Consider the following 72,089-nt stretch of genomic DNA (forward strand, 5'->3'; position numbering starts at 1 on the left):
AGGCCAATTTGTTTCATTTTTAATAGTACCAAAACACTTTCAAAACAAATTTATTATTTGGCCTAAAAATTGGAACAACAATTTGATGTTTTATATTGTTGTAGCCCATTTTTTAACTGTACCGGGATAAAAATAATTTTTTTTTTTTTTAGGGCAAATCATTTAGCCTCCCAATCGGCTCCATCTCTATTCTCGGTCTCTCTCCCCGGCCCCCCTCTCTCTCTCTCTCTGCAACTGCAAACTACAAAATCTACAAGAATCAGAAATTCAAAACTCTCTCTCTCTCTGCAACTGCAAACTACAAAATCTACAAGAATCAGAAGTTCAAAACCCATATATTTCAGTTTATCTATTTGTCTGCAAGAATCAAAACCCATATCGGCATATCATTTCAGATTGTTCAAAACCCATTTCGGCATATCATTTCAGAAGTTCAAAACCCATATCGGCATATCATTTCAGATTGTTCAAAAAATCAAAACCCATTTACATGTAATGTGTGAAACAAAGAGAGGCTATTTTACAAAATCTTTTGCCTACGTTCTCGAAGTGCACAGAAAATTTCTAATACAGAAAACTCTCTTTACTCTCTTTCATTCTCACATTCGGCACTAATACTAGGGTTTACATAAGCTTTAGTATTTATATTGAATCACTTTTAGGTTAAGAAATATGCAATTAAGGAAACAAATTTCGCGTCTCTTATTTACGATGATCGAAGTCTTTGTGACCTGCGCTTGATTGAAGACCTCCTAAGTTTCCATTAACTGAAACTGACACCAATCTTGCGAAGGATGGGCCTGAGGATGGGCCTGTTTGGGAGAGAGAGATTGGGTTCATGGATGTTTTGATACTTGCCAACATATTTTGTTCTCATGTTATAAAACACTTAGTTTTATTCTAGCCTAAAACAAAACACTACAAAATACAACACTTACCGAATGGCCTTGACCCTTGAGACTTGTAATAAGAAACATGAGTATATATATTTATTGTTAAAACAAAAGAGAAAGAAAAAAGAAAGGGTGAACTGGGTATTCTGGTAGGTAAAGACCCTACCTGGATATAGTTTGGGAGCCCAAATTCAAATGGGAGCACATTCTCTCCGAGGAAATTTTTCTCTTAGCATTTTCAAGGGAATTCTTCTCTCAACAAGATTTTAAAATACTTTTTCAAACTAGAAAAAATTATGAAATCTTCCAAACCTTAAATTGTAACGAATAAAAATTGATGATAGTCGAGAGAAATTGAAAGAGGGAAGCATAATGGTAATTATTGTCTTAGAAATTTTAACGCCAAAAAGTAAAATGAAGCTTGATGGTAATTGTTATATGAAAATTTTAGCGCTAAAAAGTAAAATGAGATGGATGAAAAATAAGTCGTAATTGTTATCTCGAAATTCAAAAGATATCATATTTAATTAAGTTTTGATAAATTAATGGGAGAATGGTAAAATAGTAATGTGGCGCAATAATAGCCATATGATTAAATCCTTAAGGAGAGGAATTCACAGGGAGAAGATCAGTTCCCCAAATCAAATTCGTGTCAGGGTCTCACCCCTTCCCTTCCTTCTGCACAAAAGGGAAAAAAAAAAAACTATAAATATATAGTGACCCAAGCCACTATTTTTATGAGAGACCTTAAAACCCTGGCACTCAGAATCTCAACTAAACCCTTGGAAGCTTGATAAAGGAAGCATCAAGCTGTTTCGTTTCTCAGACATGCGTTTTCCTCATCGCAGCCATCCCCATAAACTCTTTCGTTCCGAACAATATATCAAATCCACACCTTTCGCAGCACTACCAAAAATCCCATCTTCACCCACCCATAGACTCCTCTTCTCTGCCCTCCCTTCAAAACCCATCTCCGAAATTCACCCATTAGCTCTCAGAACTTCATGGATTTCATATGCCTCTCATGCCCGTGTTCCTCCATCAGGTATTTCCCTTTACACCAACGTTTTCATGTATTGTGTGCATATCTGTGTTAGGCTTATACATGGCACTGTTTTTATTTTTCATTATTTTGTGAAGTGTACTTCGATAACCCAAACGATTCGGTTCAAATGGGGGTTATGATGCGGAAACTGGATGAGTTTGGAATTGGTAATAATTTTTACAAACCCGGGCAGCATACTGTACTTTGTCCTCAGGTATGTAATTTGCATACTTTGAGTAAATTGTGTTAGTTTGGTTATATCTATGTGAAATGTGTAACCCATGCCATAGTAAATTCAGAGCTTTAAGGGGTGAGTATGGTTAGTTTTGCGCTGGATGTGTAGAAAAAGAAAATGATTTATAATAATGTGAAGAAGTTGGGTAACCCACAATCCACTTCCATCTGAACTCTTTCTATGTGTCAATTAATTTTGTTCCACTTGTGCAGAGTATCTCATGACTTTCACCCAGTACTTGGTGGTGTTTCAGCCGCTTAAATTTTAGACTTTTTTGCTTAAGTGGCTCATTTTCCAAGTTTGACATGGCTCATGCTTTGCTATTGTCTTATTGCATGCTGCTTCTGCAGCCCAGGTTGTAAGAACTGTTGTTACAAAAATAATGGAAATTTATAATCATCTAAAAATTGATTTTCTAAAAGTGAAATTCAATCTAAATGAATCACGATTTATGTAATGCAAAACTAACTTACCAAGAAAAGAATTGGCTATAATTTGAGTCAGTTTCATTCATAGTTTTCCAAGTGGCCTTTTACTTTATGAGTAATAGGTTGTTTCTAGGCACTGAGGTGTAAAATTTACGGAATTTGAATTTGCAAATGTGAGAAATATAAATAATTATTTAGCAGAAGCCAAGGTTATTCCTTTTGTACTTCCCTTTTGGGTGTGGTAGGAGATACTTAAGCAAACAACTGGTGGTGAGAGCCAACTTTAAAGGTTCAGGTGTAAAGCATACTTGGCGAGCCTTTTGATTAATTTATTTTTATATTTGAAATGATTATATAATAATAGCTAATCTATAATTTTGTATAGACATCATAGAAGCATATTAGCATAATTAAGCAAAGAAAATACCTAATATAACCACTATTTTAATTATAGAATGATTACACACACACAGAACAACAGTGGATCAATTAGGAAATTTTATTGAATATAAGAAGTATGCATGTAAAAAGGGTATTACCCAGTTTTAGTCCTGCTATAGCGTGTCCTGGGGAGAGATGAGTCTCAAGATAGACTTAACATTTATTATTTCAAAAGTGGCTGCTCTGAGGCTCTAACTCGTGTCAATGACACCAATACTCAAGGCATCTGTGGAACCAGACAACAATTTTCTATAAAAATTGTAAATGTCTGTGCATAGATATATTTGGTTATGTAATTAGTATATATAACCAAATAATGGAATGGATGTGATTGGTTACTAAAGATAAGAAATAATTAAAAGTGATAACTGATAAAACATTAGTGATGCATGTCTTTTAAGACATTTATGAAGTGTATAAAATACACCTTTGACATTGACTTGCATCTTCAAGTGTATGCCTAATAAAATGTTCAAGGAATTTTAGGAACTTAAATTATGATTCGATTCTGCTGTTTAAAAATATGTTCAATTGTACAAAGTAATAAAAGTCTTCTTGTGATGTATTGGATTTTATATTAAAACCCTAATGATGGTCTATCAGACTCAATGTAAATGGGAACTCAAGCAACTGAAATTTATTTGTAAGAAAAATTATTTAATCAGGACCTAATTTCGCTTCTTGAAACAGCTATAGCTATGCTGCCTTGTAAGGTTATTATATCTAGCAACTATTATATGATGATTCGATCGCAATTCCAGTGTAAACGCAAGCCGCAAAGCTACAGAGCTGGCCAGAGTCATTAGCAATTCCCTCTTCAAATAATGACAAAGGTGAAGAAGCAGAAGCTATTCGAGGGCCGACTGGAAAAAAGTTTAAAAGAACAAAAAATGAAGCCATTGGTCGTCCCACTCAATACAAAGTGTTGGGTGGGGTAGAATTGGGTACGGGTTGAACTTTCGGTATTGTTTTCACAGAGTGGCTGCTTAACCTGAACTGTGTTCTCCAGCTGGACAAAAGCAGCATAAAAAAAAAAAAAAAAAACACTGAATATATCGACAGAACCAAATAAAAAAGAAATATGCTACCATGGAAGAAAATTGTTGATCCCGATTTTAAGCTTATGTACCATGAGGTTTAACATTTGGAATTTTTCTGAGATTAAGAAGGATCCATATTGATTAGGCTATATTTTGAACTTCATTTGTGCATAACTGGATTTGAAAATTCTATGGCATTGTTTTATTGGATTTTGCACTGTTATTTAATATTTATGCTGCTTGAAATGGGAATGCCTCATCTTCAACAATATTAAGATTCTCGTGCGTTGTGTATTGTCTAAAATTTACGCATTGGAGTGTTTGGACTTGCATATTGTGTTTTGAAATGCTTCTGACTGCCTGGAATCAGACTTATCGAAAAAAGCAAAAAAAATGCCTGGAATCAGATTGGACCATGTTGTGGCATTTAAGTGTGGCCAATCACATCCAGGGCATAAAAAAATTGATAAATACATATTATTCGATATTAAAGATGTTATATTTAATTCTCATTTATAAATACGACTCTGTATTAGCATATTTACGTGTTTCAAAAAAAAAAAAAAAAACCTTATCAAAAGAAATATTTTCATTTAAAAAAAAGAAAAGAAGATGAACTCATTTAAGCATTTTGGTTTTTGGGATAAAATTAAAACCTTGGTTTATTTGGAGTTTTTTTTTTTTTTTTTTGCCCCCGTAGTGCAAAGGTGGGGATTCTAGCGAGAACAGCTTATCCCTTTTGATCTCTCCAAATTGGTAAGCCACTCTTTTTTTTTTTTTTTTTTTTTCTCTTATTACTTGTCCTTATGCCAGCAATATCTATTCTGGTCATTTCAATATGTGTAGGAGTTCAGCAGTTTGGAATTGTTTTCGGGGAAATTGTGGATGGAAGGGCAGTACACGGGTAACTTTTTGTTGTTTCTAGTTTTCATTATATACATTAAATTCAGACTCTTTATTTTATTTGAGATTCCCCTTTTCAAGTGCGGCCCTTTGGTTTCAGGCCTTTGCAGATGGTAAGTCAACATATGGAAGCATGAATCTGATCCCAAAAGTTAATCACAAGAGAGAAATTACAGAAAAGATTTTGGAGTTGGAACCGATGTGTGATGAGGTAGTTATTTATTTTTCTTGGTATAGCCTCTTCCTCGTAGTTAAATTTGCTTTCTTAAATGCTCTAAGCACAGTTTGTCCTCTTAACTCGTATTTATGATACATAAGATTTTTTTGGAAGAGCATATTACTGCGTTGGCGCGTTGTATTTGATACATCAATTCAATGTTTAACAAGATTTGGATCTCCATATTAGTCTTCCTAGATTACTTGAAAAAAGAGTTGCTGATAGGACTGCAAATGGACCAAACTATTGATGAAGAAATCAGATTTGACTCATTAAAGGCTTAGATCATGTTCAATCATTATGTAAATTATTAGAGCTTGACGTCACTTTTTAGGCTCGTTTAATTAATGAGTCAAGCCTACTGAAAATGTTTTTATTTATTAGAAAATGCTGCATTGATACTTAAAAGCTACAGTATTAGTTTTTTTTCAGACATTTGGTGCTAGCTATCTGAGTCTTCTAAAAGGCTCCAACTTGTTTTGCAGTATAAATATATAAATTTTTATATTTATGTCAGGTGTTGACCTTTGTAATTTCAAATAGGTCAAATTTGACCACCCTTAAAACTACAAGCACACTACAACTTTTCATCACACAATCAGAACGAAATATACATGGTACAGTTTGAATGTCCTGGATTACAAGCATAGCGAGGAAGAAAAGACACACCAAGATATGAAGGAAGAAAAGACTATCTAACAAAAAATGTCTTAGCGGCATGTTTGTTTGACATGAAATTTACATATGTTTTGCCTCGGTGGGTAGGATATGCATCTGATTCAAGGATAAAAAAAAAAATGCTGTTTTAGAACGAGAAGATAAACTAATAATCTGTGAAGGTGACTTAATAGTCATTTGTATCAAAAGTTTATGATTTTATAAGTTAAAAGGAGTAACTTATAATATTCTTATTTCTTCTAGGTAAATATTATTTAGTGGATGGAGGTTATTTGTTAAAGAGTGTACTAATAACTCCATAGAGAGGTATTTGCCACCATTTGAAAAAATACTCATCACATGAACTAGAAAATGCTAAAGAACTATTAATCTCTGACATTCTTATTTGCGAATTGTATTTGAAAGAGTATTTGGTGTGGTTATACTTTTTTTTTAATTAATTCAACTGGTGCAGAGGCTCATTACCCAGTTGATACAGTTACAAAGATTGTAGCATGTTGTATCTTGTGTAATTATCTAATGGGTGTAAAACCTATCGAAAGTTTGATTGAAGAAGTTGATCGAAACCTCATGAACATTGGTATAAATATTGACATAGAGAGAGACACACTTACTAATGATGACGAGGCTAAGCGAGGATCAATTATAAGGAGTGCCATGGCAGCTAACATGTGGGAGGATTAGGAACCATGATGTTTCTTTTTCGTTTTTCTATTTGTAACATTATTTTCATGTCTTTAATTTACTGAATAATTATGACATTCTATTTGTAATTACTATGTTTTATTATGTTAGATGCATAATTCACATTAAAATTCTGTCATTTGTGGGCTTATATTTCTACTTTTTATTTTTGAAAGGTGTGTGATGATATAGAAAATTTATTGTTATATGATATTAAAAAATTATAGGTTGTGGAAATGAAAGAATCAAATAAAGATGTGAATGTGAATGAAATTAAGAAAGATGCAATAAACATTCAAGTGCAGTACACGGGTAGTACACACGTAACTTTCTGTTGTTTTTAGTTTTCATTATATGCATTAACTTTCAGACTCTTTATTTTATTTGAGATTCCCCTTTTCAATTGTGGCCCTTTGGCTTCAGGCCTTTGCAGATGGTAAATCAACCTATGGAATCATGAATCATATCCCAAAAATTAAGCACGAGATGGAAATTACAGAAAAGAGTTTGGAGTTGGAACCACGCTGTGATGAGGTAGATATTTTTTTATTTTTGGTATACCCTCTTCCTTGTAGTTAAATTTGCTTTCTTAAATGCTCTTCTAAGCTGTTTGTCCTCTGAACTCTTTTTTATCAATTATCATACATAACATTGTTTGGAAGAGTATATTACCGCTTTGGCGCATTGTTTATGATACATCATTGCAATGTTTAACAAAATTTGAATGTCAAGATTCTCATTTTTCTCAATTACTTGAAAAAGATGTTACTAATAGGACTGCAAATGAACCGAACTATTGATGAAGAATTCAGTTTTGACTCGTTAAAGGCTTAGATCATGTTCAATCATTAGATAAATTATTAGAGCTTGACCTCACTTTTTAGATTTGTTCAATTAATGAGTCAAGCCTACTTAAAATGTTTTTATTTCTTAGAAAACGCTGCAGTGCGATTTAAAAGCTACAGTAGAAGTCTTGTTTTCAGACATTTGGTGTTAGACTGTCCCGAGTCTTCTAAAAAGTTCCAATTTGTTTTGCACTATAAAGATATTTATTTTTTTATGTCAGGTCAGGTGTTGACCTTGTAATTCTAAATATGTCAAATTTGAGCACCCTTAAAACTACAGGCACACTACAACTTTTCATCACACAATTAGAACGAATATACATGATAAAGTCTGAATGTCTAGGATTACATAGCATTACAAACATGAAATTCTTCAAAAAAAGGAAAAAAATTCTCACATAATATTCCAAAAAACCAAATCATCATATTTTGAGTGACAATATCAAAATATACTCAGATTGTGTATGTACATATACATACATATATATATATATATTGTTGTTGTGGGGGGGGGGGGGGGGGGGGGTTTGTGGTGGTAGGGAGGGGAATAACATGTTGATACCCGATGCTTCAAACCAAATTGAGAATCTTGCTCTCTTTGGTTCCTTTAACTCAAATCTAAAAACATATTTAAGAATGAGCAAGATGAGCAAGACTGCTCAAGTCTTTCATCAATCCAAATCAAGGTATCATTTGTTTATCAAGCAAAGAAAAAATTTAAGATTGTGCATCGTAATACCATACAATGTATTATTTGAGATCATGCATCTATAATTCTATATTTAGGTTTTTATGTTGCTATTGTCATCAAGGTTTATTTCTAAATCTTGTTAAAATACAACCTTCATTACCACATTTTCTCTCTTCTTCCTCGACGTGAAAAAATTGTGATTATTGAAAGCTCGAGCATGTTGAGCTGACATTGTGATATCTGACCAATTTATACGATGAATTACTAATGTGCCAGGTCCATATTATTGTACCACCAGCAGTCTGACACCATATCCTCCCGTCTATAATTCATTGTGGGGTCCCTTAGAGCACATAAACATGTACCTTCTCCAGATTGAAGCTTGCTTGTAACAACGAATTTGTCTGATTCTCAAAGTCACATGTTCGTTTGTTTCAGTATCAGATCCAAAATCTGCCTACCTCCAAAGGAATCATTTGAGGCATCTGATACCACTCTATCTACCACCTTCAAAATGCTATGAGCTTATATATGCAACCTGCTAAACCGCTAAACAAATAAAGTTCTAGAGTTCTTAAAGTACACAACTTGACCCTTCTTCAAAATCACAAAAATGAAGGTAGCAATGCTTAAATTCCTCTCAAGTTTAGTACCTTGGAGAGTATTAAATGGTAAAAAAAGCTCTCATGCTACACTTTTACCATTATGTCAAATATGGTTTAGTGAGTTAATATATATATATATATATAGAATGATAATTAGCTAAAAATTTAGGAGTCCCGTTAGTTACTACGTAATAACTTTGGTTTCCCATCATTTGTGTTACAAATTATTTATTGATTACATACATTTGCTAGATGGAAATAGTAGGAACTTTAAATGAGAGTTGGGACTTGGGATAAGAATGATGCAGATGAACCGGAAGACTATGAAAAAGAAACTTTGTCGAAAAATGTTGTAGAATATTTAAATAGTTGGGAATGGAGATGAAAAATGGAGGTGGTTGAACTTATTTATTATTTTCACGTACTTTAGGTGATCGGAATGACATTCCATTCACACTTTGTGAAGAGGGCAATAAATGACATCGTTGGGGAAAAACTTAGCGTAAGTGAACAACTAATGAAAAAACTTGCTTCTAGTGATAATTGTCGTGACATATAACGTATGGGACCCTATGCATTTGCTAAATTGTGTAACATACTTCGTTGTACATAGAAATGCTTTGGTCGAGGAAAAAGTAAGTTTCTTTATGTCCGAGCGCATAACATGAAAAATCGTGCCATTCAGTTCTTCTTTGTTCGATCTGGCGAGACTGTTTGTCGCCATTTTCATGATGTGCTAAAAGAAAAAATCAGTTTAGAAGATTTATACCTAAAACAACCAAGTGGTTCTGAAGACCCTCCACAAATACGCATTAGTAACAGATTCTATCTATATTTCAAGGTAAAAGTATATCTTATACCATTAATATTGTAAATTAAATATTTTCTACATATAAAACAATAATAATACACTTTTTTATAAATTTCAGGATTGTGTAGGAGTAATTTGATCATATTCGTGTGAAAGTGTCTAAAATAGATACACCAAGTGACCAAGATATCTATGAACAAAAAAGATTATCCAACAAAAAAATGTCTTAGCGGCATTCTCATTTCACATGAAATTTACATATGTTTTGCCTGGGTTGGATTGGAAGGATCTGCATCTGATTCAAGGGTCATAAAAAAAGGTTCTTTTAGGTCAAGAAAATAAAGTAATAATCCCTATAGGTAACTTATAGTCATTTGTATCAAGTTTATGATTTTATTAGTTAAAAAGAGTAACGAATAATTTTCTTATTTCTTTTAGGTAAATATAATGCAGTGGATGGAGGTTATATGTTAAAGAGTGGACTAATAACTCCATATAGAGGTGTTCACTGATCGCTACCATTTGAAATAATACACATCACATGCACTAGAAAATGCTGAAGTAGTATTTAATCTCTGACATTCTTCCTTGCACAATGTAATTGAAAGAGTATTTGATGTGGTTAAAAACCGATTTCTAATTATTTCAATTGGTGTAGAGGCTCATTACCCATTTGATACAGTTGCAAAGATTATAGCATGTTGTATCTTGCATAATTATCTAATGGGTGTAGATCGTGATGAAATATTGATTGAACAAGTTGATCGAGACCTCGTGAACATTGATATACATATTGACGAGGAGGGAGACACACTTACTAATGATGACGAGGCTAAGCAAGGATCAATTATAAGCTAAGAAGCATGGAAACGGATACGGAACATGGATATGACACGACATGGCAAATCCAGAAAAATTAGGACCCGGACACGGCGGGGACACGACAAATAATAAATATATTTTTTATATATATGATGTTGTACTTTAAGAAATTGAGAGTAATGTTAGTTTTTACAACCTCATAATGAGAAAATTTTGTTGTGTTGCTGGGAAAAAGAAAGAATGATAGAAAGAGAGAAAAAAACAAAGAAACAAGGAGGATTAGGGTTTTGTTAGAATAAGAATTAGGCCTTAGTTAAAAATAAAGGTAAGAATCCATAGAAGAGAAAAAAGTTCATGGCGAATAGAGGAAAAAGGAAAAAGAAACGCAAAAAGAAATTTATTGTGAAAGGAAAAAAAAAGAAGTATCTAGGATTTGTGAAGAATAAGAAGAAGAAAGAAAAGAGGACGAATAAGAAGAGAGAAAAGAGAAGAAAGAGATAGAGAGACCATCTACCGGTAGCAAAGCTTGGTTGGTGGAAGAACAATAGAGTCAAAGATGATTGTGCAAGAGTTTAAACCTTGAACTAAAATATAAGGATAATATCTAGTTGTTTAAACAACTACTTTTATGTATTGCTGAAAGTTATTAAACAACTCCTAATATTTATACTTCAACTCGACCTGTGTCTAAAACTTTCTTAATAATCTCCAGGAATGGGACATGTGTGTTGGACACGTGTTCGACGTATCCATGGCGTGTTGAACACGTGTCCAACGTGTGTCCGGATATTCAAGAAACACGTGTTGGACACGGCTTGATATGTGTCGTACACGCCGAAAAAACTTGTCCGGAGAAGATTAGGAAACACATGGCTTACTTGGTTTGTAACTCTAAAAACAGTTCTCAAGAATGCAGAGAACAAAAAACAGTTTTCAAATAACAATAAAAGACAGTTCTTTAAAAACAGTTCTAGTGGTAAAATCACTTGGGCTTGGGTGTTTACTAGCTCTAAGGTTTGGGGTTCAATTCCCACTAGGAGCTTACGACAACTTGTGGTCAGGCTTCCGTTGCCATACTCAGCGACTTACTTGGCCGGGGTGGGGAGGCCGCCCTTCCTGGGTCCTTGGGGATTAGTCGGGGCGAAGCCTCGGATACCCCGGGTCATCCAAAAAATAAAAGACAGTTATTTGAAAACAAACTTTTTTATAACTGAGTTTTCAGAAAACTGAACGAAGCATAGTTTTTTGTACAGTTTTCTGTTTTTTGTTCAGAAAATTGTTCTTAGAGTTACAAACCAAGCAAGGCCATAATGTTTCTTTTTTCCTTTTACTATTTGTAACAGTACTTTCATGTCTTTAACTTATTGAATAATTATGACATTTTATTTGTAATTACTTTGTTTTATTATGTTAGATGCATATTTCATAATAAAATTTCTGTCATTTGTGGGCTTATATTTCTACTTTTAAAAAAAAAAATTACAGGTTGTGGAAATGAAGAAATCAAATAAAGATGCGAATGTGAATGAAATTAAGAAAGATGCAATAAAATGGACTGAAGAAATGGATGACATATTACTTGATTCACTACTGGAGCAACAGGAAAATGGGAATACAGTTGATGGAACTTTCACGTCTCCTACTGTATATTCAAATGTTGCGAAGATATGCTCTCAAAAACTTGGCTATCCGATTGAAAAATATAACGTCCAACATCGTATGTTTACACTGAGAGAGAATTTTAACACGTGTTTCGAATTATTCACAAATTTAAGTGGGATATCATGGAATCCAGAAACGAAAATGTTTGAGGGTAAACCAGAAGTATGGAAGGCCCTCATAGAGGTAGGCATTTTATTAGAGTTTTATTTCAATTATTTTATTTTTAGTTCATTTAATCGTTATATATATATATATATATATATATATATATATATATATATATATATATTCGAATGATGCGTAATATACAATTCTTGCTTTTCTAGGCCAAACCATCAGTTTCAAAATGGAGGCACACCAAAATAAACCATTATGGTAAGTTGTATGAACTTTTTGCAAAAGATAGAGCTAATGGTCAAGGTTTTGTAAATGTAGAGGAAAAAGTTCACAAATGGGCATCGGATAATGGTACCTCAATTGATAGTAATTTAGACAACTATGAGTCAAATTCAGAGTGTGAGGGATCTTCAAATGGTACAAAAAGAAAGGATCTAATGGTTGATTTATTTGAGAAAGATATTGAAGCTATTGGATATGGAATTAACAAAGTAGCTGAGTTAATTGAAAAGGGAAATCTTGTTGCTGAGAGGGGACTCGAAATTGCGGCAAAGATAGTTGCAATAGCTGAGAAAGCACGATCTGATTGTCATTCAGACAAAGAAGTGTATGCGGAACTGATAAACATTGGAGTTCCTGATTATATTCAGTTGGATGCATATCTATTCCTTCTCAAATCTTCTCAGCACAAAAGTGCATTTTTTGGTGTTCCGTCTGAGCGGCGTCTGGAATTGCTATATAAGATGATGTACGAAGGAAATGACTCTTGAATAGTCGCTTATTGTTTGTTTCCTATTCATTATTCTCATGAAGTCTTTTTTATTTTTCTCTTGCGCTATATTTTAATTATTCTCATATACTTTATATTGTTTGTTTTGGATGCAGATTTGGTTTCTTCATTCATATAAATAAGATAAATTGATCGCTTTTATAGGACTCAATTAATTTGATTCTAGATGTGGTTACATTGTTTTCCTTTGTTTTTGTGGGATAGAGTTAATTTAATACACCTTTTACCTGTGGTGCTTGTGGCATGTGTTAATTTAATTGTTTTCTTTTGTAGGATGAGAAAAAATTAACACTCTTAGAAGCTCTCTTGGGGCTGACCAACAAATTTCTGGGCCTCAGAGGTGACATTGTAGCTTCATTTCATTACACTTGCGATTTAGCCGAGCCTGCTTCTAGAGTAACCAAGCAGGATAATTGCTGGCAATGCAGTTCTTGATCTTTGAATTGTTGCTGCTAATCAATTATCTATCAAATTCCCTTATTATCTAGTTTGATTGGGGATTGAGCCAACTCAGACTTTTTTTTATTAGGGATTGAGCCCACGACTTTTTTAACCACATGTTCGGTAGACATCCATTCATTTGTAACACAACACCTATTAGTAGTGAAAAGCTACAGGATATATATATATATTTTTTTCATTTTCAAAATGTAGGAAGGACTAGATTTAAAAACATCTGTACAGCTTGCTGGTTTGGCAATCAATGAAGTTGGATTCTGCTATGGCTCGTCAAAATGCAGCAGAGTGGGGGTTGCCGACATCAGTTCTTAGGCAGAGAAATCGTAGCATGCTGTACATAATGCTCTGAGTTTCGATGTTCCTAGCTAGCTAGCAGTGTTTGGATGTTCCTAATATTCTTAATGCTGTACATAATGCTCTGAGTTTGAAATCGTAGCATGAGTGTACATAATGCTCTAAGTTGGGGTGTTTCTGTTTGTTCCTTCTCCTTGTGAGTTTTGTTGTTATTCCCAGCTGTGTTTGTTTGGGTTTTGCATGCAACGGCCTAAGCTCAGGCCGTGCTAGAAATGCGTGTGAGACGTGTACAAATGATGCACTTACACACTACACACAAAGAATGTGTTCACATAATTATTAACATTTAAATTTTCTCAAACTAATATAAAATTATGCCATCATCTTGCTAAATATGATGTGATAGATGAATAAATATATTCAAATTCGTCGTTTGGAAAATGAATGAAAAAAAAAGGCGGCGGCATTTTTGAGAACATTCTAAAATACTAACATGCATTTTATCCATTCTTTCTAAAGTTATGATTAATCTGCTTTATTAGTTAGGTTTTCTTCATTAGTCATAAAGTGTTTTACAATTTTTTTTTTTTTTTGCCCCCCATGTAGGTGCAATCTAGTTTCGCACATTCATTTTCAATATTCTTCATTTCAAGTGATGGGAACTTACAAAATGAATACTGTGTATTGAATGCAATTTAATCTGCTCCAATGAGTCCGTCAAATTTTCTTTTTCTTTTTCCTGGATGGTAAGTGTGTTGTATGGATATAATCTACTATACAAAACAGGCAAGCCCACAAAGTAACAGAGGTAAGCCCAAACCAAACCAAAACAAAACAAAATGATCCCAAACTAACCAGCCCAAGCCTACATGGCCCAAAGCAGAAGCAAAACGACATTTGTAGTATGCTTTAGAGAGTCGTCGGATACATAGGTAATTACCACATGGCTGAACTACTGCTAGAATCCTATATTTTGATTGGTACAAGTAACCAATTTTTCACGCAAAAACAAAGAGTTCTAGCGGCCGTGGGACCTATTTAGTTACAATTGTTTCTTTTTCACAAATCAATTTTTTTCTATTATTAAGATTGAAATTATTTGGCCATGTTAGCATTTACTCAATTCAACAAATTATTTATTTCAATTACTAAGATTGAAAATGACCAAATTATCGAAAAAAAAAAAAAATTCACATTATCATATCATGATAGCAAACTCAACCCTAACAAAGTATTTCTTTTTTCATTTATTAAAATTAGAGTATAACCTAAAAACTTTTTCCTAGGTTTTTAAATCTCAAAATCATAATGTATAGGTTAAGGTTTCGAGACTTACACATTTATTTTGTCTTTGCAAAAGTCTAATATACTTATTTTGTTTTCGTAAAAATCTCACACAAAGAAGATCCACCGAGTTTTATAGACATTGGTAGCCAACAAATAATTTTTTAATTATTAAGATTGTGCTGTGACCTAATTTGTAACATTATTAGAGCAAATGACAAATTTTATTTTATTTTAAAAAAAATTATTTTCAAACGTTTAAGCAAATGCACAAACCCTCCACATAAGTTGGTATTTGTAAATGATTATTAAATCAATTACGTCTATCATACGAGTAATTTTTAACCCAAAAAAACAAAGAAAAAAAAAAACAGAAAGAAAAATTAATAAAAGAGGACCATATATCGGATTGCCCTATTTGGCGCCCAGATTATATTAGGGAGGAGAGAGAACGAGAGAGGACCATAAACCTTAAACCCTTGAACCGGCACTCTCTCTATCTCTCTAAAGCCTTGGAAGCTTGATAGAGGAATCACCCAAACTCTTTCAGTTGATCAGAAATGCGTATCCCTTATCGCAGCCCTCTCCACAAACTCTTCAACTCAAACGTTCCCATGGGCTCCAAACAATTTCTCAAATCCACACCTTTCACAGCAGTACCAAGAACCCCTTCTTCACCCACACATAGACTCATCTTCTCTACTCTCCCTTCAAAACGCATCTCCAAGATTCACCCTGTGTCTCTCAGAACTTCTTGGCTTTCATCTGCCTCTGCCGCGAGCATTCCTTCAACAGGTATTTCCCTTTACACCCACGGTTTAATGTATTGTATGCATATTTTTGTTGAGGCTTATACATGGTACTGTTTTTGATTTTTATTTTTCTGAAGTGTGCTTTGGGGACCCAAACGAGAAAGGGTTTAATTCGGTTCAAACGGAGGTTCTGAGGCGGAGACTGGGGGAGTTTGGTATTGAAAATGATTTTTGTAGAGCTGGGCAGCATCGCACACTTTGTCCTGAGGTATGTAATATGCATACTTTGAGCAAATTGTGTTAGTTTGGTCTTATCTATGTGAAATCTTGAATAGAATATAAAATTTGAAAACAAAATTTTAATTTTTAAATGTCAATATTTGTCTTATTGAATGGGAATGGTTAGTTTGTACCGGATGTCTTGAAAAAGAAAATGATTTATGATAATGTGGAGAAGTTGGGTGACCCACAATCCACTACCATCTGAACTCTTTCTAAGTAATGATTTAAAATAATTTTGTTCCACTTGTGCAGAGTATCTCATGACTATCACCCATTACTTGGTGATGTTTCAGCGGCTAAATTTTTTTTTTTTTTTTTGGGCTTAGGTGGCTCATTTTTCGAGTTTCCAAAATTTTAGACATTTTTCCAAAATTTTCGAGTTTGACATGGCTCAGGTGGTAAGAACTGTTGTTACAAAATAATGGAAATTTATAATCATCTAAAAATTGATTTTTCTAAAAGTGATATCCAATCTAAAAAAACTCTTCAATTCAGAGGAAAAATATGGGAATTAAGAATTGTATATCGATATATTCAGTGATGGGGATAGATACAATTTATAGAATAAAATCTAGCCAAATTTAGGTAACTAATTATACAAGAATCGGGAAATTAATTACTTACAAATTAGTTAGTCCTACAGCTATACAATCTGTACAATCCCAGATTACAAGGGAAACAAATCTTAACACTCCCCCTCAAGTTGGTGTATAGATGTCACACATGTCCAACTTGTTTAAATTTTTTGAAAACACTCAATTTGAGACTGTTTTGGTGAGAATGTCGACTAGTTGATCCTCAGATCGAATCCTAGGCAACTCCACAATTTTTCCATCAAACTTCTCCTTAATGAAGAATCTGTCTATTTCGACATGCTTTGTACGATCATGTTGAACTGGATTATGGTCAATATCACATGCTGCTTTATTGTCACAATATAGTCGAATTAGTTGCCTAGGTAGATAACCCAAATCCTGTAAGAGAAGTCTTAACCACAATGCTTCACAATGTCCAAGCGCCATACCTCTGAATTCAGCTTCTGCACTTGAGCGAGTAACAACATTTTGTTTTTTGCTTCTTCATATAACAAGATTACCTCCTACGAAAGTAAAGTAACCAAACGTAGATCGCCTATCATCTATGGCTCCAGCCCAATCAGCATCAGTATATGCATCTATGCTTTGATAATCAGCCCTTTTTGTGAAGAAAAATTCCTTTTCCAAGAGCACATTTCAGATACCTCAAAATGCGCATAACTGCATTCATATGTTGCTCTCCAGGATCATGCATAAACTGGCTAACAATACTTAATGCATAAGCCAGATCCGGTCTCGTGTGTTCTAAGTACATCAATCTCCCTACAAGTCTTTGGTATCTTCCTTTATCAGCAGGTACTTGGTTGGACTCAACACATAACTTCAGTCCTTCTTCCACTGGTGTATCAGCTAGTTGACTTGCTGTTATACCAGTCTCTTGTAATAGATCTAAGGCATATTTTCTTTGAGATAGATTGATTCATTTATTAAATTAAGATACTTCGATCCCAAGAAAATATTTCAAAGGACCTAGATCTTTCATTTCGAATACTCTGAGCAAGTAATTCTTGAGAGCCTTCATTTCTTCAAGATCATTCCCTGTAACCACTATGTCATCCACATATACAATGAGTGCAGTTATCTTACCTTGTTGTTTCTTCAGGAATAAAGTGTGGTCCGAATTGCTCTGACGGTAGCCAAAGACTATCATAGACTTTGTGAACCTTCCAAACCATGCTCTCGGAGATTGTTTCAACCCATACAACGATTTCTTTAACCTGCACACCTTCTGATTGAACAACAATAGGACCTGATTTTGTCCCAGATGATTCAATATTTTTTTCACTCATATATATATTTTTTCCAACTTCTGATTCAATACAATATGATAGTGTATTATGACACCAAAAAGAAAAAAAAAAAAAATAAAAATAAATAATAGCTTCAAATAAACAAATCGCCAAGACAACAGTACAGCGACACGGACAACACCACGGCTTGGATTTATGGGTTTCAAGGTTTCAAAGAGATTTTTTTTTTTCAAAGGATTCAAGAGGTTTGGTTGTTTGTTGTGGAACAGTGGGTTGGATTTCTGGGTTTCAAGGTTTCAAAGAGATTCAAAGCCTGTTTTGTAGGCTCTGATACCAACTTCAATTCAGAGGAAAAATATGGGAATTAAGAATTGTATATCGATATATTCACTGATGGGGATAGATATAATTTATAGAATAAAACCTAGCCAAATTTAGGTAACTAATTATACAAGAATCGGGAAATTAATTACCTACAAATTAGTCAATCCTACAACTATACAATCTGTACAATCCCGGATTACAAAGGAGAAAAATCTCAGCAAAAAAGTCCTTCCAAAACAGTACTCATCCTGAAAACAAGAACTTTGGCAATAAGCTTATACGTGCATCCCACTAAGCTAATTGGCCGAAAGTCCTTAATATCAGAGGCGCTGCCCTCCTTAGGAGTAAGGGTAATAAAAGATGCATTCAATGGCTTTTCAAATGTGCCATGAGAATAATAATCTTGAAAGGTGCCCATCACCTCAGTTCTCACCACCTCCTAACTCTCCTTAAGAAACAGCATAGTGAACCCATTTGGTCCTGGAGCTTTATCGCCATTACAGCTAGATAGTGCCTTAAGCTATTCCTCTTCAGTGAAAGGAACCTCAATCCTATCACTATCCCCAAAAATAGAATTAAATGGAAGACCATCAAGTGTAGGTCTCCATCCCAAAGTCTCAGTATAGAGCTGCTGATAAAAAGAAACAATTCCCCCGCGCACCTTATCCTCTCTCCACAAATCAGAACCATTCACACGGATACGCCCGATGTGATTACATCTTTTGCGAGCGTTGGCAAGTCTATGAAATTTTTTTGTATTACGATCTCCTTCTTTTAACCACAATGCCCGAGACTCTGACGCCACGAAATCTCCTCCATAACAGCAATCTCAGCAAAAATTGTCTCACAAGAGGCTCTTCTAGTGCGTAAAGACGCCACATCCTGCCCCACCTTAGCAAGATGATCAGGCTTAGCAATATCAGCAAGAACTCTATTCTTCTTCCATTCAAGATTCCCAAACACCTCTTTGTTCCACTTCTTCAACTCAGTTTTGAGAATCTGAAACTTTCTAGCTAATATATAGCCAGCAAAGCCTGTAAAATTCGCTTCCTCCCACCAAGACTGGACTTTCCCTTGAAATCCTCAGATCTCAGCAACATATTTTCAAAGCGGAAAGGTGTGCGTCTAGATCTCATTCCTCCGCAATCGAGAACTAAGGGCACATGATCGGATGTCACTCTAACCCGAACAGCCTGAGAAACATCCGGGAAATGCTCTTCTCACTCTCCAAAAATCATAAAACTATCCAACTTTGAAAAAGTAACTGGATCTCTGCCATTAGACCAAGTAAAGGTTGCCCTTTCCAATGGTAGATCAATAAGAAAGTGACTATCAGTGAATTCTGAAAACAGGGTCATTTTGGAAGACCACTTACCCCGGACCTCTTAAACGGGGGCCTAACAGAATTAAAGTCCCTGCCTAAACACCAAGGCATAGACCACAATCCCTTAACGTAGCAAAGCTCTTCCCAAAAGGCTGGTTGGTCACTATCAATAATAGGTCCATAAACACCTGAAAAAACCCATCTGAAATTGTCTTCCTCCAACTAAAACACACATGACAAGGAGTAAATTCCTTTCCAAATGTCATACTAGATAACCACCTTTGATCCTACATGATAAGGATACCACCCGAAGTACCAGAGGCGTTTAACACTTCTCATTCCACAAACCTTCCTCCCCAAAGGCTCCTGACTACCTCATTAGTGATAGAAGCCATCTTGGTTTCTTGCAAGCATACAACATGGGCATTCCACTTCCTCACAGCAACCTTGACCACTCTTCTTTTGTTTGGATCATTGAGACCCCGAACATTCCACATAGTAATTCGTAGCTTCATAAAGGACAAAAAACGATCAACTCCTCTCCTTCTTCCCATTTTCCACTTCTGGTCCTTCCCCTTTCTTTAGTCGCCCCATCCTTCCCCTCATAACTAACATAAGAAATGAGATTCTTGACTTCCTGTTCCCCTTTCTGATGTGTGAGATGTTTTCTGGTTTTAACTTCTTTTTTGCCTCGATTATTCTCTGTATTGTCATTTCCTGCAACAATTTTGTGAAGAATGGACATAGTTCAATCATCATTACCCTCTGAAGAGACACCCAAAGCTTCACTTACTGCGCCAATATTCTCAATCACCCATTCCATACCTAGATCATTAGTCGTCTCCAAGCAATCTGGCCGCATAACTGTTAAAGGTTCCATTAAATCCACATCAGGTTGATCCATGTCCGTCCAAGAATAAGAATCGTTAAAACAAAGCTGCTGAGTAGGAACCCAATCCCCAGTCACCTCTCCTAATTGCATATCCCCCTCTGTTTCCAAATCATCCGTCTCAGTTAACAAACTGTGAAACATCATTCGCCTCATTCACTAGTGGTAGGCAATTCAGCCCTTTAAATGCTTCAAAAAGCCTGAGCTCTTTAAGTAGAGCCATAGCTGAATCGTTAGTCAGTTTAAAGTGTAGGTCTTTCCCAGCACAAACTGTCACCCCACTAGAACAACCTGCTGTCACGCCCCGCTTATGGAGGTTATGCCACGCAGGCGACACGCAGACGCTGAGGAGGACGCTGCATGGCAACTGCATGGCAAGTGGAGTTTCTAGAGTCTTCCGGAATAGTCTAGAGTTATGTGGAAGTTTCTAGATATGTGTAGAAATGTGTAGAAGTGTGTGGAAGGTTCTAGAGTTCTCCAGAGTTGTGTGGAGTAGTATGGAGAATTCTAGAATGTTGTAGATACTAGTAGATAAGTATGGAAGTGTGAAGAAGGTGGGAGAAGATTCTAGATAATCAATCTCCACCGTTGGTTAGAATGCATCCTAGCCGTCCATTAGGGATGGGGATGCCTATAAATAGAGGTAGGACTTCATTTTGTAGGCAACAAGTCCTAGAGTGAGTCTTGAGAGCCTTGTAGAGAGCTTGAGTGTTAGCCTTGTACAAAGCATTCTTTGAAGTAATAGAAGTGTTCTTTCCTTGCCAACTTAAGTGCCTTAGTGTGTGAGTGTGCAAGCCAAGTGAGGAGAGGGCAAGGGCAACTACAACACTAGTAAGCGCACGAGGGGAGTGTGTTGGCTAAGGTGTGCACGGGAGTTAGGCTGACCAAGTACTTGCGAGAGTGAAAGCAACGTCTTGGTGCCGCACGGGAGCAGCTACAGTGGTGCTGAAACTCTAAGCCCGTGACAGTTGGTATCAGAGCCAGGTTCGTCAAGGGAGCTTTGTTGGAGTAGACATGGCTAGCGGAGGAGACCACCAAGTCCACATCTTAGAGCAGAGCTTGGAGGAGAAGCTTGCCACACACTTGGTCTACACGGAGACCAAGTTTAATAGGCTCGAGAGAAGGATGGCGGAGCTCTACGAGCTGATTGATGGCATCGCCAACAAGGCGCAAGAGAAAGAAAAGGACTTGCATGATTTGGTAGACGACTTGCGCGTGGAGATTGCCGAGTGCAAGAAGGAGTTCTCCCAGGCGCGCGAGGTCGTGGTGAAGCCAAGGAAGAAGAAGGCGCCGGAGCCCAAGGAGTACGATGGGGCAAGGAATGCGCGCCAGATTGACAACTTCTTCTGGCACATGGAGCGGTACTTCGAGTGCATGGAGATCGAGGATGATGAGGAGAAGGTGCAGACAGGCACTATGTACCTCACGGACACTGCCGCTCTATGGTGGAGGCAGCGCTTCACCGGTAGAGGCGCAAGAGCAGTTGACACATGGGAGGAGTTTAAGAGGCAACTCAAGAGGCAGTTCTATCCCGAGTGCGTTGAGGACCTCGCCATGATCAACCTAAGGCGCCTGAAGCAGAAGGGCAGCATAAGGGAGTATGTGAAGGAGTACTCCAACTTGATGCTGGAGATCCCAGAGATGCCGGAGCGGCAACGCGTGTGCTTGTTCATTGATGGGTTGCAGTCTTGGGTAGCCACAGAGCTGAGAAGGAGGGAGCCTAGAGACTTGGCATCCGCAATGGCTATAGCGGAGCGCCTTGAAGACTTTAGGCACGATGACAAGAGGGCCACGTCTCCCAGGAGGGACCACGGTAAAGGTGGGGGAGACCGTCGCTTCAAGAAAAGGGGCTCGCCCAAGTAAAGTGATGATGAGCACAGCGATGAGGAGAGACGCCCACGCCATGATAAAGGCAAGGACCATGGAGAGAGGTCTAAGGCTAGTGGCAAAGGGGAGCGCCGCGATAAGGGCAAGTGGGAGCCGAAGTGCTACTTGTGCGAAGGGCCGCACATATTGCGACACTGCCCCAACAAGAAGACCATGAGCGCCCTTGTGAAGGATAAGGGCAAGGGCAGGGTGGACGATGCGGGCAGCGATGAAGATAGGTGCATGGGGGATATGCAGATGCTGAGTAGCATGGCGCATGACACCAAGAAGAAGGGCAAGGCAAAGAAGGTAGCTGGGGTGTGCTATGTGGATGCGCAGGTTGGTGGCAAAGCCGTGCAAGCGTTGGTAGACACGGGTGCTACACACAACTTCATTACCCCGGAGGAGGCGCAACGACTTGGCTTGGAGATGCGCAAGACGGAGGGCTGGATCAAGGCCGTCAACTCCGAGGAGGCACGCGTGAGTAGAGTGTGCAAGGAGGTGGAGCTATGCATGCAAGGATGGAAGGGCAAGGCTGACTTCCAAGTTGCGGAGATGGACGACCACGACATGGTGCTGGGGCTGGAGTTCATGGACAGGAACAACGCCGCGCCACTACCATGCCTTGGTGCGTTGATGATACTTGGAGGCGAGGAATGTAAGGCCGCATGCATGGTGCCGCTCGTGGGCAGGAAGGAGAGTCCAGAGGTGGCAGTCAACACGATGGAGCTCGTGAGGACTTCACATCTCCCGAAGGGCGCTCGTACGTTTGGGCCAAGGACATATGCGCAAGTGCTGATGACCTGCGAGAGGCTGGGTCAGCTGAAGAAACCGTGACGAGGGCGTCACGGAAATGGGTGGGGGAGAATGTCACGCCCCGCTTATGGAGGTTATGCCACGCAGGCGACACGCAGACGCTGAGGAGGACGCTGCATGGCAACTGCATGGCAAGTGGAGTTTCTAGAGTCTTCCGGAATAGTCTAGAGTTATGTGGAAGTTTCTAGATATGTGTAGAAATGTGTAGAAGTGTGTGGAAGGTTCTAGAGTTCTCCAGAGTTGTGTGGAGTAGTATGGAGAATTCTAGAATGTTGTAGATACTAGTAGATAAGTATGGAAGTGTGAAGAAGGTGGGAGAAGATTCTAGATAATCAATCTCCACCGTTGGTTAGAATGCATCCTAGCCGTCCATTAGGGATGGGGATGCCTATAAATAGAGGTAGGACTTCATTTTGTAGGCAACAAGTCCTAGAGTGAGTCTTGAGAGCCTTGTAGAGAGCTTGAGTGTTAGCCTTGTACAAAGCATTCTTTGAAGTAATAGAAGTGTTCTTTCCTTGCCAACTTAAGTGCCTTAGTGTGTGAGTGTGCAAGCCAAGTGAGGAGAGGGCAAGGGCAACTACAACACTAGTAAGCGCACGAGGGGAGTGTGTTGGCTAAGGTGTGCACGGGAGTTAGGCTGACCAAGTACTTGCGAGAGTGAAAGCAACGTCTTGGTGCCGCACGGGAGCAGCTACAGTGGTGCTGAAACTCTAAGCCCGTGACACTGCGCTCCCATATATAATTTTTGAAACATCCATCACTGCCCCATCAATCCGTGAATCTGAAGACCCAAAAAAATCCCTCTGTTGAATCAACCCATCCTCCACACCATCCCCACTTCTCACTTCACACGAAGAAGGTAGAAAAGGAGTTATGAGAATGAGTGGGGTTCCTGGCGTCTTATGCAAGCTTGATATCGAGAAAGCCTATGATCATGTTAATTGGAAGACTCTTCTTTATTTGCTTCGGAGGATGGGGTTTGGAGATAGGTGAATAAAATGGATAGAAACTTGTATTTCGCCTGTCATGTTCTCTGTGCTTGTGAATAGTTCCCCTGCTGGATTTTTTGCTAGTTCGCGTGGTTTGAGACAAGGAGACCCATTATCGTCTTTTCTATTCCTTATTGTCATGGAGGGATTGAACAGATTAATGAGAAAAACGGAAGATTTGGGTTATATCAGGGGTTTCATAGTTGGCAGAGATGTTGAACATCAGATGCAGATTTCCCAATTGTTGTTCGCGGATGACACCTTGGTTTTTTGTGATGCTGATGTCTTCCAACTCAGATATTTGAGGTGCATTATGGCTTGTTTCCAAGCGGTTTCTGGACCTAAGATTAATGTTGGGAAGAGTGTGCTTGTCCCAGTAGGGGATGTTCCAGATATTTTCTTCTTAGCTGCAATTCTTGAGTGCGGAGTGAGCATTTTTCCTCTTCCTTATTTGGGATTGCCTTTGGGAGTTTCCTCCACGAGAGTGGGGAACTGGGACCGGTGATTAATAGATATGAGAAGAGATTAGTAGGTTAGAAAAAATAGTATCTTTTAAAGGTGGGGGGGAAAGTCATTCTCATTAAGAGTACTCTCTCGTCCCTTCCTACCTGCTTTCATTCTTTGTTTCAAATCCCATGCTCTGTTGATGAACGGATTGAAAAAATTGAGAGGGATTTTCTATGGGGCGAAAGAGGAGAGGAGTTTAAGTATCATCTTGTTAATTGAGAACAAGTTTGCAAACCATTGAACTTAGGCAACCTAGGCATTCGTAAGCTGGTCCTTTTTAATAGAGCTCTTTTGGGAAAGTGGTTATGGAGATTTGGTAAGGAACGCCATCGCCAGTGGTGAAGAGTTGTCTCGTGTCGCTTTGGAGAGGAGAGTTGGGGTTGGTCCTACCGTCCAGTCTCTGTTACAGGAGGCGTTGGTGTGTGGAAATTCATTCGGAAGGATTGGGATGTTTTCTCCTCACATATTAGATTCAAGGTTCGTGATGGTAGGCATGTTCGTTTTTGGGAGGATTTATGGTGCGGTGATCAGTTGTTGTCTCACTCCTTTCCTAGATTTTACAGTATTGTTGATAATAAGCACGCCTACGTAATTGATTGTTATCATCTTGATAATAGTGGAGTTACGTGGGATGTGCGTTTCAGGAGCTCCTTTCAGGATTGGGAGATGGAGGAAGCATGTGTTTTTTTGGATCTGCTGTATAGACAGAAGGATATTGGCAGAGGGTGTGACGCTATGTTGTGGGTCCCATTAACCCATGGTAGGTATGGTGTCCGATCTATGTTCTTGTGTTTGTCCAATTTCATTAGTTATGATTTCCCATGGAAGTCTATTTGGTGTTCTAAAGCTCCTCTTAGAATCACATTCTTCGTTTGGACTGCCACATTGGGAAAGATTTTGATATTGGACAATCTGAGAAGGAGAGGTAACACCATTTTTAATTGGTGTTGTCTATGTAAAGCAGATGGAGAATCCGTGGATCACATTCTTAAGCACTGTCCTGTGGTGTACAATTGTTGGAATTTCATATTTAGCATGTTTGGTGTTTATTGGGTAATGCCTAAGCATTCCTTACAATTGATCAACACATGGAAACGATGCCCAGTTAAAGGTCATGCTCGCGATTATTGGAGGATTGTTCCACATTGCGTTTGGTGGTGCCTTTGGTGAGAGAGGAATAACAGAAAATTTGAAGACAAGGAATCGTCTTTAGCAAATCTAAAAATTCATATTATTCGTTCTCTTTCCTGTTATGTAAGAGGAAGCGTGTGCTCCTTGATTGATGACTTTTTTGATCTTTTGGATGCTATTGGTCCTTAGGTCTTTTTTTCGTTCTTGTATTAGGGACGCGTTCCCCTTTTGAACGCTTTTCTAATATACTTTTTACTTATCAAAAAAAAAAAAAAAAAATGATATCCAATCCAAATGAGTCTGGATTTATTTAATGCAAAACTAACTTACCAAGAAAAAAAATTAGCTATAATTTGGGTCAATTCATTCATAGTTTTCCAAGTGCAAGCATGAGCGAGGCCTTTTACTTTAGAAGTAATAGGTAGTTTCTAGGTACTGAGGTGTAATTAGGCAAAGAAAATACCTAATATTCCACCACTATTTTAATTATAGAAAGATTACACAGAGAGAACAACATTTGATCAGTTGGGAAATGTTATTGAATATAACAAGTATGAATGTAAAAAGGGCATTACTGGTTTTAGTCCTGCTATAGCGTGTCCTGGGGAGAGAGGACTCAGATAAACCTAACATTTGTTATTCGGAAAGTGGTTGGTCTTAGGCTCAAACCTGTGTCAATGACACTGATACTGAAGGCATCTGTTGAACCAGACAACAACATTCTATAGAAATTATGCATGTCTGTGCATAGATATATATGGTTATGTGATTACTATATATAACCAAATAATTGAATGGATGTGATTGGCTACTAAAGATAAGAAATAATTAAAACTGATAACTGATGAAACATGAATCATGCATGTCTTTTAAGTTTTAAGACATTTATGAAGTGCATAAAACACACTTTTGACGATGACTTGTATCTTAAAATGTATGTCTAACAAAATATTCAAGGAATTCTAGGAACTTAAATTATGATTCGATTCTACTGTTTAAAATATGTTCATTGTATGGAGTAATAAAAGTATTTTTGTAATGTATTAGATTTTATATTAAAATCCTAATGATGGTCTATCAACGGATTCACTCAATGTAACTCAAGCAACCGAAATTCATTTGTAAGAAAATTCAATTAATCAAGACCTAATTTCGCTTCTTGAAAGCTGCTATGCTGCCTTGTAAGGTTACTGCATCTAGCAACTATTATATAATGATTCGATCACAGTTCCTGGTTAAACGAAAGCCGCAAAACTACAGAGCTGGCCATAGTCATTAGCAATTCCCTCTTCAAATAACGACTGGAAAAAGTTTAAAAGAACGCAAAATGAAGCCATTGGTCATCCCACTGAATACAAAGTACTAGTTGGTGTAGATTTGGGTATGGGTTGAACTTTCAGTATTGTTTTCACAGAGTGGTTGGTTAACTGTGTTCTTGTGCCGGAGCTTGCGCATAAAATAAAAAACTGAATATATCGATCTATGGAACCAAATAAAAAAGAAATATGCTACCATGGAAGAAAATTATTAATCCTGATTTTAAGCTCATGTACCATGAGGTTAAACATTTGAAAATGTTTGATATTGATAAGCATCCATATTAATTAGGCTATCTTTCGAACTTCATTGGTGCATAACTGGATTTGAAAGTTCTATGCTCATTGTTTTATTGGATTTTGCACTGTTATTTAATATTTATGCTGCTTGAAATGCGAGTGTCTCTTCGTCAAGATTAAGATTCTCATATGTTGTGTTGTCTAAGATTTACGTGTTGGAGTGTTCGGATTTGCATATTGTGGTTTGAAATGTTTCCAAGTGCCTGTAATCTGATGGGACCATGTTGTGGCATTTAAGTATGGCCAATAGAAATTGGTAACGCATACATTGCAATTTTTTTTTTTTTGATAAATACATATTATTAGTTACAGTATTAAACATGTTATATATAATACGTATATGCTTATATCATTTATAAATACGACTCTGTAGTAGCATATTTAAATGTAAAAAAAACTTATCAAAAGAAATATTTTCATTAAAAAAAAAAAAGAAGACCAACTCATTTAAGCATTTTGGTTTTTGGGATAAAATTAAAACCTTGGTTTTCCAATGTAAAATATGTATTTAGGTATTTATTTATTTTTTCCTTGTTTCCATAGTGCAAAGGTGGGGCTTCCGGAGAGAAGAGCTTAGCCCTTTGTATCTCTCAAAATTGGTAAGCCACTCTATTTTTTTCTCTTATTACTTGTCCTTATGCCAGTAATATCTATTCTGGTCATTTCAATATGTGTAGGAGATCAGCAGTTTGGAATTGTTTTCGGGCAAATTGTGGATGGAAGGGCAGTATACAGGTTACTTTTTGTTTTCTTTTAGTTTTCATTCAGACTCTATTTTATTTGAGATTCCCCTTTTCAAGTGTGGCGCTTTGGTTTCAGGCCCACGCAGATGCTAAGTCAGGAAGCATGATTCGGAGCCCAAAAGTTAAGCACAAGAGAGAAATTACAGAAGAGAGTTTGGAGTTGGAACCACTCTGTGATGCGGTAGTTAATTTATATTTTTTGAATACCCTTTTCCTTCTTGTTAAATTTACTTTCTTAAATGCTCTAAGCACTTTACCCTCTTAACTCTTATTTATCATAGATAAGATTTTTTGGAAGAGTATGTTACTGCGATGGTGTGTTGTGTATGATACATCAATTCAATGTTTAACAAGTTTTGGATCTCCATATTATAGTATTCCCTTGAAAAAAGTGTTGTTGATAGGACTGTAAATGAACCGAACTATTGATGAAGAATTCGGTTTTGACTTGTTAAAGGCTTTAGGCCATGTTCAATCATTAAGTAAACTATTAGAGCTTGACCTCACTTTTTAGGCTCATTTAATGTGAGCTCGTTTATTAAATGAGCCAAGCCTACTGAAAATACTTTTATTTCTTAGAAAAAGCTGCAGTGCTTCTTCAAAGCTACAGTAGAAATCCTGTTTTCATTTTTTAGACATTTGTTACTAGCTATCTGAGTCTAATAAAAAGCTCCAATTTGTTTTGCAGTAGAAATATATATATATTTTTTATGTCAGGTGTTGACCTTGTAATTCCAAACAGATCAAATTTGACCACCCTTAAAACTACAGGTCCATATTATTGTACCACCTGCAGTTTGACACCAAATCCTCCCGTCTATAATAAATTGTGGGGTTCCTTAGAGGACATGAACATGTACCTTCTCGAGATTGAAGCTTACTTATAACAGCGAATTTGTCCGATCTCAAAGTCACATGTATCAGATCCAAAATCTGCCCACCTCGAAAGGAATCAGTTAAGGAATCTAATACTACTCTATCAACCACCTTCAAAATGCTATGAGCTTATATGTGCAACCCGCTAAACAAATAGAGTTCTAGAGTTCTTAAAGTACACAGCTTCTCCCTACTTCAAAATCACAAAAATGAAGGTCGCATCACTCAAATTCGTCTCAAGTTTAGTACCTTGGAGATGATTAAATGAATGAGAAACATCCTTACAGACAATCCCACAACATTCTTGGAAGCAAGCGTTAGTCATCCCATACTTGGTGCTTTGTCCCTATTTAAACTACGCAATGCTTCATCGCATTATTCTCGTATAAAGGAATTTCCTTTTCTCTTTTGTTTGTTTGCTAAGTAAGATAATTTTATAAAATTTAAGAAATCCTCATATAAAGGACACACAACCTAGGTCCTCGAGAAGGTTGATTGAGGCTTGGAGAGGGTCTATAGTGGGTGCCCCAAGCCCGTGACTTTTGGAGGGTAGTGCCCTTGTGAGTCTGGTGGTGCTTATGGACAGAATGGAATAGGAGATTCTTTGATGGAGAGGAGACTCCTATTGTGACACTGAAGTTCTTTATTCATAGTTCTCTTTTTTGTTGGGTTCTTGGGAGAAATTGTAAATGCATGGGGGAGATAGTTGATTTTTTGGACTTTTTGAGAGTTTAGGGGTCCTATCTGGCCTTGTGTAGCTTTTGCATGATGTGTTTCCCGTTTGAATGCTTTCTAATTCTAATACAATCTTACTTATCAAAAAAAAAAAAAAAAAAAAATGGAAAGAGTGTAAATGGTATTTAAATGCCAGTTTTGTAATAAAAGGCTTAAAAGCCCTTATATTTGGTTGTATGGGAGGCAAAACTTTCTTTCTTAAAATAAAAGAAAATGATGCACACTTATTAGACGAGTCTTGAGAACTGCATCCTAAGCCTGAAAGCCTTAAAATTGCACATAGTGGATGGGTAAATTGTATTATGTCAAGCTGAAAAACTTTGTTTTCCCCTTCAATTTTAATGTAGTCTGCTCACTTTAGTTTTGTAATATATCCTGTTTAGGAAGCTTATGAATTATACCCTTTTTTTGTATTTTTGTTTTTTCGTTTCCTTGGCAAGAAGCTCACACACCCATTTGCTTGAATCCTCACCATCCACCTTGGGAGGTAGAGGAGATACCACTAGGCTACAACACCCTTGATAATTCTACCGTTTTCACTAACAAGACTGCTGCATGCATGTGGCTGAATGCCAAAACCAAGAATTTTTTTCCGCTTGAAAAAATATTTTCTTTTATTTCTTTATCATGCTGTTTTCATTCAAGTTTGAGTGGTATCCTCCACACATTTATACTGTTATTAATGAGCATTATTAATATTTTGTTTTTGTTGTTTTTTTCAGCTACGTGAATATTTTAATGAAAGAATGATATCGGTGGAAACGCTGCAAAGAAATTCTGTAATGCAAAGAAAATGTGGTGATGAGGTCAACAACCATTCTGAATCCTTCAAGTACTACTACCAGTAGCTATTTGTATTTTTCAATCATGTGGCAGTATTATGTTTAAGAACAAAATTTTGAGCTGTAGAAGTTTTTGCTGAATCCTTCAAGTCCTAGTTGGGTGATATCTACTATTTGCTAGGACCTTTCTTATCATTTTTGTATGACAATGGTTGATCCAGTTGGAGAAAGCTATCACCAATAAGCTGCATTCTCCTTGTTAATTGGAAAATGGTGGAGTCTAATTCTGATTGGTTTTTGCTTGTTCGAAAGTTTCCATATTTTGCGGTATGTAAATTGCCTGAGGGACATGTCAATTGGTAGGTTCTGAGCAGTCTACTATTAAAAGTTAGGGAAGGAATATCTGGTGAACATTAAAAGTCTTGAACTATGATTATATTAATGTGAAACCAAATTGATTTCTATCCAAACAGTTAAAAAATTGGAAAGAAAAATGTTTAAATTGACATTTACTACCCATCTGAAACCGTGTGGTGCTTCACTTCTTCTCAGTCATGTGATGTGGTAAAGTAAGCTCATTTCTGAAGTTTAAGAGTGCAAGGATTATTTCCTTTTTAGTGCAATTTCTGTTCCAATTCTTGAAGTATAAACATGACTATTAGTTTTGGTTTTGCCTTAACTAACTATTGAAATTCTATTGGCAGATTGTCATTGCATTTCCTTATCGACGAAATGGAGCACTTGTGAGTTGCAAATACCGTGGCATCACCAAAAAGTTTTGGCAGGTTCTTATGATTAATGTTACCGTAGAAATTTAAATTAAGTAATTAACAAGCGAAGCTGGAACAATGGCAATAATTCCTCATTAACTGTCTTTTAAATCCTTTAGCTGAAAGCTCAACCCTGTGCAGGTGATTAAATTTGCTCAGAAATTTATTGATTGGATGATTATACCTTAAATTTTGCCAAAGATCTGTGAAATTAATCTATTTACAATGATATTCTGATCAGAGGGATTTCTAAGAGAAATGTCTCCAACATAATAATTGAAGTGTAGGTCCTGTTCTTTTAGATAAATGCCATTTTTGTGGCTGTGCCTTTCATTGACCTTTAAGTCAATTGGCTGTGGATCTATATATTTGTGTTGTGTCAATACTTTTTTTCTTTTACTAAACTATTCTTACAGTGAACTCTTATTATATTTGTTTCTACTTTAATTTTTAAAATGTAATTAGATTTTAATACCACTCTGATATTGCTCTTATCACTACTCTGCTGTTAATTTGCAGGAAAAGGATACTGAAAAGATATTCTATGGACTTGATGATATAAGCAACACGGATGATATAATCATTGTACGGTACTCATAATGTCATACCTTCTTAGTGTTCTGCAGTTTGTGGAACATCCTTAAAGTTTTGTTCTCTATCTGATGTTAGGTTTATATTTCTGATTGTAGGTTGAGGGTGAAATGGACAAACTTGCTATGGAAGAAGCTGGTTTCCGGAATTGTGTGTCTGTCCCTGATGGTGCACCTCCATCAGTTTCCACTAAAGATGTGCCATCTGAAGACCAGGTCTTTGTCAACTTATGAATCATAGAAATGTCAATTTCTTTAAATTTTATATGTCCATTTTATAAATTTTATAATACATGTTTAGTGATACTCAATAGTTTTGATAATGTTTTGATATAAAACTGTACGACAATGATGTTCCTTACAAGAATAGAGTTCTCTCTCCCTAGATTATGAATTGCAAGTTATAAACACACACACATGTATATGTAACCTATAGATGATTTTTAAGGAAGTTTCAAGTTTCGTGAATTGATAGATCGACTTGAGTCGCAGATTCCATGTATGTGTAAGGTGTTCCTACCCTATATACAATCTCTGAAAGCAAATGTTGCAGAAATTGGCTCACTCAATATTTGAGATTTGTGTATCATGATTTCAAGTTCGGATTTATCGTATATGAAATTTCAAAGATGTGAAAACTTTTTGGTATTCAGAGATCGAAATTTGTGGACTGTTGTGTTGGATATCACCTACGAGCCTTTCCACTAGGCCATTGCCATGTCGTCAAGAAAAGGCTTTTGAACAGAAAGGAATAGGAGATCCCAATCCCGTGACATTTGGAGGGTATCCCCTCTGTGTGTTTGGTGTTGTTTATGGATAGAAAGGAATAGGAGATCTGAGATCCTTTGATGGCAAGGTGACTCCTAGTGGAACGCTAAAGTTCTATATCCTTTATTCTCTTTTTTGTTGGGTTTTGGAGAGAAATTGTAAATCCATGAGGGAGATATTTGGTTTTTTGAACTCTTAGAGCTTAGTGGCTTTTTTGAGCCTTATGAAGTTTGTATGGGATGCCTTCCCCGTTTGAGTGCTTTCTAATACAATCTTACTTATAAAAAAAAGGCTTTCGAACAGCAAAATGGTCTAACGCCTTCAACTTAAAACCCTAATGAGTTCTTTCCCACAGATAAACCTCAGGTCAATCCAAATATTGAGGATACCCTCTCCTCGAGTCAACTCAGAACTCCAAAGAGTTCATTGGAGTTCATTGGAGTTCATTGGAGCTCTTTATCCAAAGTGTTCGTTGGTAAAATATAGATGAATTGAAGCTCTTCATTCTAAAAGGAAATAATTTTTATATTCTAACCCATGCAAGACTTCTAGCTGAAAGGTTGTTTGGTATTGTTGTTGTGCTCTTTGTAAACCATACACCATATGTATGTGGTATTATCTTGAAATCCTGGTTGTAGTTGGTCTATTTTATAGTCGGGATTTCACAGTTCTGTTTGCGTTATTGACTCTACTTCTGATGTGCTTGCTTCATCTTTGCTGTAACGGAAATGGTCATCAGTTTTACACTTTTTTCTCTGATGATTAATTATATGCATTCTTTATCATGGTTTGTCATTTTCTCCTTGCTGAAATTTTCTGTAATTTAGTTCCTTCTTCTACTATAATTTCAATACATGGTATGTTTCTGTTTTCCCTCTTGTCTCTCCAATATTCCCACTCCATTTTAGTTGCTTGTGCCCAATTTAAGACTCGGTCCTTGGGTAGGCTTTAGTAATAGTTTCATTGTTGATCGCAAGCAAAAAGTGGAGAGTTGCAGAACTGTCCTCTTATCCTTTCATGGTTGTCATATCTGGTTCCATTCTATATTTAAATCTCGAATCTAATGCTTCTTTAATGTATTTTGTAAAGCTAGGACACAAAGTATCAGTATCTGTGGAACTGCAAAAAGTACCTTGAGAAGGTTAGTTCTTTTGATCCCTTCTTTAATTGTAGAGTTATTGCAGAAAACAAATGCCTTGGTTGTTTGAAAATTTGATAGGCATCTCGCATAATTCTTGCTACTGATGCGGATCGACCTGGTCAAGCCTTAGCTGAAGAGCTTGCACGCCGTCTTGGAAGAGAAAGGTTCACATTTATATTCTTCTGATGATACTATACTATTTACCAACATTCTCTTTGAAACAATCTTCGCGCCCTTGTAAAGATATATTTGTAACCATACTTTTTGTGGGTTTGTAGATGCTGGCGAGTCTGTTGGCCAAAGATGAATAAGGATGACAATTTGAAAGATGCAAATGAGGTTGGCAATTTGAAAGATGCAAATGAGGCTGTCCATTTCAAAGATGCAAATGAGGTTCGGCATACATTACTGTTTTTTCTTTTCTGTTCCTTTTTGTTTATGATGACTCATAAAACGTTTTTGTGTACTTTTATCCAAAGTAAATCTAAGCCACTTCAATGGGCTTGAACACATTCAGGAAAAAATAAAAATGGGCTTGAACTCCTGTAGGCTTACATGCAGTCACTTGAGAAGCCACCAGGATAAAATGAGGCTTCAATGATTGCGGTTCATATGCTTGCAATGATGCAAATTAGATTTAAAGACCGAATTCAAATTTTATTTCTTGAAGAATCTGAAGTGCCTTAATGACTAAGTAAAGTCCATATCATAACCCTAGTCCTTTCTCCTGGATGTTCGTATTCTGCAGTGAGAGTTGTTTGTTCTTTTACTTGTTTAGATAGATCAGTTCAGATGGGATTTTACACAAGGGGTTCTTTGGGCTGTTTTATATAAGTTGTATCTGTCCAAAATTATAGTATCCTTCATGTAGGTAACACAGCTTTTGCATTTGTTGTGACGTCCCACATCTCCTGTGGTGGGGGAGTGTGAGGTTTGATGACACTTATACGTGTGGACACCTTCTAACTGTGTAGACGTGTTTTGAGCAAAAACTGTGAGCACCGAGAGGAGACCGTGCAAAGCGAACCGGGGGGGGTGGAGTTGCTGAGGCTTGTATGTGTCGCCCCTTACCATGTAAACACCCTCAAAACCGTGAGTACCGAGACGATAGTGTGCAAAGCGGATAATATCGACACGGGTTGGGGTGTGTCGTGACATTTGTGCTTCCGTACTCAATTTTGTTTTGAACGGGTAGAACTTCTACTGTCATACAGTCATGCTCAAGAAGTACAATATTATTATGTGTTGAGAAAAAAGGACTTTAAAATTGTTGTTTCATTAAATGATACATTTACACATCTGACTCATGATAACATTTTTGCCATTTTATGATACTCTTTGCGATTTGTTTCCATTCATCTTTGTATGCGACTCATTAGCATTGATACTCTTTGCAATTTGTTTCCATTCATCTATTTTTGCTGAGATTATTGTTCCAACTTTGTCTATATGTTAAATGTATCCTCATAGGTGCTCATGTTTATGGGACCTGATAAGCTGAAAGAAGTCGTTGATACTGCTGAGTTATATCCTATAAAGGGACTGTTCAACTTTAAAAATTATTTTGATGAGATTGATGCATATTATAATCGAACTCTTGGTTATGAGATTGGTGTCTCAACTGGATGGAGGTGTTTGGATGAACTATACAATGTAAGTATATTTAGATTTACGCCTTGAATTTTCAACTCATTTCTTTAGCTTCCTTTTACGCTTTCTTTCATTTTAAAGAGAATATTGATTAAATGACATCATGGTGTAATTGAGTGATGAAGCATCATGGTATGAGAAGTGTGGTCCAGGAGATATTAGCATATTCCTACCATTCATCGATTTTTGTGTGTTGGTGTTGGGTTTGCACCAACTCGATAGACGAGGCTATAAATTGACTCTTGGAAAAGTGATGAAGGTTTTTAAATGTGTAGAATAAACTAATGTTCAAGAAAGACAAACATATATATGAGTATGAAAACAACATGGAGTGTAGGGTAATACTTTTTGTTTCAGCCTCACCTATAGTGGAGTCTGAATACTTCTCGAATTGTGTAAAAAATGGTTTCTTTCATTCATATATCTCTTTTAGTTTTGTATGATTGATTAGTCTAACTGTAAGTAATTGATGAGATGAATCTTTATTTTTTTTTTTCAAACACAAGCATGCACTGAAAGAGCTTGCAATTTAGGAAACCTTCCATTTATGCTGTTGATTTATTTTTATTTTTTGGGTTTTGATCAGTTGGTTTATTTAACCATAAGGAGTGTAGGGTAATACTGTGTGTTTCAGCCTCACTTATAGTGGAGTCTGAATACTTCTCCAATTGTGTAAAATATTATTTTATTTATTCATATATCTCTTTCTCTCTCTCTTTTTTTTTTTTTTTTCCTTAGTTTATTCATATATCTCTTTTTAGTTTTGTATGATTGATTAGTCTAACTATAAGTAATTGATGAGATGAATCTTTATTTATTTATTTTTTCAAACACAACCATGCACTGAAAGAGCTTGCAATCTAGGGAACCTTCCATTTATGCTGTTGATTTATTTTTATTTTTTGGGTTTTGATCAGGTTGTGCCGGGAGAGTTGACCATAGTAACTGGAGTTCCTAATTCAGGAAAGAGTGAGTGGATTGATGCTCTTTTGTGCAATCTTAGTGAAAGTGTTCATTGGAAATTTGCACTTTGCTCTATGGAAAACAAGGTAAAGTAGTTAATCCCAAATTCAAGTGTTTGACTATATTTGCTCTATGGACCATTTTGATTTATTCTGTACCATATGTGGGAACTCAAAACAATTCTCAGCATGTATCATACTCATTTTCTTGTGCATCTCTATGATCTTTCTATTGGCTTTAGTTCAAGAGGAAGTGCTGGGCATTGTTGTGTTGATAGGTGTCCAGCATGGGATTGTCTATGGTGAGAAGTGTCACGCCTGCTATGACAATGTGTAATATCATAACTACTTAGGAAGTAACTTGATTTTACATTAATAGTTTTTTTTGTCTACGAGTATAGTTTACAATAGCCTCTCCATTGCATAATTTTTTGATCAAGTGAAATACCTTTAAACTGTTTCCCCTGTTCCAATTTGCACATTGTGTTCAAATTAATCCATTACTATTTCATTGATCCTTAGGTTCGGGAGCATGCAAGAAAACTTTTAGAGAAATTCGTAGAAAAACCGTTCTTTGGTACCAGGTAACTTTGAAATGTTGTAGATCATTCTTGTTTTGCCTATTCTTGTTGGTTCTCTTTTTTTTCATGCTTGCTTAAGTGAAAAAAATATGTCATCATGAATCTAACTTATTTTAAACTTATGAATTATGATGGTCTTGCTATACCAAGTAAAATTGAATTTTGATTGTAATTAATTCTTTTCATTGAGAATCCAATAGAAGACTGGTAAAATTTATTTGATTAGATTTTTAGCTAAATTCTTGGAGAAAGAGCTTGGGAGACCTTCTTCGTACATGTTTCGGAAGAGCTTCACATGGGTAGGAAAATTGCTTCAATCAGATGCAACCATCCCCACTTAGGAATTAGTTTCCTGCACATGTAGGAGCTCTCACACACACATACAGCAGTGCACAATGCTGGTGTGTGAAAAGAAATACTTGATATTCTTAAACCCCTTACTACATTGAGAAAAAAACCCTTAATACCTTTTTGGGAATCCATCATTGATCATTTAACTGTTGGACTTGATAAACTTAGCATTCCAGATTACAGGTTGATTATATATTGATTGCCCTTTTTCCATGTACTCAAACTCTTTAAGGACAACAAAAAAGAAAGGGAAAAAGAAGGATAATATTTGACAGGCTGCTACATGTAAGACATGTTACAAATGGCCCGAGAGCAAATTTTTATCCAACTAATTCATCTAACAATATTTTAAATGACATACATTAATGAAAAAATAATTGCCACTTTATCAGTTATCACACAACTAATTTTAGATGCATTTTTCCTGTTACCTTTTTTCTTATAAACTGATTCCTTATTAAGTACCACTCAAACTTTTATATTATGTTAATGACCCCCCATATTCATACTTTGTTCATTTGTCATTTGCATTGTTAATATTAAGTATCTTGATCCTTACTTATCAAAAAAATTAAGTATCTTGATCCTTATCCATTTTTACCCTTATTTAATTACACAAAAGTTGCGTAATAATGTAATATCCTATAACCAATTTGGATTTATGCCTTGAAGTTGTGGAGGCTATTCATTTACTAAGAGTGTAAGACAATTACTAGAAGCACGTAGAAAGAAAAAAAAAAAAGAGGAAAATATTTTCACATGTTTTTTCATAGAGTGGAGAAAGCATATGATAGAGTTCTTAGTGACATAACTTGGTGGGCTTTACAAAGAAAACGGATCCCTATAAAAACTTATAATTCAGGATATGTATTGTCAAACAATGACTAGAGTTCGTACTACATGCAGAGAGACTAGTGATTTTTCTACATCAAGGATCAATGCTAAACCATATTCATTTATGAAAAAACCATGACCCGGGGGGGGCTTATAATTCAGGATATGTATTGTCAAACAATGACTAGAGTTCGTACTGCGTGTGGAGAGACTAGTGATTTTTCTACATCAAGGATCAATGCTAAACCATATTCATTTATTAAAAAAACCATGAAAGAGAGAAAAAGGGAGGGGAGGGGGGGGGGGGGGGGGGGGGGGGGGGGGGGGGGGGTTGGGGTGTGTTTATAATATGCAAGACACCAGATATACAAGTTAAAATCCCCAGTGAGGGAAACATCCTCAAAAATGTGAAGACTAGCTTAGCAAATCCACTATGAATGATAAATAGGTACACCACTCTCACTCATAGCAGCACTCACCACAAGTTCACTCTTGCACTCACCTTGTCCATAGCACCCTAATTCTTGGGTTCACTCACCAATCTCACCGCATAATCGCTCAGTACTCTCCCTGTCCATTGCAACCCATTGCTTGGACCAAACTCTCTCAAAACAATTTATGATAGGAATAGTAAATACATTCTAGCACCTATGATAAGAGTTACAACAACTAGCTAGAATGAACAACTCACAGTGCAAACATCAATAACTTAACAAATGGAGCTTTCGGCTGAGACCGCTGAGTCTATTTTTGCTGGATATGGCTTCTCTGTTCCTTTGCACTCTTCATGGGTCATGATGATAGGCTCACCGTTTAGACATTGTTGAACGTGTCAAACAGTGTCTTTGTAAAGCACACTGATATTATATATATATTGCACTCACATGCTCACAGATGAGTTCTGTGAACCATGAGAGAATCTATATGGTGAGACTCTCTGATGTTTTTCTCTTTAAATGCACTCTACGTTTAATCTATCATATCCTGATGAGATTTCTTTTAAGCTTGCATAGATCATCTATCTTTTTTTGGAGACTCTCAGAGGATTTTTTTCCTTCAAAATAGCTCACATCCAAAGAAGTCCCAGTCTGATATAATATCAGTTAAAGTATATATAAGCACCCAACCCTAATCTAGCCTTTAGAAGAAACATCGTGATCCGTCCATTTTTGCTCACAGCCACACAGTTCTTATCAAGGTTGTTAAAATCGTGATTCTACGATCCCAACACCCCAAATTGATCTGAACTGCATATAAATTGTGGCTTTGTAGAATCAGAGTATAATCGGTTGAATCGCTGATAGAATTGTAGAATCAATTTATTTATTAATTTTTTCGGTATTTGATTTCTTGGAGTCTTGATACTAATGGTTGATTGTGATTTTTCAGTGAATACATGGGATGGGTTTTCTGGGCTTCTTGTTCTGTTTCTAACTTTCTATTATTGATTTCTTGGTCTTAATTTTCTTTAGTTTTGATCTAGTAAATTGTTACTTGGTATTAGACTATTTACTAATAGTTCAGTGTTTAATGTTCATATAATGAAAATTTGTAAATTCGTTCCTTTAATACAATTCAGATATTTTTTATAGACAAAAAATATAGAGGGGGGGGGGGGGGTGGGGGTTGGGGTAAAAGGTGTCTATCACCCAATTTTTATATAAATAATATTAGTTTTTCGTTAGTTATTATTATTAATTTTTTGGATTTACTTTTTAACGAAGTTTGGCCGATTCCTCCTGGACGCACTACTTAGTATCTATTGCTGGTTAGTATCTCGCAATTCTAATTAAATTGATGTTACATAGCTGTCATGAGAGCTCTACCTTTTAAGCAGTTAGTTTGAATTATTTTTCTACTAGTTTGGTAGAATCTTATGATTCTCGATCTGATTCTACGGAGCCCAATGATCCTACGTAGAATCTTGATCCTGAAAAGCTTGGTTCTTATCCATACACTAAAACCAATCACAGCCGTCGAATTTCAGACAAAGGGTTGACCGCACATTTTGAACCCAAGTACAACATGTATGCACATGATTCCCTCAAAAACAGATACTCTCTGATGTACTATGGCAACTTATTTGCACCAGACCCTTTCAACAAAATTTTAATCTTCAACTCAATGACTCCAGCCATTAGATTTGAGAAGGTGGTTGACCACACCACTTCCAACCATTGGATCAGATAAGCCTATATCCATATAACCTTATCTCCAATAGTTCAGCCTGAAGCTACACTAAACAAAACAGTCCTTTTGCCAGCCCTATATCAGAGACGACCAAACATCCTTATTAGGTGTACACTGTAGCTGTCGGATATGAGCTTGTAATCATTTGCATCCCATTCACTCATTTCTTTAGGAATATTAGTTTTATCAACATCTTTCATGGGAATGTATGGACCATTAACTATGACATGCCATATTTGATAATCCATCATTCTATTTTTCTTGTAGCTATAGTTGGTTCCATCAAACCAGGAGGTCTGTGGTGACTCACCCTCTTGAAAGGTGGTACCGTTAACATTAGTCATGATCGATCTCTAAGATGGTTAGATCTTTAGAATAGAGATTAGGCTCTGATACCAATTGTTACCCAGTAAATGACTCGCCGCCCGCCCCCGGGGGCGGGGGGGGGGGGGGGGGGGGGGGAACATACCAAATAATTCGATTTTCAAACATGCACTTCAATTATAAGTTTGGATCAGATGAATTACTAATGAAGAGACATAATAAATTACAGCATAAAAATAAAGAAAGAGTAAGAGAAAAGCAAACTCTTGACACAACGATTTAGCAAGGTTCAGTAACTCCTACTCCTCGGCTCAAGATCCCTCTTGAGACTTCCCAATACCCATTATGGCACTTCCTTATGGGTGGACAGCAAACCGGTACAAGAAGCTCACAGCTTCAACTTCTTCTTGCTAAGAGAACAATCCTCTTTTAGACTTCTGCTGGGTTATGCCAACCCTTACAACTGATTGAATATAAAAGATTGAATCACAAAGAAACTCTCAAGGATTTGATACGCAGATCAAATCTCACAATCCTATAACATATTAGAATATAGCAGAAGATCAAAGCTCATTAGGATTTAATGAATGAATGAAATAATAAATATGAGTGCTTGAATGTTTCTTTTGAAAAACGGGTTTTCTCTCTTAAAGCGATGATCATTCTTAAGACCCTAATAATGATCATTTGTAGATAATATGTGGCATAACATAGGAATGTGAATTAATGCCAATATGACGAACTACGATGATCAGTTGCTCTTTTGTTTTTGTCATCTTATCGATTACATAGGGTAATCTGATCGGTTACTTGAGATGAACTGTTCGAACACAAGTGACAATCTGTTTGGTTAGATGACAGAGCGGATATATTACATCTTTTCTGTTATGGTCATCCTTGTTTTTTTCCTTCGTGTTATGGTCATCTGAATGATAACATGAAGCAATTTGTTTGGTTACATGGTAACATCTGATCGGTTACATTGTGATCTGATCGGTTACTTGGCTAGTGCTGGAAATACAATCTCTGTTTTTGATCATCATAACAATAACATCCTATCATCTGTTCGGTTAGATGATCTGTGAAGACCTTTATCATTTGTGTAATGTTTTAAAACCTTTTGTTTAGATGTAATGCATGATATGAGTGAATCCAGAGCTTTAAATCAAATGCTATAAACCAATGCTTTACAAGTGATCTAACTCTCACCGTTCTATACTACTCCTTTGACGACTTCTGCAAATTCTTTCTTTGTGCTATCCTTTCCATAACGCATCCTTGATTAGCTTTTGATCATTCCTGTTGCTGCATCTTTAGAAAAGATGTTAAACACACTTTCTTCTTTGTTTGTTACCATCAAAACTGTAAGGAGCGCAACGTTGAAGCATCTTTGTGCCAACGGAATGCGTGTCCTTCCCTTACTGGACACCAATTGGTTTTCAGATGAGATCCGGATCCAACAGATATCTATAGCATAGATTAATAGATGCATCAATAAGAAAAGGAAGATTCATTTGTATAGATGATAATAGGCGAAAAGTCTGACCAAAACTATCGTGGGATGAAGTAACTAGAAATGGATTTTAAAAATTAATTATAATAGGAGACTTGACTTGTAACAGAAAATAACTGAAAAAGAGAATTTCAGGCCCATTCATAATAATTGCAAGGATGATGATAAGGAAAAGAGTTGAATTACTAGGAACTAACAAATATAAATCTATTTATGCTCAATTGCTCAGTAATCCATCCTATAAAATTATTTTATAGATATATGATGTACTGCCGTGCCCCCATGGCTTGTTCTTTTATGCCTGCCATGTTGAATGGTCTCATGTCTGTCTTACACTTGCATTCATGTCTACAAATCACCCTATCTGGTTCATTATATGGTGACCACAGGCTGGGCTGGGTTTGATTATTCTTGAATCTCAAGTTTGGCTGGCCAGACTTCCATAAGGTTTTTATTTCTGCCAATTATTTGTTATGTTACTTAGCGATATTTTTTTTTACCCTTTTTATTTGGCTGTGAGCCTGTAGCCACCTGCAGTTGTTTGGTTGTTCAGGTGTAGTATGTTTACGGTATGAGGAACTTGCCATCCTTTCTTTTTACCTGCTTCATGGGATGTAGGGAATTTATTGTCTTCCTCAGTTGAGAAGTTGTTTGTTCTTAGTCTTTTCTTAGATTATTGATGAAACTAGATGCAATATTAGATAGTGATATGTTTATGGGGTCTCTTGATCTAGAAATTTTTTCCTTTCTTTTACTGTTTTACATTGTTACATATATTTATAAAGGGCTAACGCCTAGCCCAGTGCACGAGGCTACCGCCATTGCTGGGTCTGGGGAGGTCATCAGCCTTACCTCCACATGGAGATGCTGTTTTCAATTTTGAACCCGTGACCTCCAGTTCGCAATGGAGCAACCTTACTGTTGCTCCAAGGCCCACCCTCTCTGCTACATTTATTTATGCTACTTCTTATTTCCATGTCATATTTTAAAATTACTGCTTAAGCTTGTATATGCTGTCTATTATGGGTGGTTTAAGGTAGGTTTCAATATGAGAATGTCCTTCAAGTAGGCACACAGATTCAGTCCTTGGTGGGTCAATTAATTTTTGGAACTGTTTTTTGAAGCATTGAAAGGAAAAGAAAATGAGTTAGAACTACTACCTTTTGATTTATCATATCCTTTATTCTGTGTTATGACTTTTTAACTTTTTATGCTGTCCTGGCTAATCTTTCTTAGGTATGGAGAATCTGTTGAAAGGATGGGTGTTGATGACCTAGAGAAAGGGAAGCAATGGCTGAGCCAGACATTTTATCTCATACGGTGAGTGAAAAGTTTCAATTGCCGTAAGTGCTATTCATGCTGTAATAGACCAATACTATTCTTTTCAGTTGTTTCATTTGTTGATGCTGTAACAAACACACCATGTGCAGTGAAGGCTTACTCACATCCTCATTTCTGTTCATTGAGCTTGCTGGATGGCTATGTAGGATTTGCAGATTATTGGGCCTAGCCTGTCCCATCCAGCTAAGACCAGTTTGTTGCTATTGTAAAGATGTGAAGGTGATCAGTCTGCACAAGACTGCTATCTGCGTGGAGGAGTTTGGAATAAAACTATGGATCTGTCCTTTATGACAAAACTAGTTTTAAACAAGTGCAATGCATGGGATAATATATTTAAGCATTTTCAATTGAAAGAGAATGAACAGATAACCATGTATCTGTGAATTAGATGTTAAACTGACTGAAAAGATTAACAAGGGAATGAGTAAAATTGAAGGCTGAAAAAACAAAAGAACTATGACATATATGAACAAGTTTAAAAATTGTTTATGCAATACATATTTCGCCGTTTAAAAATTGTTAATACAATAATTTATCCAAAAAAAAAAAAATTGTTAATACAATATATATTTCACCTTTCAGAAAACAAAGACATTATATGTCTAAGACCTTTAGCAGTACAGCAGTCAGCATGTAGTTAGAACATCATGCCATTCAGACAAAGTAAAGAAACTTACCTTCACTGCAATTTGCTTTTTCCCCGTTGCTTTTGTTGTTTGTTTCTTTTACCTCACGTTGATGGATGGATTGTATCATAAAGGTTTTAGTTCTCATCTTCTTTTGTGAGGGAATTATTCTGTTTTAGTCTACTTCTCACAATAAAGGTCTTATCCTTCAATGCAGTTACCCACTGTGTTACACAGACCTTCCTATTCCCCTCAACATACCCGTGTTGACACGTTACAACATGGGTATGGGTTTGGGATATCTAACATACCTATTTAAAACGTACGGATCCTCTAAATGTGATGGTGGAAGAAAAGACAAAGTTCAAATTTGATAGCAAAAAAGGTTCCGTAATTCTTTGTTTTTGGTAATTAGGGTTTCTTAATTATAAGATTGACTGAATTCTGCTTTTTTACCAGATTCTATTTCACTGAAACAATAATTGAGTATATTTTTGAAAAGCAATAGCATCATACGTTATGCTATTATGTAAAATGTTCTGCATTTAAATGTCAAGACGTCTCCACAACGACTCGTAGTAGACCCATCCAAGTTTTGGACACATTTCGAGCTGGGTCCACATGTCCTAAGATTGAATTCAATTAGGTTCTATACTTTGTATGCAAACCTGCATCTGATACACATACTTATGTCCGCATAATATATAGATTATTCTCATATTAGATAAAAGGTACATTTAAATACATCTTTTCAATTGTAACTATTCTTGTTAGTAGGGTCATGCTGTTATTTTATTTTGTTATTTTTACAGCAATTTTATTATATATGAAACAGGCCTTGTTCAACATGATTTCACTTTTGATGAATTTTATATACTGTTGCCTGTAATTTTTCTGAACTTTCTTTTCATGTCCTTCTGTGTTTACTTACCCTATGGATTGTGTAATAGGTGTGAAAATGACTGCCTTCCAGATATAGACTGGGTTCTTAATCTTGCAAGAGCAGCAGTTTTGAGACATGGGGTGCGTGGACTTGTGATTGATCCATACAATGAGCTTGATCATCAGCGTTCTGCGAGCCAGTGAGTCTTTCACCTCATATCTTTTTAGAATTTATGTTCATGTAGTAAACAACTTGTGAACTTCCAAAGTTCTCATACTGCTCTGATGAACTTTGTAAGTTTTCAATTATTTAATTTTAGCTTATTCCCTTATTAAAGGAACAAAAATTGTCGTCATCTCATAGATTAGCTTTAAGTGAAAACCAAGGGGAAATAGCTGGATGTTGAAGTTCTCGTTGTTGTGACAAGTCAAGATGAATCTGGTTGATTTTTCTGTTTGAACCATTGACTTCTGAAACAGCTGTTGCTGCATAATGATTTGTTTCATTAAAAAAATAAAAATAGTATGAAGGTTAGATAACATGCAAGAGTGTGGGTTAATCACTTTGTTTGTCTCGTTTATTGAAGAGGAATATGGAGATTTGGATATGACTCAACACACTCTTATTCTGAGCATATGAGCTTTGTTATTTCTTTTTTTCACTTTCCGAGTGTAATATTATTTCTTTTGACAACTCATAGGTCAAAATTGTTGTCAGGGGCTTATTTGTTATTACTTATATAATGTTGGGGCTCATGTGTAATTTTTGAAACTTATTAGTATAAATAGAATGTGGTGGAAGAATGAAAGAATCATGTGTAATTTTTGAAACTTGTTAGTATAAATAGAATGTGGTGGAAGGATAAAAGTATTCTTTCATTCTTTCTCTCTTTCCCCCATCCTTCTCTATTTTTCTCTCATACTCTTTCTTCTCTTTTTTCTTCTTTTTCTTATACTTTACTCTTGATTCGTTTATCTCTTAAAGTTAACATGGTATCGGAGCATGGTTTGTAAAGCTCTAGGTATATAGTTGAAACCCTAGGGCAAGTTTGTGTAAACCCTAGCGGTTTTGTAGGGTTTTGAAGAGATTCCAAGATGGGATTTGTTTGCAAGGAAGTAATTTTAATCACATCCAAACGCACTGCGGATCCAACTTGGAAGTAGTGTTTGCAAAAAGAATTGGACCTGTTTTTGACCGATTGCAGTCTCGATCGGTGTTTTTTCCGTGTTCGAGTTGTTCTGCAACGACGACTTTTTCTTTGTCGTTAGCGCCTCCGGTATGGTTTACTTTGTTGCTTTCTAGGGTTTGTGTGATCGTTTTTTATGCATCTCACAAGACGGTAATCTTTCTAGTTGCAGTTTTTTGTGTGTTAGAGAGGTGGTTCTCTACGTATTTTGTTGCTATTTTTGTTTATGAGGATTGTATACCCAGAAATTGTTTGAAAAGATGTCTGGCTCAAAGGTGACTTAAAAAGAAGTTGGGGTTTCTCCTAGTCTGATTCCAGTATGGGGAGGTAGTAGTGATCACCATCTAGGCCTTTGTAATAAGACTGTTAGGTTGGATGAGACGAACTATATGGAGTGGACTCAATTTGCCTGTATGCATATCATTGGTCGTAGGATGATCGACCATATTGAAGGGACTATCACATGTCCCTCCAAGACCCAAGAATTATTGGAGTTTTTATTATTATTATTGACTTCATAAATATTTAAAATTTCAATTACTCAAGAAATTATTATTATTATTATTATTATTATTTTAATTTTTATGTAAAAAAAAAAAAAAAAAAAATTAAATTAAATTAAGATTACAAATTAACTTTTGAGTTCACCACGTGCATCGCGTGTCTTTTATTAGTGTGTGTGTGTGTGTATATATATAAATCTGTACTCATGGAAGTACTTGTTCCACGTCGTCATCGAAGCATCTCTCCATCATCACCGTTGTCAGAACCGTTGGTTGTCGATTGAGTGTGGGTGTGTTTGGGTCTCTATAATTCCCTTGAGATGGAAGGTCAGAGAGAGAGTGAGCATGTGATACTGGATAAATAAACGAGGTTATTCTGGTCATTTTCGTTTTATGATAATTTGGATTAAAAATACATTAAAAAAATGAGGGTAAAATTGTTATTTCACATCCTTTTGACAGTGTTAGTGACGGAAAAGTTATTTTGGGTCTGAGTGATAGTAATTTTCGATAAGTGTTTCCGTGCGGGATTTGTCCAAACCTCAGGGGCGTCAATGATATTAACCCTTTATTTATAATGACTCAGACACACTTTATCCAAATAGAGTGACCAACTCTTATTCAAGATTGTGAACCAACTCTTTTATAACAAATTAATTTCTATGATTTACATCTCCTATGCATTAATCTCCATCGTAGATGCACATAAATCATTTAGTATTTTCTTTGCTTAAGTAGATTTTTATATTTTATCTGCTATACATTTCAGCTTATCTGCTTTCTGTTTCTGGTCTGGTACTATCTGTAAATAGTTTAGGGCAGTGCTATTGCATTGAGTACTCTACATTTTATGACAGTAATGTCCAAACACTGGACAATTGGGCTGAAATGGCACGTGCATTAAGATATTGGTAACTTCTGGAATACGATACCCTTTCAATCTGATACCCACTGGAATGCTCTTTGAAAATGTGGCGTTCCTTAGAGATACATCTCTTACATTGAGTGTTTACTCATAGATGCCTGCCTTTTTATGTTCTCTCTTATTTTACATCTCATGTTTAGTCATAGAATTGAAACTTATATATTTTTCTGTCCAAAAAGTGCACCTAAGTTAGCTTCTTGTTTCCTATACTATTTCTATCGATTTCTAGGACATATTTTGTGTCATTGTTGGATTAGACAGGCTCTTCTATCAAGAACACCTAAGTGTGCAACTCTTACGTATCTAAATACGGTAACTCAAAAGTGCCAGATAGAAGCCATTAATGCATTTTTCTTTGAATTGCTTGACAGTGTGTCAAGCGGATCAGAGGGCCTGTAGTCAAAGATGCCTTGTGGAGGTCTATCACACAATTACATGGATATTAAGCTTTGACGTCTATTCGAAGAAAATGTGGAGTAGCCACCATCTGTGATGATGATTGTATCTTCTTAGCTGCTTATGGTCAAGTCGCACTTTTTGCCAGATAAAGTTGAAGCCCTGCTCTTCCTTTTGGCCTAACCTTTGGGATTAATTCATTTGCTAAATCAGATGTGATTCCTAGTTATTACTACCATCTGGGAAAGAAATTGATCCATCTTGGTTATTTGGAGGTATACTTGATACTCAAGTTTTGATGAACTGTTCCAATAGTTGCCCATATATATAGAATGCCAGCTAATATTTTTATACCTGTGTCTTATGCTTGACATTTGACTTCCTTTGTCTATTTAATTTTTAAAAAGAATTAGATGAGAAAAAGAAAAATAACCATTTAGAAGACCTGCTAGAAAAATCTGCCAACCTCGCATATTTCTCGTCCTTGCCTTCTGTGAGGTTGTGGCCCGAAATTTGTTTCAGCCGAAAAATGAATATTTTTTTACCTATTTTTTGCTTGCGGGTCGTGGACCCTGTTTAGGACTTCTCTTGTAGTCCAGTATATAAGGACGTTTAGGGATTAGAGTGGAAAACGAGGGAACACTGAAAATTGCAGGAAAGAGAGAGAGAGAGCGAGAGCGAGAGCTAGCGTATGGGGGCTGAAACTTGTAATCTCTTGATTTTCGCATAGTGAAATCTTTCCCCGGATTTTCACTATGGACGTAGCCTAGGTTTTGAATGAACCGGGTAAATCTTTATGTTCTTTGTGCGCATCGAGTTTACTTTTTTTGTCGTGATTCTTGTTTTGTTCTTGGTTTGCGGTGTTTGTCGTAACACCACCTTATTTTGGACATCTGCTGTATTATGGATTCTCAAAGTGTTAATTAATTGAATCTGAAACAGGACTGAAACAGAGTATGTGAGTCAGATGCTTACAAAGGTTAAAAGATTTGCTCAACATCACTCTTGTCATGTCTGGTTTGTAGCACATCCAAGACAGGTTGGCAGCCTTAATTTTCCACTCTTATACATATTTATTTTTATTTTCCTAACCTGTAGACCTGCTAACAGATGCATCAATGGGTTGGAGGTCCTCCAACTATGTATGATATCAGTGGAAGTGCACATTTCATAAATAAATGTGACAATGGGATTGTTATTCACCGGAACAGGGATCCAGAGGCTGGCCCCATTGATCTAGTGCAAGTGGGTTTAATCTCAATTTGTATGCGTCATATTATTTTTTTCTACATGATATTAAAGATTTTCATATTGGACAAATTGTTTTCAGGTTTGTGTAAGAAAGGTACGGAACAAGGTCGTAGGGACCATAGGCAATGCCTTTTTGTCATATAACAGGTTCGAAGTTTTTTTTTTTTTTAGTTACTATGACACACTGGATCCACTTTTTACGCTTACTGATATTATGATGTATATGCTTGATGCAACTTTGTAGAAGAATATTTTAGTTGCTTATAGTAAAATTTAAGGGCAAATATTTTAGTAGTTTCATCTGAATGTGATTCTTATGATTGAACCTTAGGGCTCTATTGAACAAAAGGGTTGGTCAAAATGTGTTCTTTGTATCTTAAACTTATTAAAGTTTTATACCAAACAAAAAATTTCTCTGTAATTCCTTTTTCTAAGGCCATGTTTTGGCTCACCCCTTGAGAATTTTTTGAATTTTTTTTTCTTGTAACGTGTTTTCAACCTCAAAATTACTACTTTGACTAGGATTGTTGTGCTTCTTTTCTCGTCTGCTCTATGGGCATCGTGTGCCGTGAACAAGCATTTAAATCAAATGCTTAAGCTGTTAGTCTTCGTGTATTAGTATAGTTAGGATACACCCATGGAGGCATTAGTGGTTGTGTCCTTACCTAAGGAGTTGTTAGGATAGACAAATACATATAAAAAAAAGAAAAAGAAAATACATATATGCATGTAAGTTACGGATCTAGTGTGTGTGATCATTATCAAGTATGGCTACAGTATACGAAACAAGTTAAGACTGACTTCATTATATGCACTTTGGACAGGGTAACAGGCAAATATAAGGACTCCGAGGATGAATTAACGGGCAAATTCGGCAATATAAACCAAAATCGACTCGGTAGTTCTTGAGAAAACCTACAACTTCAGGTGGTTCTACTAATTTTGGCACATGGACTCGGTAGTTCTTGAGAAAACCTACAACTTCAGGAGGTTCTCCTAATTTTGGCACATGACCTGGTTGCTTGGAGTTTCATAGCGGGAATGGTTTTTGCTTGCTCCAAAAGCAATGAGGGTACTGAAAATACAACAATGGTAAGTACTAAATTATATATTTATATTTTGTATTATTAGGTATCATATTGTAATTTTTTTTTTTTTTTTGAAAAATAAATTTTAATTGAGTAACATCCTCTCTGTAAGAGGCTGCTTGATATGCTTATGACTTATAGTTGAATGGTGATTCCATTTTCAGGAAAGTTTAAAATTGAGGAAAATCTTGTTTGTGGAATTCTGGTCCATTTTCTTAATGTTTTCACCTTACAATGGCGCCTGCTTTTTCCTTTTTCTTCTATTTTTCACTTCTCTTAGTTTTGCATTAAGATTTACTTTTGGATGCAGTACAAAAATAATAGTGATGGGAAAAAAAAAAAAAATTCCCAAAGGGATGTGGAGGCATGAAAAAAAAAAAAATTCTAAAATTGTTTTATAAATTTTCATAAATAACGATAACAATTTGAAAGAGTGATTCACGTCTATCCCCATATTAGAGTAGGAGTTAAAAAGGATAAAGGGTATATAAGTAATTTGATTATAAATTAGAGTAGGAGTTAAAAAGGATAAAGGGTATATAAGTAATTTGATTATAAAAAACAAACAAAAATTAAATCTCATTTGGTCCCACTGTGAGAAACCCAGTGATGTCAGCTCATGTTCTACTGAAGTTATCACAACATTAGCTTTTTCACGGTAAAATAGTCTGGAGTTTTTCGGACTCACGGGCTGTAAATAATTTCCATTAGGCTTCATTTGTTCGAGTGTAAAATATTTTTTAAAAAATATTTTTTTTATTTTTTTTGGTGTTTAATTGTAGTAGAATATTTACGAAAAAAATATATATTAAAATTTAACTAATGTAACTTATTCATTAATTTTTAATAAGTTATTTTACACCTTCCATTGGATGGATTCGATTTCAACCTGACTTAAATTACTGTCAAATATCAAATAAATAAAAATAAAAAAAATACTTCACCTCAAATTTTTTTTATTTTTATTTTTAAAAACATATTTTACATCGTAGTCTTAAGATGTAACTGCTTTATGGCCTACGAGTTGTATTAATGGCTACGGACACAAATTTCATAAATGCGTGGGGTCACGTGATACATGTACCCTTTTCACGCCATGCTCCGCTTCATTGTTAAGACCACCGACCCCATATCATAAATTCTCGGTAATGGATATAAATGCATCCATATTTTTATTTATTATTTATTTATTTTTTGACCAGTTCAAAAACCAACCTTTATTTTAAGTAAAATTCTGTATTCAGTAGTTTTTAAAAATGTGCAAATGTAATTTATATCTCTTTTAGTTGAAAAAAGAAGAAGAAGAAAATCAACGAAATAATTGAAGGCAAAATTAACATTTCAAAAAATAAGGTTGAAAGTTGAAATTTTATTGTTGGAATTTTGGTTAATATTATATACGTACATGAAAAGGTGTACTTACAAATTAGGTGGGTCCAAACACATCCCAATCAGTTTTTCCTTCAAAACTTAATTTCTGCAAGATTACAAAAGTAGTAATTCCAAATATCTACCACATGCTTCTGTGACCCTGCCAACTATTCAGACAGCAAGAGAATCTCGTCAAACAAGGTGGTCAACTTTCTCAACCAATGAGGCCTTGACAAGTGGTAGGTTTTGTGGAGAGAATCAATTGAGTTGAGCAGGCTGGAAGATGAAGATATAAAACCATGTATGTATAAGTGGACCACTAAGTGGGACCTGCAGTGACAGGTCAGATATAGGGCAGGCATGCACAAACAAATACCACGATGCTTTCCCCCACTCACTGCTGTTTTAATTGGTAAATTAATCCTACCTAATTAATATATTAATATATATATATATATATATGCATATATGGAGATATATAATTTAAAAAGTTTTTTCATCATTTGAAGGCCTGCCATGTGTAAGAAAGAGAAGTGTGAATCCAACCATTTGATTGAGAAAATAAAATTTTTTTTTTCTTTGTGACAATGACTTTTTGATTTTTTTTTTTTTTTTTTTTGATGAAGTAATGACGCACTCCTTCACAATTGTACCCGGTGAAATTTGAATCTCAAATCTCTCATTTTAGAAAAGAAAAGTTATATTGCTTGGACTAATGATAATACGTCTGTCATGGCTTTTATTGAATAAAAAAAAAGAGAAATGATACATTTGACGACTTAATCCTCCGAATCCTAGGTGGCCAAGCCAAGTCAGCAACAAAAAAAAACACTGTTTTCTCTCTCTCTCATTTCCCCTCTGTTTCTACCATCGCTGGCTTTCTCCACCGGTACAAGGAGATAGAGCATGAGAAAGAGATCAAATTCCAATCATCATCCAACCAAGAATCTCATCTTTGAGTTGCTTGGAGGCGCCGTCGGAAACTTCGCCGCATCAAATAACAGTTCCCGACGACGACACCGCACAACAAATCCGACCGAGTTTTGCTTGATTCGAAGCTTTAAACCCCAAGACCACAACGTTGGTCCCAAGTGATCTCCTTTTCCTTTGTCGTCGACTTCACGAGCCAAGCCGTCGCCAGATCGGAGCTCCCTCTGGAAGAAGTCGATGGAGACTGATGATGGCCGGATCGAGTTCCTCCACCGTCTGCTCACTGCCATCGCCACCGCCGGCTATTCGCTGCCGTCGCCGGGCCGAACTAGCCCGTGGCCCACCGCGAGCCCATCCTCACCACTGTCCAAGCTGTCCATCTGAGCCGCCGTAAGCTCGCTGTTCCACAGCCGAGCCACCCCTCCCCGAGCGTGGCGGCTTAACCCCAGAAATTGAACCATTCGCCGACGATCAGCCCCAAACTGGTTTTTCCGGCGAAGAGCTCTCATTGATCTCACGCACTCTTCGACTTGGTTCTTCCGAGTTCGAGACCGTCACAGCCAGACCATCTCCACCTCAGCGTGCACAAGTTGCAGTTGCTAAAGTCGGATCCATCCCGTCTCTTGAGAGGGGAATCGTGGAGAGAGAAAGAGTTGTGATTTTTTTGTGTCGCCGGCGAAGCATCCTGCCTGGCTTGAGATGAGAGCTTGAGAGGGGAATCGTGGAGAGAAAGAGCTGTGATTGTGATTTTTTTTGTCTAACGTGGCCTAGCCACCTAGGATTCGGTGGATAAATTAGAGGATTAGGTCGGCAAATGTATCATTTCTCATTAAAAAAAAAAAAATGATAGCTAAACCGTTAACAAGGATGAGAAAATTAAATATTTAAAATATTTTGATGTACGACTTGATAATACAACTAATGATAATACATCCTTTTTCTTTTTTTCTTTTTTTCTTTTTTTTTTCAAGAATGGCAAAAAAGAGGTTATGAAGTTCTAGTTCTGACCCTAAAGAAACATTTTAGCAGTTTATATGGTATCTCATATTTTTATTTTTAGAAGTTTAAGCCATGTTAGGGGGTTAGCTGATGAAAAATCTCAAACCCATGCACTCCCACTCCAGAGTCAACAGGAGGTATCTCACCCGCTAAGCTAGAAGATTTTGGCTATCTCATATATGTTGTTATAACAAATATTTTGAAGTGAAATTTCTTATTTATTAGTGCGAAAATATCTCTTCCTAAAAGAAAAACTTGGTTTTGGTTATATTTTACTTACACTGTCAATTCTATGTTATAATAGTTATTTTTTAATAATAAATGCTTTTAAAATTGAATTTACTTTTGAATGGCCAACAAGCATTCTAAAGCAACTAAATTATTTATTTTATTTATTATTATTATTTTTTTGAGCTATGGTTAGTCTCTGAAAATACTTTTCCTTTTTTTCTTCATTCTATACATCTTTTCACCCCATTGGACAGTTTCTAATTATTAAATCTATCAATCAGCTTATGGACCCCAAAATTTTTAAATTTTAAATTTTTTTGCCGGAACCAAAATTTTTAAAAATTACCCTTATACCTCAAAATCTTGAACCCCAATTCAAAATCCCTTTGAACCTGATTTTATTTTTTTAAAAATGATATAACAGTCAATGAAAATGTTTTGAATGATAGATCCTAGCTTTTTGAAAGCTAATGGTCCATTTGGAAAATGATTTGTTTCCTTTATGTTAATTAGTTTTAAAAGAAAAAATTAAAACACTTTTGGGGCAACTATTTTATTTTTAAAAATTGTTCCTATATAGAGTTTTTAGAATAATCACATTCTACAATGATCTCAAAAATTACTCTTATAGTGAGTCATAATTATGTTATTTCATTTTATTAAAAAAAGACCAAATATAGTATACAATACGATTTAGTGAAGTGAGAATATCACATTCTATTTTTTATTTTTAGTATTTTAAAAATTGGAAACTAACTAGGTTACTAATTCCAAGATCGTTTCACTTGTTACTAGTATTTAACTAAATCGGCCCATAATATTGTTTTGTTTGTCAATAAAATCTCAATTTTTCTACTTACCTAAAACAAAAAAATCTCTATTTTAGGAAGACAAAAGTCAAAAAAATAAATAAAAAGAGATTATTTTAATGTAAATGATGTGGGCCCAAAATGATTCTGACACAACAAATTTTGCTGGCCTCCAGGCTAGCACAACCTTTGGAAAAGAATCCCAACGGCTCCTCTTCGGTGGCGACAGATAAGTGACCGTTGTGGGCTCTTATTTATATAACCGTTACAACACACCCTCTGTGTCATCAGAACAGCACAACCCTCCCAACACCACAATACACACAGTGATCACAGACTCGAGGTGAGTTAGGTTTTTTTTTGTTCTTTCATTCATTTTTTTCCTTTGTTGAATCCAAATCTCTTACATTCTCTCTCCTCTTCTTTTCTTGTCTGATTTTCAGTGTGGTAAGACAATCAATCCACCATGACTGTTGAGGTTAAAGCTCAAGAAACCCAAGTTGCTGAAACTTTTGCTGAGCCCATCAATGTTGCTGACGAAGCCGAGAAAGTTGATGTTGTCAATGGAGAGACTGAAGTGAAGAAAGTGGATGATGAACCCACATCCAAAACAGTTGAGAAAAGCTCTTCCTACAGAGAAGAGAGCAATTTTCTCTCTGATCTAAAAGATAATGAGCGGAAGGCCTTGAATGACTTCAAGACCAAACTCGAAGAGGCCATCCTCGGAAACAATCTCTTTAATAAAGAGGACAAGAAAGAGACTGAAAAGGAGGAGGATAAACCAGAAGGAGAAGAAGAGAAAGAGAAAGACCAAGCAGCAGCTAAAGAAGGCGGCGAAGGCGAAAAAAAGGAGGAATCGAAAGCCGAAGGAGAAGTCAAGGAGGACAATGAGCAGAAACCTGAGGCGGGTGACGAAGAGAAAGGGGTGGAAATTGATAAAGATATCTCAATTTGGGGAATTCCCCTTTTGCCCAGTAAGGGTGTTGAAGGCACTGATGTAGTCCTGCTCAAGTTTTTGAGAGCTAGGGAGTTCAAGGTCAATGAGGCCTTTGAGATGCTGAAGAAGACACTTCAATGGAGGAAGGAGTTCAACATAGATTCCATCTTGAATGAGGATCTTGGCACTGATCTGGCCTCCGCCGCCTACATGAGTGGTGTAGACCGCGAAGGTCACCCCATTTGTTACAACATTTTTGGAGTTTTGAAGAATGCAGAGAAGACTTTTGGGACTGAGGAGAAGCGGAATCAGTTCTTGAGATGGAGGTTCCAGTTTATGGAGAAGGGTATTCAGAAGCTTGATTTCAAGGCTGGTGGTGTCAATTCATTGCTTCAAATCAATGATCTCAAGAACTCCCCTGGACCAACAAAGAAGGTACTTCGTGTTGCAACTATGCAAGCTATTGGAGCTCTTCAGGATAACTACCCAGAATTTGTGGCAAGAAATGTAAGACAATTCAAGGGTTTTTATTTTATTTTACTTTTCATTTAGTCTAATGATTTGGTTCATATAAGCTAATGGGCGTCAATAATTTTGGTTGCAGATATTCATTAATGTGCCTTTCTGGTTCTATGCCTTCCATGCCATTTTATCTCCTTTCTTAACCCAAAGGACTAAAAGCAAATTTCTTGTTGCTCGCCCGGCTAAGGTCACCGAGACCCTTCTCAAGTGAGTAGTTCTCTCTGTTACCAAATTTAGCCTCAAATGACATGAAATTCTTTGAAGCATATGAAATTTACTCAAAACATTGGACAGGTACATTCGGATTGAGGAAATCCCAGTCCAGTATGGTGGCTTCAAGCGTGACAATGATTTCGAGTTTTCAAATGAAGATGCTGAGGCTTCGGAACTTATTGTCAAGGCTGGATCAACTGAGACCATTGAATTGCCTATGGCAGAGGTACTAAAAGAAATATTTGGTTTTGTTTTCTTCATAAAATGAGGTTTTGAGGACTGTGCTTGACTAAAAAGTGCCTTTTTTTTTTTGGTGTTAACAGATTGGAACTACTTTCCTCTGGGACCTGACTGTTTGGGGTTGGGAAGTTAGCTACAAGGAGGAGTTTGTTCCTACTGATGAGGGTTCTTATACCATCATTGTTCAGAAAGGAAAGAAGATGGGGATACATGAAGCACCAATTCGCAACACTTTCACCAACAATGAACCTGGCAAAATTGTCCTCACAATCGAGAACAATTCAAGCAAGAAGAAGAAGGTTTCGTATCGATACAAGACCAAGAAGAGCTCCACCTTTTGAGAGCTAAGCTTATTAATATAATCTATACAATTCTCTATATACCTATATATATGATTTTGGTTTGGGGGTGAGAGAGGACAGGAATAGTAAATCAAAGTGAGCATTTTTATTTTATTTTATTTTATTTTTATTTTATTTTGATATTCTTCATTCTTTTAGCAGGATCAATAATGTTCTGTAGTTTCATACATATTATGAGCTTATGTTGTTTGGGTTCTCTCTTGTTGCAAATCTTGTAAGAGTTTGATGAAAGGGTTTCAAGTTTCAATTATGTATCTATCATTTCTTTAAATAGTTTTCTTCAACACCCAACTGAAAAATGAAACCTCTGCTAGAGTGTGGGGTGCCCATGTGCACTCTACATAGGTCACAATTGGTAAGTACAGGCTAGTTTGGTGTGATGGAATGGAATCAGTTAGGAGGGAATGTGAATGGTTTTTATTCCATACCCGTGTTTGGTAAGATAAATTAAAGTTGGAAAGAGAATCAAGAGGCATTATCGAGAATGACCAATCCCACTATTTCATTCCCTCTCTTTAACAATGGAATGAGCATTCTATTCCCACATGGAATAAAATTAAAAAAATTATGACAAAAAACCCCTTCATATCAAATCTGCTATACTCCTTTCCATAATCCAGTAACTTATATATATATTCTTCGATGCATCACGTATTGTAAAAAATACTTTGCAATATAAATAGATCAAGAACATTTTTTTTTTCCCTATATGGTAATCATGGTGTGTTTTGAGATAATATTCAATTAATGGAAGTGGTGAATCAATTCCAATAAATAAATAAAGGATTTTTTTAGAAAGGAGATTGTTATACTCCTTTCCATAATCCAGCCTTCTTCCCCGCCACCATCATCATCTTCTCTAACACACGGCCCAACCCAACCTCCAACACCTCCATTCACTTGCCCAGTTTCTTTCTTCTCTCTACTTACTCTCTCTATCTCTTGCCCCAATTTCATTCTTACAGACCTCTTTCTTACCCTAGATTGGAAAAAATTTCTTTAGATGCTAATTTTTTAGTTAATTTTTTTTATTAATAATAAAGGTTATTTGGAGAAAACTATATAAATTTATTCCATTTTAGTTTTTACATTAGTCAAATCAAATGTGAATAGAAATCATCATTTCATTTTTACGCATTCCATGTTTGTAACCAAACAAGAGAATGTGAATCATTCCTATTCTATTCCATTCCCATTCCATTTTTAATTTCATTCTCATTCCATTCCATTTCATTCACGGACACCAAACTAGCTTAGAAGTGAAGTGAAACTGGAAATAGTACTCTTCAATACTCAATTGAAAAATGAAACCTCATCATATTCATTGATTGATCAACATAGTCTTCTAGCCTTTGCTCAATTCGCATGCTATAGTATCTTCCCCTAGCACTACCTTTACTTGGACTATGCAATTTTCCTAATCGGGCACACTTAATGGTCTTCTTTGTCTTTGTCCAAACCATCTTAACCAATTTTTTTCTCATTTTATCTCTAATTGATGCTACTCCAACCATCTTTCAAATATGATTATTTTTAATTCCATCCTTTTTAATCTTACTTCACATTTATTTTAATATTCGTATTTCTATCACTCACTTTATTATAAGGTAAAGTGCAAAAAAAACCTCATAAACTATTACTGTTTTGCAAATAACCCTTGAACTAAAAGCTGCCCCTGAATTATTGATTTATTGCGATTAAGGTCAAATATATCACAAAAGACTATTTTACCCTTTTTCATTAAAATTTTCATTTCTTATTAAATTATTTTTATTATCTTTTCTCTTATGTAAATATTAATTATACTATTTACCTTAATTTTATTATAGTATCAATTGATTATAAAAATGAAAAAATAAAAAAGATAAATAGATTTATAACTACTAGTTTCTAATTGATTAACTTATTATTAAAACTTCATTATTTGTAATAAAACTTGTTATAACCAATTTAAAAATTTTATTGTAAAAAAATATTTCTTTTTCATATAATATATTGATGAAAATTAATAAAATACTTATAAAAAAATACATTCTTTTCATGTAATATATTCATCAAAAGTGTAAAAATTAATGGGTTAATTTCACTGACACCTCCTTAAATTTGGTCAAATATCACTCTTAAACATCTTTCGAAAATAATCATTTTTACTTTTGTTTCAGTTAAAAAATATAAAAAGATAATTTTGCTCCCGAAATATCCTTTGACTTGGTCAGAAATCTCACTAACCTTAAAAAAAAAATTAAATAAAAATACAAGTACAAATTTACAGAGACATAGGCTTAGAGCCTGGGATTAGAGCCTGCATCTCCCAAATTGCCATAGGCTTCTCAGACTCCTGTCTACCTAGCTTTAACCTAGTTTCCCTTTCTCTTAGCCTGGCAGTATAGTAGAGCAGGTGAGAAAAAGAACATTCCATTTAAGTCAGCCAGTAGCGCAGCCCATATTTGACATCTGCAACGCAATTTTTCTCTCTTTTCTATGCACAAAATCATCCAGTATTGATCAAAAGAGCCATATAAGACAATACTTGTAATAGACGGCGGACGATTCGGCAAGAGAAGGAACCGAAAGCAAGCGACCCGGAGATGTCGACGTCAACGTCTCACTCCCTCCCCGGCGACGCGTGTGTGTGTGTATATATGTGTATGTATATATATATATATATATATATATGTCTGTGTATGTATATATATAATAAATGTGTCAATTTATAATAAATTGAGGAATATTTTAGTCTTTTAATATAATTATTTATTTTAAATAATTGTTTAAACAAAATTAAAGAGTATTTAAGTCATTTTATATCGTGTCATAACTGTTTAACTAACGGTTGTGGTGTATGTGAAAAAGTGATGTTATTTTTGAAAGATATTTGAGTGTGATATTTGGCCAAACCGGAAAGAGTGTTAGTGAAATTATTCTCAAATTAATTAATTTTTTAAAAAATATTCTACTAAATATTTTTATTTAAATAATTAATTTCAAAAATTAAAAGTTAAGTTATGCAAATTTAATGGAGAATATGCCATCAAATTTATATAATTTTTTTTTCATAATTAATTTAGATAAGAAAAATATATTAAATGCAATTTAATAAGAAGGAATATTATGATCATTTAATAAAATATAAGTATAAACATTAGGATATGTTACAATAAAATGTGATAGTTTAGGAGATTTTACGCACAAAATATAATTCAGGGGAGTTATTTACAAATTCAAACATAATTCTAGAGAATTTTTTACACCTCACTCTTTATTATATGAAAATGTTGTTTTCTAATTGTCAATTCCATGAAGCATCGCTGGTCTAATAGCCTCTCTGTAGAACTTCCCTTGCAATAGTAAGAAAAAAAAGCCTATCAAATAATATACTAGATACACTCCTCCTTGAACCCATATTGTCTTATTCGATGATTAGTTGTTATCTATACTTTCTCCTCCGTTATGAATAATTGAGTCTAAATGATAAAAATGCAACCCATATTGTCTTATTCTATGATTAGTTGTTATCTATCTATACTTCCTCCTCCATTATGAATAATTGAGTCTAAATGATAAAAAATGCTCACTTTTTGTACTTTCGGTTCTCAATCCTCACTGCATCCTCATTTCTCTTTTTAAATTAAATTTACTAAAGTTACACCCTATATATTTAATTTTATTTCTACTTATCTTAAACATTTTTATTTCTAAAACTTCTCATCAAAACTCTAACTTGATATGATTTTAAATATCTTATACATTACTATTAAAAGTATAAAGAGTTTTTGTATATTAATGTTTCCGTACATTAAAGTGTTTCAGTCCATTATTTTTAAAAAAAATAAAAATTTATATGTTGGGTTTATATATTTCCTTTTAGAATAACACAAATTATTTATTTATTATGTGTTTTTATTTTAAAATAAATATAAGAGCATCTCTTTGTGTACACTTTTTTTTTTTTTTTTTTTTTTTTTTTTTTTTTTTTTTTTTTTTTTTTGTAAATCTAATGTGTCATAATAAATTTATACAAAAATTTTGAATTATTTATTTTTAGCTCCAGCGTTTGTTTTATAACTTTTGAAAATATATCCCCTAATAAAAATCAATCAGTGTAATGCATGGATTCCATATAATTTTGACAAATTGGTTAATGGAATGAGAAAGATAGAGAATGTGGCTTTGTAAAAAGGTTGGTAAAATACATAACAATTTTACACATCGGTGAAATGACAGTGACAGTGTATGCCTAGAGATAAATAATAAAAAATAATAATAAAATAAAATAAAATAGTACACATCATATGTAGCATATATTTTACACAAACTGAGATTTTTAGAAGAGTTTCTATAAAACTCAAATTACATATTTAGAAGAGTTTCTACAAAACTCAAATTACCTATTATTATGAGTTTTTTTAATAAAAATAAATCTAATTAGATAAAGAAATATATAAAATAAATAAATAATTTAGTCTTTCTAATTAAACAAGGAAATATATAAAGAAAATATTAAAAAATATAAATAATTGAGTCTATTTATATAAGCTATTTAGAAGAGTTTTTATAAACTTGAATTACATATTTAGAAGAGTTTCTATAAAACTCAAATTACCTATTTATTATGAATTTTTTTAATAAAAGAAAATCTAATTAGATAAGGAAATATATAAAGAAAATAAATAATTTAGTCTTTCTAATTAAACAAGAAAATATATAAAAATATATAAATAATTTAGTCTCCACATCTTTTCTAATTTTATAAATGATATATAAATAAAATTCTAATATATAAATAAATAAAATATTAGTAAATTGTAATAAAAAATAGTCTTAATTTTGATATTGTTTTAGGAGTTTGAAAATACACTTATCAATAATTGAATTTCTATTTTAAAGTTCAATTAAAAATTATATTTTTATCTCTTTTACCTTGCGTCAATTTTATGTTTATGGATATTTTAAAATTTATAATTATTTAATTACTTTGTTAAATTAGATATATATATTATAAAATACGTGGTATATGTAATAATGAAAGAGAAACATGTGAACATGTGAGGTCCGCATGTTAGGTAAAAAGAAATTTGGATCCCTCTTGTGCAGGGAACGGTCCAGGAGAAGATGCGAAGGAAAGAAAAAGAGGTTAATGTGTGCTCCCTATGCATAGATAGCAGAGATATGTGTGAGAAAAGTGTGCTGATTAAAAAGTTACGGTTATGCGCGTGTACGCATACTCTCATGTTGTTCAAAATAACGAATTTTTAAACGAATTAAAAGTCAAATAGTCAATTAGCACTTTTTTACTTTATCAGATATAACTATAATTAATATTTGTTATCTTAATATTCAATTTAGTTAATATTTGTTACCCTTATTCAATTCCTCTCCTCCTTAATCTCTTCTATCTTCTTTCAATTTCAATCACTACAGCCATATCCATGCCATCACAGTTACCATTGTGTCCTTTTAATTTTTTTATTTTTTCTTTCAAGAGAGAATTTCATTTGTCAACACTATTAAACCAACCCTTTGCCTCCAAACACAATATAAAAAATATATATCCTTCACTCTGGACTTTTTCCAAATAACAAGAAGCATTAACAACCTCAATTTCAAAGCTTCATTCCCCATATCGACTTCCAGGTCAACGGAGGTTGGTGAAGGCCAATTGATTCCTACACCAGTATATCCCTCGGAAGAGCATGGAGTAGATACTAATCACTGGATGCACGATTTTCCGATACCATAAACTATTTCCAAAATTAGAATGATGAGATTGAATATTTAATTGTATTTGTGACATAAAATTTGAAAGAAATTGTAATGCGTGAAAACATAAATGGAAATGAAAACGAGAAAATTGCCAGAATCAGAATTCGGAGATTTTTCTTATTTTTGTAAAATCCAAATGTGGAGATCTTTCTATTGTTTCCATGCCAGGATTAAGCAATATATGCTTTCTGTTTGAGATTCCATTATTCATGAAATGTGGAATAATGGGTCGAAGAAAAAAATTAAGAAAGCAAAAAAATAAAAAAAATAAATAAGAGAGCAACGATCAGGCCATCAAGGGAAAAAAATTAAGAGAGCAAAAAAATAAAAATAAATAAATCAAAGTGCAAAAAGAAGAGAAAGAAAGAGAGAGTGACTGTAGGAGAATGAATATGGTAGTTGTGTTATGGTTGTAGTGGTGAAGATGGTGACTGTAATGGTGTGGATATGGTAGAATTGGTTGAGATGGCAAGGAAGATGGAAAAGATTAAAGAGGAGAGAGATTGAATAAAGATAACAAATATTAATTATGGTAAATTGAATATTAAGGTAATAAATATTAACTATGGTTAGGTATGATAAAGTAAAAAAATGCTAATTGACTATTTGACTTTTAGTTCACTGAAAAATTCGTTCTTTTGACCGCATGAGAGCCTGCTTGTATATATATATATATAAGTGTGTTGACTTTTTAGAATAAATAAAAGAAAGCAAAAAAATTAATGAAAAACTGTTACAGGGACATTTTTTTTTTTTGGTAAAAATTTTATATGTTACCCAGTAAAAGCTCATTTTTCTATATATATATATATATGTGTGTGTGTGTGTGTGTATGTGTGACTTTTTCAGAAAAAAAAAAGGGGAAAAAAATTGCAATGTTGGAAACCAAAAAATTAATGAAATCTGCTACAGGAACTTTTTATATTATTATTATTTTATAATCAAAATCATTATCATTTTCAACTTGTATAGAGTGAGAAACAAAATATATATATATATATATATATATATATATATATATATATATGGGGACATGAGGAAAGGGGTGTCATAGAGAGAATTGGACTTGTAGAGCGAGAAATTTAAAAGAGAAAAGACTAAAGAGGTTTTATTTTTATTTATTTTTTAATTAATTAAATTTTTTTTTTTTTTGAAGAGTGTCAAAAGGGTAAGAGCGAATCCAGAAATTGTTAATGGGGGCTAATATTAAACAAGGGGGAATTGGGGATCGAAAGATTAAAGAGTTGGAAAATTTTAGAGGAAATAAGGTTAGACTTAGAGGGAGAGAATGAACGAATTCTCTGATTTGTGAAAAATTAGGAATTAAGGAGTTTTCTTTGCTTTGACTTAGTGATTGTTTAGGACATGTTTGGTTTGAGCCTATTTGGTTGAACCTTTGTTTTAAAATTGTGGCTTATTTGGATGAGTTAAAATTAGATGACTAATACTACTACTAATTTTTTCTTTTTTAAAACATTGAACTAATTATACTTATAGGGGGAGCCCCCAGCCCCCCTTGGATCCGTCACTGCAAAAGGATATGTCATTTAGTTGATAATGTGTGAAGTTTTGTAAAATTTTATTCATTTTTTCATTGATCCAGACCATAAATTACACTGGGTACAACCACCTAATATTTTCTCACTAACTGCTTCTCTCTCCCCCTTTGTTTTTTTTTTTTTAATAAAAATATAAGTAAAAATCACCACCAACTAATTAAAATTTTCATATGTTACCAGTCAAAGCTCATTTATATAATATATATAAATATATATACATGTCAAAGCACCTTTATATAATTATATATATATATATATATATATGTAATATGTGTGTCAAAGCTCTTTTTTCTATATATATATATAACTGTGTGACTTTTTCGAATAAAAAAAAGGAAAAAAATTGTAATTTTGGAAACCAAAAAAATTAATGGAAAACTGTTACAGGGACATTTTTTTTTGGTAAAATTTTTATGTTACCCAGTCAAAGCTCCTTTTCTATATATGTGTATGTGTGACTTTTTCAGCTAAAACAAAAAGGGGAAAAAAATTGCAATGCTGGAAACCAAAAAATTAATGAAAATTGCTACAGGAACCTTTATTACTATTATTATTATTATTATTTTTTTATAATCAAAATAATTTGACAATTTGTGTTTAAAAATATTTGGTCATTGGTTGGGTGTGAGTTGATTAATCCATTTAATACTCAATCTATTTATGGTTATGACCCCATAAATGGGTTCATATCCAAAACCTACTCAATTGCCACCCTTAGTTCTTAGGAACCACGATGATCAACTAGCGGTGAGAATTTTGCATTAGCAGGTGTTGATGAAGTTCTGATTAGAAGGGCGCCTTAGATTGCTCCAATATTGGGGTTTAGCCTGTTTTGGGAACCCAGAAATTGTAATAGTCATTCTGTGACTAAATGGGCTTTGCACCAGAAGGCCAGTGACCTGCAAGCCATCCTGATTATTTGTGACTCTGGCTGTTGATTGTATTCCTTCAATTGGTAAATATTATCATCACTTCTGGAAAAATAAGAAATAAAAAAAACTCATTTTTGTTTGTCAAGGTGATTTTTGTTGAGGGTGAACTTTAGTGTAACGATAAGGTTGCTCTATTGTGACCTAGATATCATAAGTTTAAAACAGTAAAAAGTATCTCCCATAAGTAGAAGTAAGGGTGCGTACATCTAACCTTACCCTGACTCTACAATAAAGAATCATGCTCCAAATTGCTGGTTCAAAACTACCCTATTTCTCGCACGCTTGTGAATTATGCTCTCCATGTCGACTGGGAGTGGTGAGATTATGCCTACGAAGCTGAGACATGTCCAATGGCTCATAAATGAAAGTGCAATGTCTTATCCTGTTCAACTATGCATGCTATATCATATAACTACACAAACATACAAACAGAAACTTTATTAGGTAATTAAAAAAAGACTATAACTACACAAACATATATTTACTTTGGTCCCAGTAATTACATGAACATATACTAATTTTTCCCTGGAACCCTTATTTATGCCAATAATACAATCGCACATAGATTTCGCTCACTACATTATTTTTGGTCGACCATGGATTGATCTATCTCTTCTTTCCCCATGATGACAAAGGTGGAAAGCTTTGTTCATTCCTGAAGAAATTACCAGGATCAACCTTTGTCTTCACATGTACCAATCTCTTGAAGTTACTCTTGAAATACTTAAGACCCCAAATGCTTGCTTGTGTGTAGCTTGTGTTGCCTTTAATATTGTTTACTCCCAAGTCAAGATCCCTATAGTTGAGATATGCAGCTCTTGGAGACTTGGTAACATAGGGAGTCATGTACCTGTAAAGACTTCTGATCCAACTTATATGCCTTTCCAATGCCTCTGACCCTTTCTCATCCCAAAACACTACATAATGAATGTTGTATATATTCCCAGCTCTATGTGGGAAAGGTGTTTCGGATTCCGAAATCTCACTCAACCTTCCACCATAAGGACTCAACAACATCTCAGCCCCATTCTCATCTTCTTCATTATACCTCTCCCATATGCCTTCTAGTCCATTCTCTGAAATGGGCTCCTTCACAAAATCTGACTTCCCTTTATAGTAGGATTTCCCACCAAGAACACTCCTATTCAACAAAACATCAATGGAGTCTTCAATAGAGAAGCCTTCAAAATAAAGAATCGACTGGATCCAGCTCATTTCAATACCATCTTTTTTCACCATACCCAATTCAGGAAAGCTTTTTTGCATCAATGGAAGGAGTGTATCAACTCCACCAAGGTACAAGGAAACGAACGAAGCTCGTATCGTTCTTCTACCAGCTTGAGTACTAGAATTCACACTTCTTATGAAGACTCTCATGAGAAGGTTGTCATCAAATTTATCTGCAATGTACTGCCATCTGTGGACAAGCTTGGTTGCATTTTGTTCCAATGTCCTGCTGACATTGAAAACTGTCACAGTGGATGGAACAGTAACCAAATTTACCTTCCATGCAAGAATGACTCCAAAACTAGATCCCCCACCTCCTCTGATTGCCCAAAAGAGGTCTTCCCCCATGGATTTTCTATCAAGAAATTTACCGTTAACATCGATTACATGAGCATCAATGACATGGTCAGCAGCAAGGGCGTGTTTACGCGACAGCATGCTATACCCTCCCCCACTTATGTGTCCTCCAACACCAACCGTGGGGCAAACACCGGCCGGAAAGGCAAGAGTTCTACTCTTCTGAGCAATGCTGTGGTAAACTTCACCGAGGGTTGCACCGGCTTGAATCCATGCAGTGCTACTTTCAATGTCAATAGTGATTTTTCGAAGGTTTATGAGATCAACTATGACAAATGGGACTTCAGAGAGAGAGAGAGACGAGAGGCCCTCATAGTCATGTCCTCCGCTTCGGACTCTTATTTGCATGTCATGTTTTTTGGAACAATATATGGTTGTCTGAATTTGGGACTCATCCAAAGGTGTGACAATGACCAGAGGTTTGGGAATACTTGGTGATATGAACCTTAGGTTTTGTTTGGAGAAATCCAATATGGATAGATAGGAGGAGTTGTTTGGGGTGTAAATGACTTTGGAGATTGATGTGGAGTTATGAGAATGAAGGGAAAGGCATTGAAGAAAATCTTCATGGGTATCAGCAGAAACTACCCATGAAATTGATAAAACAACATAAACAAGTGAAAACAACAAAGTTCTTGGCGTCTTCATGATTTTGTGTATAAGAAGGATAAATATTGATCTGCTATTTATAGCCCTTGGACCAACAATAGATTTTAATCATGTGATACATCTGTTGGTTACGTGTTCCATTTTTTTAGCTTAAGGTGAATAATCAATGTTTTCTGGATTGAAATCCCTCTACAAGAAATGAAGAAAAAGAGAATTAAAATGAAGAAATTAAGGAAGAACCATATCTTTTTCAACCCATTAGAAAACTGTATATAACTTCTTCTGTTTTGACACGGAAGTGTTAGATATGAAACTACGTAAACAGTTTTGAGAATGTAGTTTTCTTGTGAAAATTTTCTGCTTGGGAAAGGGTATACGTAAGTTGAACATTGTGTTCTTGATCATCATTGTCATAAGAGTAACCTTCAAGATTATCTTTTTATCGCTTATTCAACCATGCAGGAGTAGAAAAAAGTGACGAGGATCAAATTTTTAAGCATGGGTACGTAGTCGATACATCGTACGTGTACGTAAGTATATTTTCATGAGATGTTCTCAATGATATGAAATATAATTAGCAGATAATAGTGATTAATGTTCTTGGTCGACTAAGCTCTTTGAATTTTCTCTAGAAGAAAACAGACGATCTTTTAGTTTGACGATAGTCATTGCTATTGACATTTCAGTGGATATTTCATGTCATTGTATACAATTTTTCATCATTCAGATTAGTAAATGAAACTATTCTCCTCTAGGTTATCCATCCAAGTTTTTCAAGTTCCAGCTTGCAAGAAACCTATGTGTTGGCACCAAAACTTGGCAGCCACCTCAGTGGTGACGTGGACCAACGATGGGCCGACACTTGTTTAGTTTGGTTTCAAGAAAAGTCGGCCAATTGAGAAACAAGAGGAGAAAATCTAGAAATTTAGCCACCTTATCCAATAAGGTTGTTGCTGAAATTTGGTAATTAATATTTGACATAATTCAAATATATTATTTCAGTTTGAATAGAAGAGATTTAGTTGGAATGAGATTCCTATGAAATAGGAATTTCGTTGCAAAGGAATAAGGAATTCAAAGGAGAGGCCGTCACGTGAGGGATAATTTGGGCAAAAGTTATGAATGGTCTTCCAGCCATTTAAGGGAAGTTTTCAGCCTAACTTAAGGAAAGGAGTTGCTAAAAGTTAGCAACTTACCAGCAACTTTTCAGCATGTTTCTCGACAACTTGCATTTGACTGGATCAAGGAGAGATTTCAGCAAGGACTTTCCTATTGAAGCAAGAAGAGAAGAGACGCAAAAGACTACTGGAACGTGGTTTAGTTTGAGTAATAAAGTGAAGAAAATCAAGGAACAAAGAGATTTTCTAGCAATTAATTAGGAAAATAAGTTGAGATAGCACTTCTATAAATAGAAGTATTGTATTCCATTCCAATTCGTCCAGCACCACCACAAAACATGCATTTCAACTAAAAATGTTTTCAATTGACTCTACGTCATTTTCCTATCAATTCTTTATTTCAATTTAATGGCAATTGATTAGATCCTCGTCAACTATTTCGATTCAGCCATTTACTTTCTTTCAATTTCAATTATGCCAATTTTAATTACGCAATTTTAGTTAGGCTTTCAATTCAATGGCAATTGATTAAATTCTTGCCATTGAATCGTAGTGACAATTGATTAAATTCTTGTCATTACTTGGCTGATGGCAATTGATTAAATTCTTGCTATCACGTTTCAGTGGCGATCGATTAAATTCTTGCCATTGTGTTTGGCTGATGGCGATTGATTAAGTTCTCGCCATCACGTTCGGCCGGCGATGGATTAAATTCTTGCCATTGTGTTTGGCTGATGGCGATTGATTAAGTTCTCACCATCACGTTCGGCCGGCGATTGATTAAGTTCTCGCCATCACGTTCGGCCGGCGATCGATTAAGTTCTTGCCGCCTGTCTTCACTTGGCCATTCCATCCATTCAAACATTCATCAGCCGTTGCATTTCTTCAGACACTCTAAAAAGTCCTTGCTACAAACAAGGCATAAAAGAACCTTGCTGGGAGTTCTTACTAGTCTCTCTCCCACACAATCGCCTGAGAGTCAGCCATCGGAAAAAGGGATAGGCTGGTGTTCAATTACATATTTTGGGTATTTTGTACAAATACTCTGGCACGCCCGCGAAGAGTCCATCGACCGGCGTAGGGAACAAAAACCGCGCGAACATGTTTTGGCACGCCCGGTGGGACCACTACTAGAGTGTTATAAAAGAGGCAAATATGCCGCGGCTCACAAAAAATTCTAAGGCCGTGGCTACTGATGAAGATTTGGAGGAAGGCGATCAGCTAGTACAGGCTGAGAACTCTGTAGCAGGTCCTACTGATGAGTTAGCCGTACTTCAAGCACATGTTAGCTCATTGGTAGATGCAATGGGAAGGATGGGAGCACGCTACAACGACTTGCATGAAAATGTGTCCCAACTCTCAGCCTTTATTTTGAACAAGCCGACTCAAGCTAGCAGCTCCAACAATCAGGAATCGGCTTCTCAGCCGAATCTATCATAAGCTGCTCGGCCAGAGAGGGCCATTGAAACATCACAGCCATGGCCGCCAGTAGTGACACTCCAACCAGGTGCAACATCAAGTCAGCCGGTTCATACGCTACTCACCTGGGCAGAAAGCTATCCTCAGCCTATGTTGGCAGGTTCTAATCAGTCACCAGTAGCAGGTTCGCGGCCACAGGTAATTCCACCAAACCCTCCTCGGATGCCTTTGAACTCGGGGGGCAATCAGATCAGGTGGAGGCCACCGAACCCGCTGTATACTCATGTGCCGCCACAGGTAGGGCTCGGGGGGCAGAATATGGCTAATCAGCCACATGATTGGCCGAATTGCTATCAACCAGCAGCTAATCAGCCGCCAGTTTTTAATTAGGTACCACCAATATTAAATCAGCCACCTCAAGTCATGTTAGATAGAAGACAATTAGCTGATTTACTCACAGAAGAATATGGCCTGGAACTTAGAGGTGCAGGCCGACCAATTTATAGAACTCCTTATCCAGAAGTGGTAGACCAAGTTGAGTTCCCTAGAGGATATAAAGTCCCTGACTTTGTAACCTTTAGTGGAGAGGGGAATTAATCGACCGTGGAACACATTGGCCGATTCATGGTTCAATCTGGAGAGGCCAGTGTTAGCCCGTGGTTGAAATTGAGACTTTTTCCTAACTCTTTGACAGGCGCAGCTTTTTCATGGTATATTCGTCTACCTCCTAACTCTGTTTTTAATTGGCCACAGATGGAGGAATTATTCCACAATCAGTTCTACCGTACGGAGACAGAACCTACTCTGGCCGATTTATCCAGGCTAAGTCAAATTTCCTAGTGAATCGGTCGAGACATTCATTGCAAGATTCAGGAGAGCAAGATTAAGATGTCGTGTACCTCTTCCAGAACAGGAGTACATTCGTTTGGCTTTGAACGGCCTTGATTTTGAACTTCGGAAGAGGTTTGAAGGAGTTCCATTTCGTGATATGTATGACCTAGCCGAGAAAGCTACCAGGTATGAGTTGGTTCTCAAAGAGGAGAAAGAACGAAAAAATTCCTCTAAAGGTACGTACTATAGGGACCCCAACTATGAAGTTTATTCAACTGATGTGGTTGAAGAGAAAGATTTTGAAGCTAATTTAGCCGAAGTCTTTCTAAAGAAACCTTATGTATGTGACGCTTTAACAAAACCAAATGTATCCACCAGTGGTACTCAGCCATCGACTTCATCGGCTAGGAAGGGTACGGCTAATACTGGTAAGGTTTATACGTTTGATCTGGCCAAAACAAAACAAATTTTTGATCATTTGTTGGCCAACAAACAAATCGTTTTACCAAAAGGACACAATATACCATTGACCAATGATTTAAAAGGAAGAGAGTTCTGCAAATTTCATAATTCATGGAATCATACTACTAACAATTGTTATGTATTTAGAAATGTATTGCAGAAATCTATCGATGAAGGTGTATTGAAATTCCCTGAAAAGAAGCCAGATGTAATGGGGGTCGATGGCGATCCATTTCCTAATATTGTCAGTACCAATGTAATCAGCCTGACAACTGAAAAAGCCGTTGATAATGGTAGACAGGAAAGATTACCAAAAGTTCTTGGTAGTTCATCGGCCAGTAATGATGAGCAGAAAGTTAAGGACTTGGAAATTCAGTTAAGAGAAGCTCAAATTGCCCTCATCAACCATGGTTGTTGTCCAAATTGCAAAGGCCGAAGGAATGACTCAGACAAGAGGGGCTATTTCCAATCAACCAGAAAGCGCAGTGTCCATGAAAGGTTAGGCCATCAGCCTAGACAGAATCACGAAGAAATCAATCGATCAATATTTAGAGAAAATGGGCCGAGGGCAGTGAAAATCATTCGGTCATCGGTGGCCGATAGAGTCCTGCCAGAACAACATTTTTATCCTAGTTTCAAAAGGAAACCAACAATTCAGTCAGAAATATGGGTTCAAAAAGGAGAAGAATCTAGCCGTGTAAGAACGGTTAGACCTCCTTTGGTTGACCATGGCAGATGGACTCGAGTAAGTCACCCAAAGTTTCCTAAGCAGCCTCCTACACGTACCCAAAAAAGGAGGATGCAAAGGAAAAATGCAGAACTCAAAAGGAAAGAAGACAAGATCGACCATGATCAACTAGAAAGAAAAAATGAACCAGTGGTGGCTGAAGACATGGAGGTCGC

General features: G+C 35.6%; 4 protein-coding genes across 7 annotated transcripts; 3 read left to right on the top strand and 1 right to left on the bottom strand.

The window, feature by feature from the left end:
• Positions 1-1,525: 1,525 nt before the first annotated feature.
• Positions 1,526-13,326, top strand: LOC132313140 (uncharacterized). Of its 2 annotated transcripts, none has more exons than XM_059811825.1 (9): positions 1,526-1,938; positions 2,034-2,152; positions 4,783-4,838; positions 4,929-4,986; positions 5,086-5,196; positions 6,988-7,098; positions 11,824-12,183; positions 12,327-12,865; positions 13,181-13,326. In XM_059811825.1, exons 1-9 carry the CDS (start codon positions 1,722-1,724, stop codon positions 13,194-13,196), a joined length of 1,587 nt encoding a protein of 528 aa, XP_059667808.1. In that variant the 5' UTR covers positions 1,526-1,721; the 3' UTR covers positions 13,197-13,326. The 2 variants fall into 2 exon arrangements, with proteins under 2 accessions (XP_059667808.1, XP_059667800.1); XM_059811817.1 differs by lacking the exon at positions 13,181-13,326 and adding an exon at positions 13,003-13,174.
• A 2,022-nt stretch (positions 13,327-15,348) lies between these two features.
• Positions 15,349-50,505, top strand: LOC132313128 (twinkle homolog protein, chloroplastic/mitochondrial). Of its 3 annotated transcripts, XR_009483392.1 has the most exons (22): positions 15,352-15,739; positions 15,834-15,964; positions 27,830-27,885; positions 27,964-28,021; positions 28,106-28,210; positions 30,363-30,446; positions 31,127-31,207; positions 31,712-31,777; positions 31,882-31,998; positions 33,644-33,691; positions 33,770-33,855; positions 33,970-34,084; positions 35,162-35,344; positions 36,259-36,390; positions 36,826-36,887; positions 43,333-43,416; positions 45,014-45,145; positions 48,899-48,995; positions 49,067-49,201; positions 49,287-49,354; positions 50,032-50,299; positions 50,460-50,505. XR_009483392.1 is itself a non-coding variant. In XM_059811796.1 (21 exons), exons 1-21 carry the CDS (start codon positions 15,505-15,507, stop codon positions 50,114-50,116), a joined length of 2,160 nt encoding a protein of 719 aa, XP_059667779.1. In that variant the 5' UTR covers positions 15,352-15,504; the 3' UTR covers positions 50,117-50,505. The 3 variants fall into 3 exon arrangements, 1 of the variants encoding a protein (XP_059667779.1); XM_059811796.1 differs by having other exon boundaries at positions 50,032-50,505; XR_009483393.1 differs by lacking the exons at positions 49,067-49,201; positions 49,287-49,354; positions 50,032-50,299; positions 50,460-50,505 and adding an exon at positions 47,932-48,231 and having other exon boundaries at positions 15,349-15,739.
• Positions 50,506-54,909: 4,404 nt separating this feature from the next.
• On the top strand, positions 54,910-57,159 carry LOC132313165 (patellin-4). Its single transcript, XM_059811847.1, has 5 exons — positions 54,910-54,978; positions 55,079-56,079; positions 56,177-56,301; positions 56,389-56,533; positions 56,631-57,159. Exons 2-5 carry the CDS (start codon positions 55,102-55,104, stop codon positions 56,886-56,888), a joined length of 1,506 nt encoding a protein of 501 aa, XP_059667830.1. The 5' UTR covers positions 54,910-54,978; positions 55,079-55,101; the 3' UTR covers positions 56,889-57,159.
• Positions 57,160-65,586: 8,427 nt separating this feature from the next.
• LOC132313176 (tetrahydroberberine oxidase-like) lies at positions 65,587-67,401 on the bottom strand. Its single transcript, XM_059811857.1, has one exon. It carries the CDS (start codon positions 67,393-67,395, stop codon positions 65,770-65,772), a length of 1,626 nt encoding a protein of 541 aa, XP_059667840.1. The 5' UTR covers positions 67,396-67,401; the 3' UTR covers positions 65,587-65,769.
• Positions 67,402-72,089: the final 4,688 nt, after the last annotated feature.

The sequence above is a fragment of the Cornus florida genome, unplaced genomic scaffold, assembly GCF_030987335.1.
Source record: "Cornus florida cultivar Cherokee Brave unplaced genomic scaffold, ASM3098733v1 CherokeeBrave_3.0.0_Hap2_Chr01, whole genome shotgun sequence".
NCBI lineage: Eukaryota > Viridiplantae > Streptophyta > Magnoliopsida > Cornales > Cornaceae > Cornus > Cornus florida.

Excerpts from the sequence above, each read along its gene's own strand:
- LOC132313140 (XM_059811817.1), top strand. The coding sequence starts at position 1,722 with ATGCGTTTTCCTCATCGCAGCCATCCCCATAAACTCTTTCGTTCCGAA. Across the intron at positions 1,939-2,033 it reads TGCCCGTGTTCCTCCATCAG|TGTACTTCGATAACCCAAAC; the intron begins GTATTTCCCTTT and ends TATTTTGTGAAG. Across the intron at positions 7,099-11,823 it reads TGGAACCACGCTGTGATGAG|GTTGTGGAAATGAAGAAATC; the intron begins GTAGATATTTTT and ends AAAAAATTACAG.
- LOC132313128 (XM_059811796.1), top strand. The coding sequence starts at position 15,505 with ATGCGTATCCCTTATCGCAGCCCTCTCCACAAACTCTTCAACTCAAAC. Across the intron at positions 28,022-28,105 it reads GATGGAAGGGCAGTATACAG|GCCCACGCAGATGCTAAGTC; the intron begins GTTACTTTTTGT and ends CTTTGGTTTCAG. Across the intron at positions 43,417-45,013 it reads CAGACATTTTATCTCATACG|GTGTGAAAATGACTGCCTTC; the intron begins GTGAGTGAAAAG and ends ATTGTGTAATAG.
- LOC132313165 (XM_059811847.1), top strand. The coding sequence starts at position 55,102 with ATGACTGTTGAGGTTAAAGCTCAAGAAACCCAAGTTGCTGAAACTTTT. Across the intron at positions 56,302-56,388 it reads GTCACCGAGACCCTTCTCAA|GTACATTCGGATTGAGGAAA; the intron begins GTGAGTAGTTCT and ends AACATTGGACAG. Across the intron at positions 56,534-56,630 it reads TTGAATTGCCTATGGCAGAG|ATTGGAACTACTTTCCTCTG; the intron begins GTACTAAAAGAA and ends TGGTGTTAACAG.
- LOC132313176 (XM_059811857.1), bottom strand. The coding sequence starts at position 67,395 with ATGAAGACGCCAAGAACTTTGTTGTTTTCACTTGTTTATGTTGTTTTA.